Source organism: Callospermophilus lateralis, chromosome 5 (assembly GCF_048772815.1).
Source record: "Callospermophilus lateralis isolate mCalLat2 chromosome 5, mCalLat2.hap1, whole genome shotgun sequence".
NCBI classification, from domain to species: Eukaryota; Metazoa; Chordata; class Mammalia; order Rodentia; family Sciuridae; genus Callospermophilus; species Callospermophilus lateralis.
This window is the reverse complement of record NC_135309.1, coordinates 25,736,925-25,809,013: the sequence shown is the minus strand read 5'-3', so window position 1 is coordinate 25,809,013 and position 72,089 is coordinate 25,736,925. Positions and strand designations below refer to the sequence as shown.

At 44.5% G+C, this 72,089-nt stretch overlaps 1 protein-coding gene across 1 annotated transcript; it reads left to right on the top strand.

Moving 5' to 3' along the window:
• The first annotated feature begins 22,928 nt into the window (after positions 1 to 22,928).
• On the top strand, positions 22,929 to 70,460 carry Adra1b (adrenoceptor alpha 1B). The gene is made up of 2 exons (XM_076855714.2): positions 22,929 to 23,877; positions 69,862 to 70,460. Exons 1-2 carry the CDS (start codon positions 22,929 to 22,931, stop codon positions 70,458 to 70,460), a joined length of 1,548 nt encoding a protein of 515 aa, XP_076711829.1.
• Positions 70,461 to 72,089: the final 1,629 nt, after the last annotated feature.

Genomic DNA, 72,089 nt, shown 5'->3' with positions numbered 1-72,089 from the left:
GAGTCACTGTGATCCTGAAAGTCCCTCCCGCTGGGACATTCACTGTCCTGATCTAAGGAGTCTGGCTGACTCTTCCTTGTCCACTTACAAAAGACCAATGGCAGAGCAAGGAGGAGGGGTAGCCACACCTGAACAGAAATGTTCCTGCCAGAGGCCATTATGCCAGAGAGCTTGGGGGCTGGCACAACTCTCAGGCTATTGACACAAAGCTAATAGTGTCCCCACCATACGCTGGTTCCTTCCCTCCTGCCTGCCTGGCCAAGGAGACTGACCACAGGGAGAGAAGCCCACGCCAGGCTAGTCTGTGGGGTCTCCCTGGCTCCATGGATGGTTCCACTTAGAGAAAAGGATAGTGCAGGTGGCTATTCTTCCAGATGTGTTTAGCTGCTCAGGAACCACTGGAGGACGGACGGCTCCTCCTGATGCCGGCCAGTGCTGCCAGCCTACTGTCCCCTGGTTTCCTATGAACACAGAAGGCAGGAAAAGAGAGAGACAGAGACTCACAAGATAGCCATCAACATATGAGCAGAGACAACTCTTCCTCCTGGATTTTAAAAACTACTGGGTCACAGAAACTGATTCCCAGGAGGTGTGTTTGTGTGTGTGTGTGTGTGTGTGTGTGTGTGTGTGTGTGTAAACTCTGATACATGTGATTTTCAACAACTGTAATGTATACTTCTGATATATGTGTGTAACCTGGAGATTGGATTGAGTATACAAAGATTAGGGGTTGTTAATGCATCAAACACATGTTTATGGATTCTAACTAGGGGATTTATAAATAGTTTACTTCTATTTTAAAATACAAATTATTGTCTATTGACCAGACACTGGTTGCTATCCAAGGTCTTTACTTGGGTTATCTCATTCAATCCTTAAAACACCCTATGAAGTTACCTTGGCAGTACTGACAATGTCTTGTTTGGGGGTTTTATAGGTGATAAAATGGATAGAAACTAGGGTGTAGACCTGGAAAGGACAATTCTGAGGACAGATTGGAGCTACTCACTTATAGCAGTAAAGCAAATAGATTTTAGCTCAAGTGCCAGCTACAATTAAAAATCAGTGGGAAACTAGAAAGCTGAATGAGAAAGATTCTGAGATTATGTCTGGCTCAGTGGGAAGAAGTGATATGATTGACGGGCAATGCCAGTCACGGGTGTCAAAGAAGGAAAAGTCACTATATGTAACAAGTATTTACCATTCTTGCTGAAGAACAAATCTATCTTCTGGATCCATCCAAATCCATTTTTCTGAGGGGGACACTTTGATATATCCATATAGACTTCAAAGGGTACCATTTATATGTATTTTTGATGCAAATAGAGCTTCCTGAAATTATGCAGTCCTAACTTGCACAACCATACCTGGCCACCCTGCTCCTGTGATCCCACCTGGAAATGAAAACTGAGGCAGGAGATGATGAACTGAACAAGAGTGATGAGTCCTTAAAGGGTAGATGCATTCCTACAAAGAGCTTCAAATGGAAACTGAAGAGCTCTTGCTCTTGATTCCACCTGCTTCTCCTGCATGAGCTGTTTAGACCATAGTGTATTTGAAGTTTCTGCCAAAAATGTATGTGGTGTGCTTTGTTCCTGATTTTGCCACCCAACTTGTCCTCCCTTTATGTGGCATGATATTCAGAGTGGTTCTGAGGAGATGCCCTCAGGCCCTTGGTCTTGAAGGTTTACTGCTGTGGAGAGGCATGTCTGAGTTAAGCCAAGCAGTGCATCTCACCCACACTCTGTCCCTGGCCACAGGGCCTCAGTCAGAGCTGGACCTGCAACCTAACCAGGCCCAAGGAGACTTGAGTCTAGGACTTCTTTTAAAGTCTAGAAATGGGTTTCACTTTTCCCATTAGATATGCATATAGAAGAATGGAGCTTCAAGAAGTTTTAGTAGTAATTTGGGGGACTATGAAGGGATCTCCTATTTGAAAATTGTGTTCTTCCCAAAGAACACAATCCACAATAAGACCACTATTTTCTGGACCACTACTTGAGCTCTGCATTAGGCTTCACCTGAAGCCAGACTTTCTCCAGCCAAGGGCCAATTCATTCCTTTGACATAAGCAGTTTGGGACATGGTTTCTGCTCAAATAATCCTAACTGAAAATTTTATGAATTCCTGAGTCCAAAGAGTGAATTTCTACCTATGACCAAAACTGTTCTTGGTATCACTGAAAAGAGCCCAACAGAAATAGCAGGTCTGTAAGATGCTCAATATGCAAGACCCTAGATTCCACCTGCTTCTCCTGCACGTGTAACTACACACAATGTGGCTGGTGTTGACATGCCACCAGAATTTCCCTTCCAAATGTCAGCATGGTTGTCACCCAGGGAGGCAGGCTGTGAATTTATTTCTTTCCATCAGAATGGTTTCTGGTACTCTGTTTTTGAAGACCTTCAGATCCAGTTTGCAAACCCCCACCCCCACCTCATGAGCACATTCTAAGTCAGAATTACAACCAAACTTATTAGGTGTAAGGCATTACTACAAATGCTGGGGAATGAGCCAGATCAAAGAAAGTTCAGGACCTCAAAACATGTATAATTTAGAAGGAAAAAGAATAAGACAGGTGTCCAATCGAACCCTCATTCCAGTCCTATTGGGTTATAAAGATAATCTTCAAATGCTAAGTGGTTTTCTAGACAAACTTTCAGGCTTATCACTCCTTTAACCCACTTTGGATCCTCATGGGCCCCGAAGTGAATACCTATGAGGCCCCTCTTCATAAGGACTGGCCCTCCCATCATCTATAGTCACCATGGAAGCCATCCCAGAGGGATGTGACCACCTCACCTTGGCAAGGGTGCTTGTCCAGGGATAGTCGCCTACCTGAGACAAACCAATCATAGAACCCATTGCCCAGTGTGTGTGTGAGCCCTTCCAGGTTTGAATTCACATAAACTTCCATGGGAGTTTGAGGAGAGGGCTGGTGAAACGAAGCCGGGCTTTTCTGACTCCCTGCATTCTAAAGTGCAAACACTGCAACTTTCTCTGCTCTTGTTTTTCAACATATAAACCAGAGTAAGAGAGGGTTTCATCCTGTAGAATGAAAAGAAGACAGACACAGACGTGGTATGTGAGGAGTTTTCCAGAGAGCCTGGAGCCCCTGGTTCCAGTTGCTACTGAAGCCCAGATACATAACGGGTTTTGAACTGTCTGCTATACTCAGCTTACAATAAATTCTTATTTTAGCTTAAGCCCACTGAAGCTGTGTTCTATCATGTAGAACCAAGAATTCTTACACAAACATATGGTCCTGAGAGGTCTTGTGCCTCTTGTTGGGAGTCGCCTAGACTCCAAAGACTAACTTCCCCATTCCCCTCCCCAGAAGAGCCGTCCAATGGTGAGCCCTGCTGGCTCACATGATCCTTACCCACCAATCAGACTAGCCCTGCTGGCTCACATGATCCTTACCCACCAATCAGACTAGTCTTGCTGACTCACATGATCCTTACCCACCAATCAGAAAGCACCCCAAGCCAACTGTCAAACCATTCAACCATTAAACTGTCATAACTGTCAAACCACCCCCGGCTCTATAAATATGCAGAACTGTTCCTCAATAAAGGGGTATTTTCTCCGATTTCTCCGAGGAGGAGCCTTGTTCATTCTTTCACCTCTGGTTCCAGTTTAAATCTACCCATCCAGATTTAACTCCCTCCCTAAGTCCTACATTCAGGAATTCATTGTTGGTTGTTAGCCTTGAGCTCCCTGCAACTTGATGCCTTCCATTTTCTCAGATCAGCCTTCCCCATCCTCATACTAGCCTGGAAAACTCCACCTTCGTTCTCCTGTGAAGTGAATAGAATCAGATAAGAAACCATGACACTCTGCTGCAGACATGGAGCTGTGGTAGAACTGTGTCCACAATGCATGGAAGTGTTGAGGAAGGAGCAACCAAATCATGCCACAAGAACAGGAAGTGGTCCATAAAGAACAGGAAGTGGTCTATAGGGACTTGAAAAAACATTGAGAGCTGGGTAGGATTTTAATGGGTGAAGAGGAATGGGATTATTAGGAAAGTAAATTGGAAGGAGCACATCTAGCAGAAGGAACAAAAAAGGGCAAAAAGATTTTGGAAAAATGGGTAAGCACACTTGAGTGGACCTCTACAAAATTTAAAATGGCTTCCATCTTGTTCCTACATTATTTAATAGACTTGGATCCATTGATTTGCCCTTTCTTTTTTTTAACTTTTTAAAATTTATTTATTTTAATTAGGTATGACAGTAGAATGCATTTTGATTCATTGTACACAATTGCAGCACAACTTTTTATTTCTCTGGTTATACACGATGTAGCGTCACACCACATTTGCAGTCATCTGTGTATCTAGGGTAATGATGTCCATATCATTCCACCATCTTTCCTGCCCCCAGACCCCCTCCCCACTTCTCCCTCTCCTTTGCTCCATTAAAGCTCTTCTATTTTTACCCATGCCCCCCCATATGAATCAGCATCCACTTAAGAGAGAGAACATTTGGCCTTTGGATTTGGGGTCTGGCTTACTTTGCTTAACATAATATTTTCCAGCTCCATCCATTTATCTGCAAGTGCCATGATCTTATTCTCTTTTAATGCTGAGTATATATATACCACAGTTTCTTTACCAATTCGTCTATTAAGGGGCATCTGGGTTGCTTCCACAGTTTAGCTATTGTGAATTGAGCTGTTATAAACATTGATGTGGCGGTGTTACTATAGTATGCTAATTTTAAGTCCTTTGGGTATAGACTGAGGTGTGGGATAGCTAGGTCAAATGGTGGTTCCATTCCAAGTTTTCTAAGGAATCTCCGTACTGCTTTCCAGATTGGTTGCACCAATTTGCAGTCCCCCCAGGAATGTATGTGAGCCATCCTTGTTGATTTGCCCTTTCAAAACAAATACTTTGGGGAGTGAGGGATAGTTAATTACCTACCTAGTGTTTTCAAAAGATCACATACCTAGAAAATATGAGAAAGTATAAATTGCCTATCACCCTTCCATTTGCTCAGACATGGTCTCAGCTAATAGTCACACATCACTTAACAATAGGGATACATTGTGAGAAATGTGGTGGTAGACAATTGTGTTATTGTGTGAACATCATAGAGTGTGTTTATAAAGCCTACTCTGAATGGTAAAGCCTACTACATATCTCGTCTGTGTGGTTTTGCCTATTTCTCCCAAGCTACAATCCTGCGCAGCATTTTTATGTACTGAATTCTATGGGCAGTTGTAAAAAAATGGTAAGCATTTGTGATCCAAACATATCTAAACATACAAAAGATAGAGCAAAAGTACTAGGCAGTGTTTCAGCTCCATCATAATCTTTTAGACTACCATCTAATCTTCAGTCCATCATCGACTTAGACAGCATTATGAGGCACACGACAGTATTTATGTATATATTCTTGCTACCTCTTTTTAAGTTTTTAAATATTTACATATTATAAAAGTGTACTTAATTATTTATATGTTTTGGCATTCTGACTTCTTTTTAACTTTACAATATGTTATGGACAGAATGTCATTAAATATGTGTTAACAGTATGATTTTACGTCTTTGGCATTTAAATGGCTGCATAGCATTCTCTGAATGGATGGACTAGACTGGATGTTTTAGCCTGCCGCAGTCCGGCTGCAGTAAAAAAACGGGGGGGGGGGGGGGGGGTGACGAACAACTTGTGTACGTTGATACAGCAGGAGTAGGAGCCGTTTATTGTAGGACAGGAGCGGTATTTATACATTCCACACAGCCTATCTTAATTAGCATAAACTAGATACAGCAGTCAGCCAATAAGGAATCTCCACACTTAATGGCTTGCTGGCATTACTTCACAAACCACTCCCTCTGGCATTTTGCCAGGCTCCCATCCAGACTTGTTTACAGACTCTAACATTAGCCAGTTCCTCATTGGTGGACATTCAGGCTGCTGCCAATTTATGTGTGTGTGTGTGTATGTGATGGTGGGGTGGGGAAGGGTTACACAATGACTTTGTACTAAAACTGTAAAAAACAAATCTTGTATACTTGTTTACGTGTTTTCTGAGCAATTTTGATTCCATGGTCCCTATAAAAACTTCAGTTAAGTCCTATATGTTTCTGGTTAAAATGATTTCTGGGTGCTACACATTTGTAAAAACCCATATTTTCTAGCAAGTTAATACTGGTAAATATCAAGCCACTGATACACACACACACACACACACACACACACACACACGCACAACTGAACCATTCTGTTAGAACAGGAGCCAGGGAACTGATGAGCCCAGATCATAATATTAACCTGTTTCAGTGCACCTGTGTCATTAAAATATTCACAGAATTGAACATTTCAGACTTACAGGATTTTATGATAAATTCCAAGAAGGGGGATTGCTATGTAAAAGGGATGCATATTTTCAAGTCTTTGATGCATTTTCTGAAAAACTCATTAGAAATGGGCTTATTTACCTCCTAACAACACAACATGAGACAAACAATTTCCCCTCTTTTCAGTCATAGTTTTATTACTTTATCTGCATAACAGGTTAAAAACCAGATAGCTTTGTTGAGTAATTTGCATTTATTTTATTACTATCCTATTTTATGTGATAATGGATCATCTGTATAAGAATTATTAGTTATTTTTCACATTTTATTTGAATGTTAATCATCTTTCATATGTGATATGTATTTAAATACTCAATACCTATAATATTGATTTTCTATTCATTGTTTATGTTGAAAATATATTTTTAATATAGCCTTTTTGTGTTTTTTTTTCTTTTTTTTTTAATTTTTAAAAATTGGCTCATTTGTAGATGAACACAATGCCTTTATTTTATTTATTTTTATGTGGTGCTGAGGATCAAACCTAGTGCCTCACACATGCTAGGCTAGGCAAGCACTCTACCACTGAGCTACAATTGCAGCCCTAGCCTTTGTGTTTCAACTTGGTAATGTGGGGGGTTTGCAACATAAGTTTTACATTTTTATTTATATTCATACTCTTTTTAAATGATTTCTTGTGGTTAGTGCCATAGTTAAAAAGAATTTCTCCAAGCCTAAAAAACCTAAAATTATCTTCCTATAAATGATTTTAATTTAAGTTTTCAGTTAATCTGGAATTCTTATTTTGTGTAAGGTTGGAAGTCAAGCTTTAACTTCATCTTTTACAAATATTCAAAATTGATGCCATTTGTGAAGAATATCTGCTTTATCAATATATTAATTATCATGCACAGCAGGTCCTATTTAGATGGTCTATTCTGTTCCAACAGTTTGCCAACCTGACCCTCTGCCAAAAACTCTGTTTTACCTCCAGTAAATTAAGCATTTTAATCCAGCAGGGCAATTCCCTCTACCTAACCTTCTCTTTTCTAAATTTTACGACCAGATTTAGCATTTATTCTTCCAGAAGTGCTTTAGAATAGTTGTGTTAAGTTCCTTCCAAATCCTACTGGTATTTCCTATGGAATTGCATTAAACTAATAAATTGAATTGCAGGGCACTGACATTGGTACACTATTTCTAGGACCATATGTCTTTTCGTTTATTCAAGTTCTCTTTTATGTATCTCAGTAAGGTTTTATCATTTTTTCATATAGGTTCTCTATGTTTCTGGTTAAAATGATTTCTGGGTGCTACACATTTGGTTGTTGTTATGTTTTCTAGCAAGTTCACCTGGTAAATATCAAGCCACTGATACACACACACACATACACACACACACACACACACACACACACACACACACACACAACTGAACCATTCTGTTGGAATAAGAGCCAGGGAACTGATGAGCCCAGATCATAATAGTTTCCAAACCAGAGAGAGAGGTCTGTTCCCTCGCCTTTTCCTCCTGTCACACCCTCAATGACCAAACCCACCTGGAAGCTGATGCAGGAGACATTGGAGGGTTGGAGGTGACCTCCAGGCATACAGAGCAGCACAGGGAGTCCATAGACCAACTCATGATCTCTTCGTTAGAACTAAAAATTGCCTCTAAAATTACATCTGCTCTCAAAGAATGAGTGTTTGACTTGACCATGATAGTCACAGAATGTGCCCTGGTTTGAGAACAATATCAAAAAGAGGAGGAAAAAGTAATTTTGATTCAATTACTTTTTAAGTAAATTGAAATAAACTCAACAACTCCTATAAACGGGCACACTGAAGAAGGAAACCTGCCTACGGGTGAATTGGTACTATTTTTCAGTATGCACATTAACATAGAATTATTCACTAGGTACAATGTGTGTTACTCCAACAAACTCCCGAGAAATGGAAACCAAAGAGAGTTCAGTCTCTGGAACAGTCCAGCAAAACCTATTTCCCTTCTTTCTGCTTTAGAGCAACTGGTCACCTTCCTCAAAGGACAAAGTGGGAGTGGCAAGTGGAAGATGTTCTCAGAAGATGTGTCCCCCAGTGATTTATCCCCAGTGACCCGCCACATAAGCCAAACAGAATCTCAGTAGGATCAAAACTTTAAAAAAAAAAAAAAAAAAACCCTCTTCCTGAATACCAGTACAAACTGATGGCACCTGTTTTAAGATTTCAACCAGACACATCACCTTGAGAAAAATCCCAAATGCCTTCCTACAATCGTCTTGAGGATTTCTTGTTCATCTGATTTTTTTCTCAGCCCTTGAAGTAGATGCTAAAAGAATATTTGTGGTGACAAATAACTCAACTTTAAAATGGGCTAAATAGTAAACCTAGCTCCAGAGAAGATACACAGTTAGCCAACAAGCATATCAAAAGATGCTGGATATCACCAATCATCAGAAAAATGCAAATCAAAACCCAGAAGAGAACACCTCATACCTGTTAGGGCGGCCACTATTAAAAAAAAAAAAAAAAAAAAAGCAGAAAATAGCAAGTGTTGGTGAGAATGTGGAGAAACTGGGGCACCTGTGGACTGTTGGTAGGATGGGCAAGTGGTAGCGCTATTATGAAAAACACTGTGTGGCTTCTTCAAAAAAATTTTTTTTAATGAGCTACTATATGATCCAGCAATCCCTCTCTGGGTACATGTCCAGAAGAATTCAAAACAGGATCTCAAAGACATTCGTTGCAGCACTGCTCACAGCAGCCAAGCTGTAGAAGCAACCTATCTATTGATGGATGAATGAATAAAGAAAACTCCACAGGTACATTCGATAGTGTATTATTCATCTTTTAAAAATAAGGGAATCCTGTCACATGATACAACATGGACAGACCCTGAGGACATTATAATAAATAAAATAAGTCAATCACAAAAAAAGACCAACACCGCCCGTGTCAGCTTTGCGTCACTGTGACCCTAACACCTGACAAGAACAACTTAGAGGAGGGAAAGTTTATTTGGGGTTCACAGTTTCAAAGTGCTCAGTCCATAGATGGCCGACTCCACTGCTCTGGACCCAAGGTGAGGCAGCACGTCATGGGGGAAGGGCCCAGTGGAAGACAGCTGCTCAGCCCATGGTGGAGTTAGGAAGCACAGAGGAGAATGGGGAGGGGTGCAGAGAAGATGCACCCTCCCAGGGCACACCCCCAGTGACCCACCTCCTCTAGACATGCCCCACCTGCCCACAGTCACCACCCAATCAGTCTGTTCAAACCAGGATGGGCTGATTAAGTTAAGCCCTCACAATCCAATCATCCCACCTCTGAACATTCCTGCATTAACAGGAGCTTTGGGGGCACCTCGTATCCAAACCCTAACACTGCACAATTTCACTTCTATTAGGTACCCAGAGTAGTCAAACTCACAGAACCAGAAAATGGAACGGCAGTTCCCAGGGCCTGGGTTGGGGGGTACAAGTGGGCAGTTATTAATGGGCATAGTTGATCACGTAAACTGAAGAGTTCTACAGAACCGTCACACAGCAATGTGGATATAGTTAACAATACTTTAACATGCACCCTAAAAAGAGTTAAAGGGGTAAATTTATGTGTTTTTTAACCCAACTTGTTTTTTTAAAATAAAGGAATGCTTTAAGTGAGTTCAAATTGAATCCATTCAAGCAAACCAGACAGGTTAACTCCTGAGGCCTCCCACACTCCAAGGTCCCCTTGGGTGACATTTCCCAGTTGCCATATCCTATACACCCCCTCACTTAGTCAACAGCACCATGGATGTTTCTCTTGGGTTTGTGTCCCACACACAGTCTAACATGGTGCCTGTTAACAAAGCCATTTCTCAGTCAATGTTTCTGGAATAAATAACAGAGCTGATGGAAAAGAACCTCAGTTTCCCCTTTTGCAAAAGAGGAGTCATGAGCACCTGCTGTTTTAACAGCCTGTGTTTTGGAGCAGCATCTCCTGGTCCCTTTGCTGGTGGGAGGTGAGAATGTGGGGGATTTCCTTCCTCCCATGCGCCAGCCTGAGTCATCCAGGAGCCAGACACCATCGCTCTCGGACACAACATGTCAGGTAGCTGCTGGGAGCAGCGGGCCTATAAATCTGTGCCACGTTCCCCCGCGGTTACCTAGGGAACACTGGGGCACAGCGAGGAAGGGGGGGCTCTGCAGACAGAGAGGGCTCTGGCCAGTGTCCCAGCCCTCTCCCATGACAGCTTGGCAGGAGGGTCCCCCTCTCTAGTATGGAGCCAGTGTCCTGTCTCCTGCAAGGGGCAAAGGAGGCCCCCAGCCAAGAGGATCTGAAAAGCTCCAAGGTCCCCAGACCAAACGTTCAAAGAGGCAAAGCATGGCACCGGGACTCAGGGTCTGGTTCTGCATTTCAGAATTTAATCATTACACAGGCAATCGTGAGCAGATTCCCCTTCCTTCCACACTCCGTGGGTGTGAAGATAAAATGAAACGTACATTAAACTGCTTGGCATGAGTCCTGACAGACAACAAGTGGCTAATAGATATAGCTGTAGGGTCGATTCTTATTTTTGTTATTAGTAGCAGTGATAGTAGTAGACAAGTATCACCCTCACGGTAATGCCCCAAAGGGCATCCCATATTGTAGGTGAGGAAACTGGACTCAGAGAAGTAACTGACTTGCTCAAAGTCCTTCAACTAAGAATTGGGTCCTCTGTAGTGTTCATCTAGCTACTTTAAAGGAAGATTATTCTGGTAAGCCCCAGGGGAGTGTGTGGGAAAAATAACCCATATCTCCAGGCTCCTTCAGCTCCCTGTGCCCAGACGGGCTCCCCTCACTATGGTCACATGACCTGGGGTCTACTCCCAGACCTCGCTTCCCACTTTACATCCTCACATCCTCAAATCCTACATCAGAGGGGTCCCTGGGCACTCATTGGCTCTGATTGGGTCATGCCCAACCCTGGAGCCAGAAGGGAGGATCAACCTGGGCCTCAGAGGCAGGGGACTCTGGGGACAGCAGCACTTACAAAGAATCTAAACAGAGGCACAAACAAAATATACTGATGCATGTGTGCATGCATGTGTCTGTGTGTGTGTGTGTATGTAAACTCTAGAAAACATTGGCCAAAATGTTAGCAGCACTGGTCTCTCTGGGTAGAGAAATGAAGAATGATTTCTCTTTTGTTTCCATAATTTTACTAGGCGCGTAATTCACCTTAAAAATCTTCTTAAAGCTACTTTCATTTGTTCTTAAATAATAAAAATAATATATAGTTATTTTACGTCCATTTAGTTTCAAGACTATCAGGCTGGGCATCAATCTGGCTCTGAGTGGCCAAGTTCCTCTTCTGGCCTCAGTTTCCCTGCCTGTAAAACAAAGGAAGGGCCACGTGATTTCTTCAGTCCCTTCCAGCTGTGATTCTGAACGACTCTTCCCCATCTACACGGAGCGAGTAAAAATTTGTGCAGGCGCGGGATCCTAGGAGAACTGCTTGAACTCAAAGAAAATAATTGTTTCTAAGTAGAAATCAATCCTGAACGTAAATGGGTACATTTGCCAAGTCGAAAAAGTTTCATTGCAAGTCAAATGTGCTTCCCAGAACCTCAAAGAGAGGTTTCTTCTCAGTGGAGAACAACTAACCCACTCCAACCCAGAAAAACATCTATCTCTTTCTCAGTGGGAGAAGAATTAGCATTATTGGACTTACGTTCAGGCCCAATACAGGAGGCATTAAACACCAGTCTCATCTAAATTCATAGCACTGCCACCATCATTGTTTGTCCAATAACAAAATACTAAATCTCCAAAAAGTGCTATTTAATTGGCACTCCATTAATGAATATGAATCTATGACTCACCTCTCCATAAAACCCTCAAGGGGGAGAAGTGATCCTATTCATTCTCATATGCCCCTCAAACCATAACGTGGTCTCAATAAATATCTGCCACTCCTTGGGACCCTTCTCCTACCATCAGTGCGGCTTGGGTTCCATAAAATCTGAGTATGACCAGCTCATTGGATCACACATCTTTAATTAAGAAAAAAAATGATCTGGGTCCTATTAAAAGGGGAAGAAGAAGAGGTTGTTGAGGTTGTTCTCCATCATTGGCAAGAATCCAGCCCTACAAGGGATTCCTGCCACTCACAGGGCTTTTGGGAAATGGCATGTTGGGTTGGTAGACTTTGACAGGGAACAGAAGGTTGGAAAGGTCACAATTTTTAGGAGTTGCTGGAGGCAGCATGAAAGTGTTGGAATCTTGGAAAGGGGTTCAGGTTGAAAAGAAAGGAAAGTTACAGAGAAGAGAATGGATTTGCAATGTAAAATTCCACTACAGAAATAGAAAGAGAATAGAGGTGAATAGAGAGAGAGAGAGAGAGAGAGAGAGAGAGAGAGAGACACACAGCCAACCTCCTCCTACACAGTTCAAACTCAGGAGGCCCTGGTTTCAGGGATGGGATGGACAGCCATAATGGCAAAGGCTGGGCCAGAAACAAGAACAATAACTAAAAAAAAAACATCTACAAAGAGAGAGCCATAGAAAAACAAAAGTTTCACACATTTTGCTTTGAGTTTCGGTGAAGGCTGAGATCAACTTACTCTTAATTCATTCACTCACTCACTCACGTAGTCAATATTTGTTCGGCCCTGACTGCCTGTCTGACACTGCTGTCACTAGGCCCTTGGACAAGCATAAAAGAAAAAAAAAAAAAAAAGCCAGCCATGACACCTGGAGTCTAGGGAGAGAGAAAGATTGTAATCACAACATCACGGGAGGGGCGTGTAGCCACAAACCAAGGCACAGGCCACTATGATGGAGAGGGATGTGGTCATGTGAGAGCAGAGAACAAAGGAGCCTCTGCTCACCTGAGGAAGTGTGATGAATGGGCAGGCCCCGGGCCAGAGGTAAGCAACAGAAAGCGGAGGCCAAAGCCATCTTTCATGGGCTCAGTGGAGGCAAGACTGGTAGCACGGGCAATCAGAAACCTGGCTTCAAGACCCAGATCCTGCAGGAATCCTCGCTAGGGAGACGTTCGGTCAAGTCCTTTGTGCTTTCTGGGCCTCCATGCGAACATCAATAAGATGGAGATGTTGGACCAAAATGATGTTTCTCAGAACGTGTCCCTGTTGCTCTTCTGCAGTAGAATCTCTTGTACAAAATGTAAATTCTTGGACCCCACGTCAGAATTGCAGAATGAGGATATCCGGGTCCAGGGATCTGCATTTTAAGGCCCACTCTAGGTGGCCTTTATACCCGGGGAGGTTTGAGCACCACGGGCTACACAGGAAAGCCTTGGCCTGCTCACAGGCTGTGTGTTTCTCCCTTTCTAAATCCCTAGGCTCTGTCTGGATGGAGCAGCAACAAGAAGAGAAGTGATCATCCCCCAGATGGAACAAAGGAACAGCCTCGAGTTTTCAGGTGACATCAAAGAACCAAGCTTTCAGAGCTAGAGATCATCCCGCTGTTTTAGGGTAAGTTCTCCCGCAAGCTCCCCAGACTGAATTTTGGATTTTTTTTTGTTTCATGTTTTCTTTTCCACTCAACCACTGGAATTTAATTTTAAATACATAGGGACTGGCACTGGTTTCTTGCTTTTTTTATCCCCTCCTCTTTGTTCCTTTCTCAGGGACCTGGTCCTCTCTGCCATATCTGGGAACAACAGATAGAGGTTCACACAAGCCTCCCCTTCCTCCCCTGCCCTTCTAGGATATGAGTGGTCTGCTTCTGATGGGAAGTCTATGGCGTGTGGGCCTCTTTGGTCTGGTGCCCAGGGAAAATTTCCATGGACCCTAATTGTACTAGTGATCAGGAATTATAGTCCAAGGGCCTGCGATCCTGCCCACGGACCAGAACTGTGCTTCTCTTTCCTTCTGCATAGCAAGCTCACTGGGCCAACTGCCCAAGATCACCAACACACACACACTGACTTCACCTCCAACCTAGGAGTCCTCTCTGTGTAAAAACTATTTCCAGCAAACCCTGGGCTCTCCGAATATGGCAATTTCCTATGTTGCATCTCAAATGCCAGACATATGATTTCTTCCTGCCTGATAGGACTCTTGCGTTAAAATGAGATAATGCGTGTAAAGCACATGACATGTGCCTAAGTCACAGTAAGTGCTCAGTAAATACTGGCTGTTATTTTATTATCGTTTTTCCAGCCACAATTGTTCAGGGCAATTTGTGTCAAGAAAAGGAATGTATCAGTTACATCTCTTGGCAAGTCCAAGGTTGGAAAGGATAGTTGAGAGATCAACTAGGAAAATCTGTTCCTACATATTCCAGATCCTGGGAAATCTGTTGTGAATCTTTTAGATTATACAAAAATATCAACAATAACTAACATTTGTTGAGTGCTCTACTTTCCAGGCACAGTTCCATTTAATCCTCTCAACAACTTGATGCGGTATATGCTATTAAAATCCCCATTTTACAGATAAACAGACGGAAGCTTAAATAAATAAGTAGTTTGCTCAAGGTCAAAGTCAGGAAGTGGCAGGAGCTAAAATTTGATCCATCCAGATGAAACCAGTCTGGTGTTTAACGAGCTACTTCAGTAGAGCTAACTGGCATCTCTCATGCTGTCGTCAGAATCTATATTTGCTGACTCTCTCTGAGGTAGATGACAGCTGATTACTATCATGGGACCAGCAAACTTTGTAATCCTTAAAGACAAGACTCTGGTCAAGCCTCCCACCCTTTTCTTGAAAGAAGTATGTCAGGAGCCTGATATAAACTCAGTTGAGGTTCCCAAGGAGGGATTAAGAAAAGAGATTTTTTTCGACACATTGTATTTGTGTGTGTGTGTGTGTGTGTGTGTGTGTGTATATATATATATATATATTTATGGAGTAAGTGTGATAATTTAATGCATATATAAAATGCATAATGATCAAATCAGGATAATTAGCATTTCCATTTCCTAAAACATTTATCATGTCTATGTGTTGAAAAGCTTCAGTCATCTAGTCATTTTGAAACTTTTTATAAATTATCATAGACTCTATTTACCCTGCTGTGCTGTTCTATAGCGATTCTTCCAATTCTTCCTAACTATTTTGGCACCTGTTACTGAACAGCCCTGATCTTCCCTCCCGGCTATCCTTCCTAGACCCTAGTAATCACTATGCTAACTCTCTTGTTCCTTGAGACCTACTTTTTTAGCCTCTGAAAATCAATGGGATCTTGTGACATTCACCATTCTGCACCTGGATCCTTTCACTTTCCTCCAGTTCCATCCTAATGATAGGATTTCATTTTTTAATGGCTGAAAATATTCCATGGTGTGCATATGACACATTTCTTTATAGGATGAAAGACTTAATCCTCAGATCTGACCTCAGAGAAGGTCCCATATTTTCACTGTGCACTAGCACAGCCCCAAACATTTCTGCCTCTCCAAATCTATGTCCCCTGTCTGCTGAGGCTTGCCCAGAAGTTTCTATAGATTTTTGTTTGCTTGATTTTTGTTTAACAGAAAAGTCAGCCTGCAGCAAAATTTAAGGTATCACAAAAGTTAAAAGAATCAGCTTTCTAGTCACACCACCTCTGCTCTTGCCCCATGTCTGCATAATCTTGAGCAAGTGATCGACTCTCCTATTCTCGGTTTCCTCACCTATGAAGTGGAGGCAAGGGTGTCTACCACAAGGATGGTGGAGGATTAACTGAGATGATACGTGTGGTTCATTTTGACACAATGCCTGATGCATAAGTGCACTCAGAAAGCCATGGTTAATTCAAATGTGGTCCAGGGAAACAGGCAACAGTTCCATCTAAGGGTACAGCACCTAAGGGGCAGGGGAGATATCTGGGGACCCTCCCAGGAACTTGCATTTCACATCATGTAGCTAACTGCTGTTTTACCGGATTGCTCCTGTCTAGAAGTTTCCACAAAATCTTCCCTAGAGCAGAAAAATCAAGATACCTCCTCTTTCTCCCTCTTTCTCCCCTCGTCTTTTCAGGACTCCCAAGGCAACCTTCCAAATCTTTTGATTTGGTGTCCAGTAAACAGCTAATAATTGCTGGCATTTCCTGTCCAACATTCCTCAGTGCACCATTGAGACAGGCAAAGGGAACTGCCTCTTTCTCACCCTTCTCTCCTGGCCATCCCCTGGTGCCCAAAGTGAGGCAGCCCAACACGCCCATGCTCTTCCCAGGCTCCCACACTGGCCCCTCTGCCAGAGAAAAGAGATGAGAAGGCAGAAAACACCCCATGACATCACTCCCCTGCCTTGCTCCCCTGGGGCCTGGTCTGTTCCCTCCCAAGCTGGGCTCTAACACTTTGTCCAAATACAGTTTCCAGATGCCCCCAAGGAAAAGATTCCCACCGCTTCCTTCAGACCTTTTTGAACTTGGTGGCCACCGCAAGTGAAAATTTCCCAAAGGGGATGCATGGTGTGGTTCCGAGAGCACACAAAGAGGAAGAAGAGGAAGGATGGAGACATTTAAGACCAGTGTCATGTAGTTATTTCTTTCCTTCTTTAACCCACATCCCTGTTCAATGTCAGACTCGATTCTCTATGCATCCTCGGTCGCACATTTCCATTATTCATCTTAAACTGCAAACTCCCGGAGGACAAGGGAGGCCAGCATCCATTCAGTTTATTCAGTTCAAGTCCTGCTCCATGATAAATGGTAAAACACTGGATTAGGTCTGTTGCCCCAAAGTGAAAGAGGTTACACCGAGATAGAGTTAGCAGGAGAGAGAAAAATAAGAAGTAACAGGCTAGAGATCAATTGATCAAGGGGCCCTGCCAACAACTTGCACTGATAAGCAATTCAGAAAAAAATGTCGGATAAAGCCACAAACACATAGCCTTCAACAGATTGTCAGAAAGCCCTAGGACCCAAAATGTCTAAGAACCACTGGTTCTGCTAAAGGGATGTCCCTTAACGACTACTCAACCCTGCCATTACTGCATGAAAGCAGTCACAGACAATGTGCGAATAAATGACATGGCTGTGTGCCAATAAAACTTTATTTACAAAAACACATGCAAGGCTGGGTTAGATCCAGCCTGTAGTTTGCAGACCCTGGACTAGATGGTGTCTAAAGCTTTTTGGTTCTGACATTTCAGAAGTTCATGATCCTGACTGGTGTCATTGGAGCCCAGCGGGGCAGGGCATTGAAAAGCCAGCTGTAGGGAGCCTGTTGTTATAACCTTTGGTGATTTCAGCACATGTGGCTACAGAGTCAATCCTGGCAGTGCTCCTTGGCAGAGTAGCAGGAGAGAGTGGACTTGTTCTCCAGTTCCAGAGACAGGCCTTTCAGTCTCCATGCTCAGCACCCTATGGGCTCACACCCCAGCCTCCAGTGCAGGGCTCCTGGGCTCTCCCTGACTAAGGGATGTACGTTAAGTCCCCGCATGACTTGGCAATTAATCTTCACCAGTCTGCTACAAATAGCTGCTACTGAGCTCTCTCTACTTCACAAGGAAAGCTATGTGGCCGGAAGTGCTGGGTTAGGGGAATCCACGCTCACCAAAGAGTGACAAGTTGTAATTACCACAGACAAAAGCAGTTCTGCCCAGAGGGAGCTGAAATTCCTTACTCTTGAGAGCCTCTGACTGGCCGCCCTTGGAGGTAGTAGAAATGCTTCTGCTGCAGTCAGTGTCCCCTGACCAGAAGAAAGGACACTTCTCATCTGTCTTATCTGGGAGCACAGGGGAACAAAAATCATGCTTTGAGTCCCCACAGAGCCCAGTACGCTTCATGGGCCAATGCCTCGTACCTCTAATTCCTTTTGCTTTTTCAGACTCATTTACTAAATTCTTTGCATACTAACTGTGCTATTAGCCCTGGGACTTCACGCAAGTCATTTAACCACTCTGAACCTCAGTTTCCTCATCTATAAAATGTCCATAATAACAGCATCTCCTGGAAATATTATTAGGATTAAATGAGCCAATAGGCACAAGACACTTTGGACCAATGCCTAGCACCTACTGTGTGTCCAGTAACTCCTGACTTAAAGAATGACTGTTGCTCTGCACTAGGTAGTTTATACACAGGTAGGGACTATGATGATCTTCATCTCCCATGTAAAGAAACTGGGTGCCCAAAATAGTTACATGACTTGCCTAAGGGCACACAGATAATCAATTAGTGGAACTGGGACATAAACCCAGGTCTGTGGGATGCCAGAGTTTTGGCTCTTCACTTTACTCTTCTACCCAAGGTCACATTAGCAACTATTAAGGATGGAAGTGAGATTAGAATCCAAGTCAGTTCTCAACTCCTTGGCAGACCGAATCCTGCGTGGGAGGCAGGGAAGGCTGGCCCAAGGAGCACCTCTGCAGAACCTTCTCTCTGGGATGGTTCTGCCTCTCCTCCCTGACCTCTGCCTCACTCACGACCCCATCACATTCTGTTTCCTGCTGTAATTTCCTTCAGGCTAACATGAAGCCTTCTGCTGCATTTTTTTTTTTTTAATCTCAGTCTGGTGCAGAGAGAAGGATACAAGCTTTGGAGCCAGACAATGATGCTTTGCATACCAATGTTGCTTACTCACTGAATGGCCTTGGCCATGTCACAGAACCTCCCTGAACCTCAGTTTCCTCATTTGTAAAATGAGGATAATTCCTTGCCCACAGTTCTAGCACAGCACTTGGCACATAGTAGGTACTCTCTGAAAGGTGAAGTACTGTTAGTATCATTCCTCACCTTGCCCCGGGCTAGGTTTTCATTCTCTTAGTCAATTTACCTCTGTTGGAGCCACGACACCCAGCGTGGTAACTTGCAGAAAAGATGCTCTTATAAATCTCTAGTGGAATTGAAAACTAGGGAGAAAACCGCGTGATCACAGGTGAGAGATTTCCTCTCCTAGAGGCCCTAAACATATCCCTGAATCTGCCAGCCTCAGTTTCCCCACCAGTCAAGTTCAGTGACAGCTTCTCCCAGAGGGCTCACAGAAATGGAAGTTTGCAACTTCAGAGGTTTCTAATGTAATAAGATGGATAATGAAAAGATTCTTCTTTCCCAAGCCTCGAGTGAGTCAGAGCTCTGTGCTTGGCTTTGCCCCAGGGAGTACCGAGAAAATGAAATATCGTCTGTATCCTCATGACACCTAAACAAACGGTCAGTTGCATGGGTCAAAAAATCAGCCAGAAGGGTTAAGTGAGGGGAAGGGAAGAAAGCAAGAAAATGACCATCCGCAAAGGTTGCTTGGTGGGGTCCCGCTAGTGGCCACTATTAAAGCTAATACCTGTTTGCTTTCTGGCGGGATGTTTGTTTTGCCTTTGCAAAAGATGCTGGTCAATGACAACATGTCTGAAACCCGCAAGGATCCTGCATTTCTGTAACTGCCTCAATAGTTTCTTCCACATTCTGACACCTGAAGCAGGACACAAGTTCTCACCAAGCAACAAATTATCCTCTTTCATAATAAAGATAAACCAAGTCTGAATCTCAGATTTGCCCTTTTCTTTTTTGTTCTCCTGGCCTTTTGCCACCATTTAAAAAAAAAAAAAATGTCTGCTAGGCTGAGTTCTCACATTGCAGCTGGTAACTGTGATTATGTAGACACGGCCTCTGTAAATTCAATGGTGTGTTGCTGGCTGCTCAATAGCTGGTGAAATTAATGCCCAGGGAAGTGGGAAATGGGCCACCAGAATCAAAATGTGGACTTGGAACTTGCTCTTCTTTCTGTCCCACCCTTCCTCACCCTGCATCCCTCTGCCTCTGTGCTAATCACCAGCTTTGTGCCAGCTCACTGGCATTCTCTCCCTCCCCTGACTTTCTCTTGGGAGTAAAACAGTTCAAGAGAAGCTCCATCATCCCAGACTTGAAAATCCATGGGGATGGTGGGAGTGAGTGGCTGGCACACACCCCCACCCCACTGTGGAAGATGCATGGGAGAAAGGACAGCAGGGATGTCTTCCGGGTCCATTTTATCCAGCATGGAAAGCCAACAACCTGGAGCTAGGGCATTTCAAAAGATCACCTGCACCAGACCCTCTCTCCAGACAAATTAGCACATGTGCCTCAAGACCAAGGACCACCTCACCTTCCCATTAAGATCCTTGGCAGAGACATGCCCTAGCTGTACCAGTCTCACACTCCACTGTGTGAGTTACAAGAGGCTGTCCTGGGTGGCTTGTTTCTGCAGCAGGGGAAGGAACTGGGGAAACATAATTTCATAATCAGCTCTGCCCCGATCAGCCCCCAAAGCTGGTCAATTTCCTCTGCCCCCTCTACCACTTCCAGAATGGGAAGATGGACAAAGGCTCTGAGAATTCCTACAGGTCTCCGTTACTATACTCATGTGAATCTCTCATTGTAAAATCTTCAGGTACAAGTTAGGCCAATTTAATTGAAATGGGGGAAAAAATCTGTTTTTAGAGCTGTCTCTAGCACAGGTTTTTGGTTTTTTCTTAACCTCAGGGAAAATCTTTGAAATTGGGTATTTTGTGCATTTATGGAAGCTGTATTTTAGTAGGAAAAGATAAACCCTTAGATAGATGCATAATGACCACCTGCACTCCTCTCTGGAAAATAAAAATAAAAAGAGATTAAGAACCCACCTTTAAATTGAAGAGCTTAGATGTAAATTACACCGAGAGACTATGGCTTTCCCTTTAATATCAAACTACAGGGCTTCTCAAGGGCGGGAGAAGTTGACTGTGGACTGAAGTAAAAGGAGATGTTGGGCTTGACTTTTCAATCTCTAGCTGCCACTGCCCATTGCTTTGCTACATGTCACTAGCCATGTGAACTTAGGAATTTGCTAACTCTCTATAAATCACCATTTTTCTCATCTGTTCATGGAGAACAGTGTGCCCCTCTCAATGAATTGTTGTGAAGAGAAAAAAAATTGAATATTGGCTATCAGTAAGAGTTCAACAAATGCAACTCCATGCAATACAGTAGCTCAGACCCCAAAATGTACCACTTACAAGACGGCTCCATCTACCATAATCCCTCTATCCCCTACATTTCCTCTAAGGGGCAAGGTGGCTAAGCACTCAACTTTGGAGAGATCCCACAACTGGGTTTCATTCCCGGCTCCTCTCCTTGATGGCTGGACGGGCATGGACGAAGAATTCAGCTTCTCCATAACTTGGTGTCCCATCCTCAAGATACAAATGAGGGGGAGAATAGTTCTTCCCTCATAGGGCTGTGAAAAAACAAAATGTAAAGAGAATTTAACATGCGGTCCAGGATTAAGTGTTGATTAACTGTTAACTAGCACAGAACTCTTCCTGGGCTTTTCTCAGCTTGCACTTTCTCTCCTAGGTACCATTCACCCACCTCTGGAAATATGTCCCGGCAGCTGCAGGTCCAACATAGATATAAGGCAGAAAGGAAAGAAAACCTGTCCCCAGATGTTGGGCTGTCTCTTCCCTCTTCACCTGCTAGATAAACAACTAGCTCCTTTCCTCCTTCCTGCCTCAAGAATCACTTGGGTGACATCCCCAGCACCCATTTAAAAATTTAAAATCTGCGCCCCTCCCCCCCACACACACACACACTGAATTTCCCTCTCCTTGCTCTATTTTCTCCCTAACATGTCATTAGATGATAAACCACATAATTTGCTTATTTATTATCCCTAACACGTCATCAAGAGATATGTCACTGGCATGGAAGCTCCTGGAGGGCAGGAGTCTGTGTGTGCCTGTTCAGTTGCGGCACCCTCGGAGCCTAGAACTGAGCGGGGCGGCAGTGGGTGCTTGGTAAAGCTCACTGGGTGAGTAAATGCGGGAGCGAATGAGCGAATGAATGAATGAATGAATGAAGAGAAGCCTCCAGGCTTTATTGACACCAAAGAGGTTTCCACGGGGAGAGCAAGGGTGGGGTCTGGTCTCAGATCTGATTCAAGACCCCACCGCCTGCCTCACCCTGGATTCTTCCTCCTTTAGGGACCGGACCGGGGGCACCTCCTGTTAAATCAGGGTCTGACTCCAGGAGCCCCCAGTTAGAAGTAAGCACTCCACCCCACCCCACTTTGGGAACCCAAGAGTGAATAGAAGGGAAAATAATCTCCGCGGGCCCCCTGGGGATGGCGGGGTGGGGAATCCCACGCCCAGGTCCCTGCTCTCCACCCCGGCCCCTGCCAAGGCTGGCCCGGCTGGGAGCGGCGGGGGCGCGGCCGGCCGCCAGGCTGACCCGGGTGGCGGCGTCGGGGCTGCGGGCGCCTTGGCTGGACCCGCATTGCCCCCTAGTGCCGCGCGGAGTCAGGACGCCGGGCTCCCCCGCCTGATGTCACCGCCGTGCAGTCAGCCCAGAGGCGGCTCATTGAAAGCAGACCCTCCTCGGCTCTCGCTGGGCGGAGGAGGCGCCGCGCACCGCAGACCCGCCGCGGGCCGGGCACAGCCGGGCGCCGCGCCTGCCGCCCCCTCCGCCGCCGCTCCCCGCCAGCCCGGCCCGGCGCGCCTGACGTGGACCATTAAACTTGGAGCTGCCGCCTCGTCCCCTCTCTTCTCCTCCTCCCTCTGACAGGCTAGCGAGCAGCTCGGTGCAGGCAGGAGACGCGCTGCCGGGCTGGACTGCCCGGGGGACATGCCTTCTCGCCAGGAGGACGCCTCTGGGAAGACCACCGCCGGGGAAGCAAAGTTTCAGGGCAGCTGAGGAGCCTTCGCCGCAGCCCTTCCGAGCCCAATCACCTCCCTGGCTATGGAGGGCGGACTCTAAAATGAATCCCGATCTGGACACCGGCCACAACACATCAGCACCTGCCCGCTGGGGAGAGTTGAAAAATGCCAACTTCAGTGGCCCCAACCAGACCTCGAGCAACTCCACACTGCCCCAGCTGGACATCACCAGGGCCATCTCTGTGGGCCTGGTGCTGGGCGCCTTCATCCTCTTTGCCATCGTGGGCAACATCCTAGTCATCTTGTCTGTGGCCTGCAACCGGCACCTGCGGACGCCCACCAACTACTTCATCGTCAACCTGGCCATTGCCGACCTGCTGTTGAGCTTCACTGTCCTGCCCTTCTCGGCTACCCTGGAGGTGCTTGGCTACTGGGTGCTGGGGCGCATCTTCTGTGACATCTGGGCGGCCGTGGACGTCCTGTGCTGCACGGCCTCCATTCTCAGTCTGTGCGCCATCTCCATCGATCGCTACATTGGGGTACGCTACTCTCTACAGTACCCCACTCTGGTCACCCGGAGGAAGGCCATCTTGGCGCTCCTCAGTGTCTGGGTGTTGTCCACGGTCATCTCCATCGGGCCTCTTCTTGGCTGGAAGGAGCCGGCGCCCAACGACGACAAGGAATGCGGGGTCACCGAAGAACCCTTCTATGCCCTCTTCTCCTCCCTGGGCTCCTTCTACATTCCTCTGGCGGTCATCCTGGTCATGTACTGCCGTGTCTACATCGTGGCCAAAAGGACCACCAAGAACCTGGAGGCGGGAGTCATGAAGGAGATGTCCAACTCCAAGGAGCTGACCCTGAGGATCCACTCCAAGAACTTTCACGAGGATACCCTCAGCAGTACCAAGGCCAAGGGCCACAACCCCAGGAGTTCCATAGCTGTCAAACTTTTTAAGTTCTCCAGGGAAAAGAAAGCAGCCAAGACCTTGGGCATTGTGGTCGGCATGTTCATCTTGTGTTGGCTTCCCTTCTTCATCGCTCTCCCTCTTGGTAAGTTGGGGACTGGCAGAGGGGGACTGACCATTTTGAGCTCGAGGGTTTCCTGAGGAGCTTACTCTAAAGTTTTTATGTGGCTTTTGTTTTTTATGCAGTCTCTGTGTGTTTGGAGATTGGATAATGTTGTTTGTTCTGCAAAGGCTTTGCAGATTGGGGAGCTGGCTACGAACCAACTCAGGTGTCAGTGGCACACGCTAAGGTACTAGGCACTTGAAATAGAACCTCGGGAGGAAAATCTGGGATAAGGAATGACTCACTCGACAGCCTCGGTTTAATAATTAAAAAGGACATTGGCTTGAGCATCCACCAGCATTATTTCGGTAGTAATGATGTGCTGGCTTAGGCGGCGTCACTAATGCAGCATACCAAATAGTTTGTAGTTACTGCAGACGCGGCGTTTGGGAAGCAGAGAGGCAGCTCACACACAGAAAGGCAGTGTTCATTCAGCATTTCCAGGGCTCTTGCAGAGACCACGTTTCTCCAGAGCGTTGCAGAGGCTGCAGTCTCCCCCTCCTCCCTCACCGCTGTCTTTCATCTCAATGCGCTGCCTTCATTATCAGTTAGTAGGAACATTTTACAGCCACACAGCCCCAGAGGGCCTTTAAGTTATCTGAAGCTTGAGGTTTAAAAGAGAAAATGACTAGAGGGTCATATGTTCTCGGTTTTCATTTCACCCCAAAATGTTCCCAACTCTGGTGATTTACGGAATACCCAGAAATAAATTATAGTAGACCCTCCCCTTCAACTGCAAGATCCCAGGTCCTGGAAAGATAGAATGCAGTGTGTCCTTCCCCTTTGACAACAATGTGTCCATCTTATTTCATCTTGTGGTCCTACTACTGAATTGTTCAAAAGGCTACCTGATTTCTTCTGAGGTCTGGCTGGGGATAAACCTAGAGAAGGATATTGTGACCTGTGGTTCCCATGGCTTGGGAAAACCTTGTCCCCTTTCTGGGGCACTGATCTGCTTTGATTTTTTCTATCCCTGGGGAGCAGCAACTAAATGAAAGGAGGTGATGACTTGCCATGATATTGGTAGAGGTGTCAGTGCCACATGCCATAGACCACGTACACCTGCAATCCTAACCAGTCTCAGAAATGAATATAACCAAACCCCTCAAGCAACCAAAATTGTGAAGTCACGCTCCTTTAGAAAAAAAGGTGAATGGAAAGAAAACACACTGATATCAAGAGTTTTCATTGTTAAAAAAAGAAAGAAAGAAAGAAAAAAGCCATTTAAGCTACTCTTCATATTATCTTTCCTTAAGGCAGGCTTGCAGGCTAATGCCTTTGAGAAATATTTTCAATGACGAGGGTTAAGTGGAAAGGGCTTGAAGTTCTATGCCAGGAATAGTCACATCCCACTGCAAGCAAGCTTGCTTCTCTTTCCCACAGTCTCAGGGTCCTTTTGCAGGTGGATGACAGTTCACACTGCCTGGGGCCATGGCAAAGATCATGGTTGTATAGAGTTTATTTGGTCTTTTATTAGTCACATGACCTCAGGCAAAGGATCACTCCTGTATGAGCCTCAGCTTCTTCATCTATGAAATGGGGCTACTTAGTATTTACTCCATGGAGTTTGCACTAATGCATGGAAAAGACAGTCCAAAATCTAGCACATCACAGACACTCAGTGAAAGTTAGCTATTGGTACTACAAACCAAACCCAATCGTTCCCTCGGGTATAATAATGTATCTCCTCCTTTACTCACTTGTGTTACTAACTCACAAGTGTTACTAATGGCTCAGAAGAGAACTGGGTCTTTCTCTTTCCTTCCTTCTGTCCTTGCCTACCAGCTTACAGAGGCTGTGACCTCTGTGATGCTCAAGAAGGAAAAGGCTTTCATGGGTTGCAGAGATAATCAGAGTTGCAGGCTTTGGCAGGGAAAATGGCTACAAGCAGACAGGAGGCTTACAGCACGTTGAAATGGAAAGAACCCTGCTCTGCTCTGGTGGTCAATAGCAGCAGAGTTCTCATTTGAACTTTGCCATCCATTAGCTCTGTGGCCCTAGACTTGTTGCTCTACCTCTCTGGGCTCCAGATCTCGTGTCTGGAGAACATCCTATGGAGATCAAGGGAACTTAAATTTTAATAAATATCAGAATCACCTGTGAAACTTGATATTCATGTGGCCACCTGTGCCCAAGTCACAGAGAATCTAACTCAATAAAGCAGATGGATCCCTGGAATCTGCATGTTTCATCAGTACCCAGGGGATTCTGGAGAGGTGCTCCATAGAACAGGCTTTGAGAATTACTGGTCAGAGGATCTGTCACCTTCCTTCAGAATCAATATCTTAGATGCCAAGATTAGATCTTCCCCAGCAAAACAGTGGTGTGGGAAGATGTGGCTCCTCTCTGGGTCCTGTGCTTAAGCAAGTCCACCGTTCTCATTCCCATTATCCTGCGATCTTTCTGTCCCTGCCTTTCATCTCAGGTTCTTGGTTTCCATGCATAAGAAGTGAGGGCTTCTTGCCCTCCTTGACGCTCTCTGAGCTTGCTTCTCCTCTCCTAGAAAGGAAAACTTTCTGATCATTCATGCCATGATCTCCTTGGGACCTTCTGAGACATGGTACTTGAGCTGACCCCATCTCCATCCTTCTTCTTTGGAAATCAGACAGGTGAGGTGAGGAACATGGTCACCTGGCCTTGGGTTTGGGATGGACTCCAAAAGGTTCTTGACATCTCCAACAAGGAAGGTGCATAATTATTGTTTTCTTAATAATTTAGGGAGAACTTTCCCCCTAAAAAAAATGGAGAGGTAGTTTTCCTACTTCCTGTCAGTTAAAACAACGCCCAAATAAAAGTAACATGAGGTAGAACAAATAGGTCCCTTGGAATCTGAAGAAAGTTCCAAATGCTAAATTTTCCATGGAGGACTCTTCACTCACAGGGGTGAAAGCAGATCCAGGGGTGACAGTGCTGAGCAAACAGAGCAGTGCAGGTAGGAGTGACCTCCTGTTGGTGCTAGACTTTCAGGTGCCTGGTTGGCATGAGATTTCCATAGCTGTGTTTGTCTTCTCCATGGGAGAGAAGGGTTGGGATTCCTTCTGGGGAGGAGGAAGAATAACCAGGCCCCCTCCAGGATTCTACTGAGGGGGGGGCATTTGTTTTCCTTCTTCCCTTCTTTTTATTTTGGGGAGCTCAAAATAATGTGGGTTGGGCTGCCCACAGAGCAGGGCGTCTTGTCTCTGTCTGTGCCCTTCCCACCTATGACACTCTCCTCACCTCCTCCCTACCCTTTCCCTGTGGCCTCAGACCAGTTGGACCAGGGTCCAGTGCTCACTCACTCAGGATCAGGGATAGACTACACCAAACAAGGCCTCTTTATATCGCCCCTGGAATCAAGCCAGGGAGGGGCAGGAAATAATTGCAATAGAATATAGCAGTATCTCTGCTCCCTCCACCACGCGGAAGACATCCGGTGGCACTGCAGTGCAGACCAACTTCCCCGCCTGGGGCAGGCCTGCTCAGGGTCCCCAGAAGTGGCCAGGCTATTGAGGGATATGCTTTGCAGTGTTGGGGGTGCAGGAGGGGGGGAAGCAGGAAGTGCTGGGCAGCCAACTAGTGGCCAGGCTTAGTGAGTTGTTTAGAAAACACTGGAGCCTTGCCTCGCTCCAGATCTTTCTTCCGCCTTTTAAAATGCTGAATGAAAGGCAACAGGAAACCATTCTTGAACTAACTGCTTTCCCCTCCAAATAAATGAAGGTCAATTTCAAAGAAACAGTTGTGCTCGCTACCGTACTGGAACCAAAGAGGAACCGTTCTCTCCATGGATTTGACTCTCTGGTCCTCTCATTCAAATGGGGGCTGAAGGATGTCCAGCCCCCACAAGCACAAGGCAGAAGGAGGGTCTCCAAGATGACTCATGACTTGGGACAGATGCATCCCCACAAATACGTTATTCCTCAGCCCTGAGATTCCCAAGCACAGGGATTTGGGTTGCCCAAAGGAAAGCATTTGGTTGGAGTGTGTGGTCATGGAGGAGTTTTTACACACAGGAATCCTTCCTGGAAGAGGGCACTCTTACTAAGATCAAATACATTTGATTATTTATTTATTCCTAAGGAAAGATTTCCTAAAGATCTACTGTGTGCTAGGCTCTGTACTAGGCACTGGGTCATAAAACCAAAGGCCAACCTGGGCCGAGTGTGCATGATCAATCTGTGATTATTGAGCACTTACTTCTTGACAGACATCCTACTAGGCCTCCCAGAGACTTTGCCCTATTAATCCTCCCAGAGCTACCTGACCGGAGAGAGTAACTGCTCCCCCTGTACAGATGGACACACTGAAGCTCCATGAGGTTAGATCCTTGCCCAAGGTCACCAGACAAGTAAGCGATAAGGCCAAGAGTTGAGTCCTGGTCTGTCAGAACAGGCCGTACCTGTTTCTCTGCACCGAGGAGATGTCTGGCCTTTTCTGCTTTCTGGTAGCAACCTGCTGTCACATCACATGTTCTCCAGGAAGCCCAGAGCCACCCTGTCAAGAGCGGGGTTATGATGCTTCTGTTGCAAAAACCCTGCCCACTCCTGAGAAAACACCAACCCATGAAGTGTCATGGCAGTCCATCCATGTTCAAGTCCAGAGCTAGATTTTCTCCATGCTCCCTGCATTGTTTCTTGCTAAGGGTCTCTTAGGACTGAGCACTTGGTCAGTCACCCAACAAAAGGGAGAAAGCTGGAGGGACCTTACCCATCTAGGGATGTGGGTCCAGATCTTAAATCATGTGTTCATTCAGTTGCTGAATATATATGGATTTATTGAGTGGCTACTGTGTCCAGGCATTTTACTGGAGAAACCTTGGTAACATATTAGTTCTGTTCCATAGAATTTAGTTCTAGTAGGGAACCAGGAACAACCCACAAATGAACATGAATGCAAATTGTGGTAAGTGACTTGAAGGGAAGAGATGCTATTGGAAAGACAAAACGGGGATCTGTCTAACACGGGGTTCTTGGGGGATCGAGAGTTAGGCAAAAGGAACCCCAAATAGTTTGGAGGCGCTAATTCAGTGAAGGGGGCAGGTAGGAAAAGAATCCATACAAAAGGACGATCACACCTAAAAGACTAGAGGTAGGAGATGGTGGGGAACTAACAGGGTCTGGAGGATAAAAGGGAGGTGGGTACAAATCAAGGCTGCAGGCACTGGTAGAGGGCCAGACCATGCAGGAACTTTCAAGCCACATTAAGGATTTGAGATTTTTATCTTAAGTGCATTGGCCACTATGGGGTGATCCGAAGCAGACAAAAGATCCTCTCTGAATAGTGTCTTTGAAAGATGACTCAGGCAACCATGTGGAGAGCAGACGACAGACTAGACACGCGGAGGCCCTACAAGTCCAGGGAGAGGTGATGGTGACTTAGACCAGGCTGGTGATGGAGGAGGTGGTAAGAAGCAGATGGATTCAAGGATTTGGGGGTGCATTGGGGACGGCCTAGGAAGGTTAGTACGTGAAAGAAATGTGTCCAGAATCACTCTGAGGTTTGGGGATGGAGCTGCCTAGGTACTGTGTGTTGAGATGGGGGAGACAGGGCGGAGGGTGAGCAAGTAGAGCCAGAGGATTCCTCACAGGCTCTTCCTCAGACCATTCTTCAGGGCTCAGAAGATGCCATGCTGGGATTAACCCACCAGATACCCATGAGTCGAACCGACAGAATGTCAAACCCAAAAGTCAGGAGACAGGAGCAACCACAACCCTCACTATTCCTAAGAGACCTCTGGCAGGGGGATTGATTTTTAAAACATAGCTTCTTGGATCCCAGCATAAACCTACTGTACCACATTCTCTTGTTGTAGGGTCAAGAATCTCAGGTTTTAGGAGTTTGTTTTATTGATTGATTGATGGCAGTACTGAGGATTGAGCCCAGGGGTGCTCTGCCACTGAGCTACACCCCCAGCACTTTTGATCTCATTTTGAGACAGAGTCTCACAAAGTTGCCCAGACTGGCCTTGAACTCCAAATTGGCCTTTTGATCCTCCTTCCTCAGCCTCCTGAGTAGCTGGGACAAGCAAGAATCTCAGTTTTTAACAAGTTTCCTCAATGAATTCTTATGTAGCCAGCAAGACAGACCTCCCTGTACCTAGGAATCTTCCCCTTCTCTACCCATCCCCCACCCGTTTTTTTTTTTTTTTCCTGCAAATTTCCTAAGTCTTAGAATCACAGGAGACACCACAGTGACTAGATAATAAATATCTGTGGGGAAAAGAAGAGGAAAAGAAGGGAGGGACAAAGGAGTCATCCTCCTCCCAGCCATGAGATTCAGTGGGCTGGGACAGAGGGGGCAGGAGTGGAAAGGTGACATGTGACAATTATGCCTATCGGGTTCCACAGGATGGGAGCCAGTTGTGGAGGCACCCAGGCCTGCGGGGGCAAACTGGCCACAGAGATGCCTGCAGATGCATGTGTAGCTGCCCTGCGTCAGAGATGGGCCTATTAAGATCTGTAATGCAGGGCACGGCTTTACCTGAATACATGTGTGGCTCATAAAAATAACTGATGGCCGCCGGCCTGCACTGGGAAATTGCTTTCTCCCATACCTGGAGGATGCTTCTGCAGTCTTCCTGCTCTCTGACCACGTCTGATCATAATAATACTGAGCTACCATTTATTAGGTCTCGCCAGGGGCCAGCCGACCAGTGCTGCTCCCTGCTCGGGTGTTGCCTGAGCGGCCTGTCCCTTACTCCTCTCCACAGGCTTGTCAGTGGGTGCTGTTATTGTCCCCATTTTACAGGTGGGGAAATGGAAGCTCAGGGAGATTGAGTAATTGGCCTCAGGCCCCCAGCTCATCAATGGCAAGACCTGGGTTCAATTTCAGACAGCCCGATGGGCTTGTCGCTGGAGGATGCCTAGGGGTGGGGCTCTGAGCCCCAGTTTGAGGAGGTGCAAGAAGGAACTGGGGAAATCAGAGTCTGTTCTGAGAAGGGCAAAAGGGAAAGGCAGACAGCTGCCAATCATTCAGCAACCAAGGGGCAGCAGATCCTGGAGAACACAGAGTAGAAAAGAAGTAAGAGACGTCAAAATTGCTCTTATTGCTGATTACTTTAGAAGAGTTTTTTCAGCTTCATAACTTATTATTGATAAAGTCACACGTGGTTTTTTTTTTAAGATTTTTATCAAATTTGGGAAACCACATAAACTTTAGAAGACTTTTTCATAGTTTCCAGCCACATACATTTCAGACTGCATTCATCTCCACCTCCACCCACCTATCTTTGGTACCAGAATCCCAAGACACTCTCCTATCACAGATCAGCCTCTAGTCCTTCTGCTGGATGTCATGAGGCCGGGGAAGAGGGCACCATGGACCAGAGTATTTCCAGACACCATTCTTCCACTTTGCAGTAACCGAGGCTGATGATGACCTAGCTACATGTGATGGCAAACCACACGCAAAAATCCAACAGAGCCCAGATGAAGTGCACCTTAACTCCTAGCTATTTCCCCTAAATGCTCACAGCCCTTTGAGGTTTGCCACCACCCAATGAGGTTAGCAATGGTGATGGCAGCAGCAGAGGGAAGCTCATGTGAGCAGCCTGTGGTTTCCACTGATTATCCGTTCATTGACCTTCTTTGAAACTTCTGTAATGTCCTTGGGCCTCCCGAGCCTTGGAGGGCCCATGAAGAGGGAGGCTGAGTGGACATCCTTTATCTGCACCCAAACACTGCAGGATGCTCGCTCTAGCGACCTCAAGACCTACTTACCTTTCTCCTCTGCAACCTGCAAACGTCTTGAAAGCAGTGATCAATCTTTCATCTCTGCCTGACCCGGGTGCTCACATAGCTGAATGGATGGATGAATGAATGAGCAGCATGGCTAGTTCAGCAGAAGAATTAGGGTGGGGTCTAGTAGAATTATTTGCCATTTTCCAAATACCTTTTTTACCTTTTCCTTCCCCTGTGCCTTTGTTCATATCGTTCCCTCCCCATCGCCACCACTGTGCTCCTCCCACACCCTCAGAATATCCAGATCCCGTCCCCCTCCCCCGTAAGCACCCAGTTCTGATGACATCTTTCCCATTTTGGATCCCTGGTTCTTGCCCCTTCTCCTGGCAGCAGTCCCTCCATTTATACCTGGTTTACAGTGCTTGTCACATTTGTCCCTGGGGACGAGGGCTGATGTGCACATAGGTAGCAGGGCTACCAGGCTTCAAACCCCTGGAAGAGGACAGGCCCAGGTGTGTGTCCTCCTCTCGTCTTCTCTGCCCAGAGAAATGCACACAGTAGACGCTGTGACTCGTGCAATGTATTCCAGACGTCCCCTACACCCGAACCTCCCATAACCCATCAGACAGGTATTAGTGTTGTTTTGCCCATTTAATAAACAAAGAGATGGGCTTAGAGGTGTTCATTGGCTTGTCATGCTCCTTGAACCTCCAAACACATTAAAAGAAGACTGCCATGGGCTATCTTCTTAAAAAAAAAAAAAAAAACACAAAATGCCAATCAGAATGGTCAGGGAGCAGTAAGAAAGATTGGATGGTTAAAGATCTTGGACTCCGGGAATGAGCTTGAAAACTGGGCAGTGCCTTCACTCTTTTAGGACTCTCACTCCACCCTCCTCTGGGGGAGATCCCCCTGTTGCCAGTTGGCCCCCATTTCCACTCATTCTAAGTACCCCCGTCACCTCCCTCTTACCTCTGCCATGAATATAATCAGAGTTGATCCCCACAGAAGGAGGAAAGGAAGAAAGCATCCCGGTGATTTTGTAGCTGGGCCAGATGAAGACCTTTAGAGACTCAAGTTATAGAGACAGGAATGTCATTCTAAATGGAAACGCGCTCGCACACATATACATGGAGCCTTGAAATAGATGTAAACCAGGCCAACGACATTCTGAAGTCAGCTAGATGTGGGAGCAAAAACCTGTGATCCCAGTGACAGTCGGGGGCTGAGGCAAGAAGATTACAAGTTCAAAGTCAGCCTCAGCATTTTAGCAAGGCCCCAATCAACTCAGTGAGACCTGTCTCTAAATAAAATACAAAAAGGGGCTGGGGACGTGGCTCAGTGGTTAAACACTCCTGGGTTCAATTCCTAGTACCCAGAAAAAATTTAAAAAAAAAAAAACTAAAATCAAAGGCAAATTTTATTTTATTCTATTCTATTTCTTTCTTTCTTTATTTTGATGCTGGGGGTTGAACCCAGGACCTCACTTATGTTATGCATATGCTGTATGTGAGCCACACGCCAGCCTCCGATTTCTTTTCTATCAAATTATCTCCCAGAAAAAGTGGAGATGCCCCAGCTCTGCTAACACTCTAAAGACACCCTGGGTCGGTGTACTGGTAGGCGAAGCTCTGCCAGCTAATGCAATGACCACATGCCCCTGTTTGCCCCAGCCAATCCTCTTCATGCCTGGTATAAAAGCGTGATTATTATCATGTAACATATATAATCTCTGTCTATTCTTCAAAAATCACAGTTGGAACAAGAGAAGTGTCTCCTTATTTTTAAGCTGAGTAAGTGTCTTTACCTTGGGGACATCCAGTAGTACCCCAGTTTCGTGTCAGACCCTATGGTAGGGAAGAGACAGGAGCCAGCAGCCACAGGCTCAGCAGGCCAGAGGGAGGTCCCTCGGGAGAGGCCAGAGTGAGAAGGGTACAAAACTCAGCACGGTGCCCTTAATGAGAAGCGAGAGTTGTTGTAAATGTCGGTCTGAAATTTTTAAATAAAGTATTCTTCATTTAGCCCTGTTGCCCTGGTGACACAAACAAGTGATCCAGCCAGGATTGCAATCTACATCTGGCTGACTATAAATACTGAATGAATGAATGAATGAATGAATGAATGAATGAAATAGTCAATTTGGGCACAAGACGAATGGTGTCACTGAATGACAGGTGTCCACAAAATGTAGAGGAGAGAGAAAGAAGGGTTGGCAGCTGTAAGACTGGGCAGAGGAGAAGGAAGGTGAGCTGTGAGTTTTGTCCCATCCATCGTCCCCTCCTGCATGACAGCATGAGTCAGCCCACCATGTGGTGGAATCCATCCCAGCAGCCTGTGTCCTTTGTACTCTGCCCACACTCTTGGCCACACCCACTGGTGGCACATCTGAGCCCCCTCTGGTGCAGACACGTCGCACACTGTGCTATAGAAGTTCCACCAACGAGCAGTTCAGGCTGAAATGTTCAGAAACAGAATGTTCTAGCACATGCAAGCCCACCATTCCACACAGAGCCCTTTAACTTTTTTCTGGGGTGTCTGCCCATGGAGTCTTGCTCCCTCTGTGCTTTCTCTCTCGCCTGCTGGGATGAATTTGGGGCTTGGCTTTGCACACTTTTTGAAATTCTTCTTTAAGATAGTGTTCGCTGCCCGGCTAACAGGCATGGCTTACAGGCTGATCTCAGTGCCCTGGCTGGGCCCCAGAAGGAGGTTAAAATGAGACCAAGGGCAAGCGGGGCTCACTGTCATTCGCAGGCCCTGGCCTCGGGGCTCACACCACCAGCTCAGGGCTGGGCAGAGATCCAGGAAGGCAGCTGGTCAGGGAAGAGGAGAATCTACCAACAGGAACAACAACAAAAAATTACATCTTCGGTTCCTCTATTCAGGCCATTCACTGCCCCCTGGCATCCAGAGACTGTGGTAGGGTCCCTTCCTCACCTCCATGGACGTCCCCCCGCCACCCAGTGTCCACTTGTGGCTCCTTGCCCACAGCCCTCAGGACTTCCACGAGAGTTCTTGGATTTCTTTGTTCCTCTGATCACCTCAGCAATCCGATAAAGCCCCTTCTCAGAGTTGACACGTGAAAGAAAAGACATAGGATTTCAAAGCAATTCAATTATTTTGAAATACAGTTGTTGTTATTACGTTGAAAAGCAAATTTATTGTAGGGTAAAAAAAAAAAGTCCTTCTTAGCATATTAAATAAACAAGATCTAGCACAAGTCAAATAAATAACTGCTATAATTTTGAAGTAGTGACAAGTGGAAATATTTCAAGATATCTGCAACGAATGTAATGAGATATTATAAATCTGATTTCTTTGGTGACAAACCCTGCCGATTCTACCGTGGCTAGTTGCCTACATTCCTATGGAACGAAATGTAAACTTGGAGCCAAAGGCTTATTTTGTTTTGTTTTACAAAGTATTTTTCCCATCCAAGTTCATGGAACCCCAGCTCCAAAACAAGAACCTAGCCTTAGGACCCCTGCAAGGGTATACTTTAGGATGTAGGTACTCTTCTTTACCAAAAAAAAAAAATACTGTCTTAGGAACACAAAGAAATACTTTGCTTGATTTCTTGTATTGACTGTTTTAATCAACTAGTTTCTTTATTAAAAATTATGCCTAGACTTTTATTAAATTAGAAAGAAGAAAAAGATTGCTCTCCAGACCCCAAGTTTGCATTTGATACTCCTTCTACAGCAGTTTAAGTCATTACCACATTATTTGTGCATGCTTCCAGAAAGATTCTATTTATTTATAAGCATACATATACATATGGGTGAATGTGAATGTATTGGAGTGTGTATGCCTGTGGAATGTATGTATATTTATACTCTTTATTTTTACTGATAGTGTCACTTCATAAGCACTTCAGTGAAGGTTACATTTTTCACCCAACAGCCTACTGGACATAGTCCTAACTTAGAATGTATGGTTACTGCTGTCTTTTTTATGGCTGCATGGTAATCCATTTTATATACTGTCATATTTGACTTAACAATTTCCAAATTGATTGATATTTAAGTTTGTTTTTAATCTTTTGATACTACAAAAATGTTGCAATGAATGCTATGCCTATGCCCACATGGTCAAGATAAAAATTCCTAGAAATGGAATAGTTGGGGCAAAGAATATTTGGTATTTTAGTTTTCAGCCTCATTAGGTTTAGTTTTATTAAATAAAGCACAAAGTGATATTTAAAACCAATAGGTCACCCCTATTCCTACTAATCAATCACTGAAGAAGAATGGTCATGATATCAACAAAAGAAAAGAGAAGTCATCAAATAATGTGCAATCCCATTTTCAAAAGCTATTAGCTCAGCCACTTTGAGGGGTAGGAGTTGACTATTAACTTTTTTATATCCTCTCTTATTTCACTCTACTTGTGATTAAGAACATTGAATTAAGAAAATTTAATAGAAGGCAAAATGGGTTTCAATAGAGTTAGAGTGGGACTATTACACCATTTTATGATTTTAGAAGAAAAACTATCAGTGGCCAAAAGAAGAAAATATGGTTGTATTTAGGTGGTTTTTTTAAATCTAATTTTACAGTGTTCTAATTACTGGCCCTGACACTTAGAAATTCCTTTGCCCTCTTCTTTTGGTGGTTTATAACCCTGCTCACTCCCCCAGATCAAAAACATGTTGTCAGATTATTTGTGGATTTTTAAAATATTCTTTTCAAACCAAGAATTTTTCTTTCAGTAATAAAAAAAATATTTCATACATGACCGTAGGGTATAAAAAAGAAAAGTCGTGCACAATCGTATCACCTGCCTCAGTCCCATTGGGCTGCTATCACAAAATGCCTCAAACCAGGTAATTTAGAAACAGCAGGAATTTATTGCCCACAGGGCTGTAAGCTGGAGAGTTCACAATTCGGCATGTGTTAAGGACCCATTGCTCATAGATGGCTCCTTCCAGGTGTCCTCCTGCTGTATAAAGGGAGAATAGGCTGCTCAGGCCTCTTCTCTAAGGGCACTAATTCCTCTCAAGGTGGCTCTACCCTATGACCTGCTCACCTTCCAGATGACCCATCTTCCAACACCACTGCACTAGGGATCAGGTTCAAAATGTGAATTTAAGGGCGTAGGAGGCTCAAACATTCTTAGCACAGCACCACCTCATTGCCATGTTTGATGTTTCCCTGTAGAAACTTTCCAGAAGTGTGTGTGTGCATGTGTGTGTGTGTGTGTGTGTGCGCGCACACACATGCGCACAACTTGGATCCCCTATTGCTTTTTTGGCTAGTCATCAATCATTGACTTCTTGCCCTATCAATAAACTAGAGTCTTTTCCATCATTGTTTTTCTCATCTGTTCAATGCTGCACGGAATTTCATAATAGATGTCACCATAAAGTACACACCCACGTCAGGTGTGTAAGCAACTCAGAAAAGTAAATGAGATAATAAATTAGAATAAATAAATAAATTTTAAACAACAACAACAACAAAAAAAAAAAAGCAGATGAGGCACACTCAAGGTGTTCAATTTACAAGGTGAAAGTACATCCTAACAAGTAGTCCCTCTCATGTCCCTGACCTAGCTATTTAATTTCCTCTTCCTGGAGGCAACTACTGTTACGAGCTGCTAATATATCCTTTCAGACTTACTGAATGCATATGTAAATGTGTTTGTATTTCTTCTCAATGAAAATAACATGCTCTAAACATTATTTTGCATTAGCTTTTTTCACTGTACAAGTGTTGGAAGATCTTTCCATTTCAGTACAAATAGGGCAGTCTTATTTTTTATAGCTGCCAGGTATTTCTTTTTTGAAATGGAAGCATCTTTGTGTTGTTTAAATTTTTGCGACTACAAAATAATATTTTAATATATATTTCACCATTCTCCACATGAGTAAATGTATCTGTCAGATAAAATCCTGGAGGTGGACTATTTTAAGTAAATGTTTTGGTTTTTATAAATATTGCCAAATTGTCCTCCATAGAGATTAGACCAATGGATGGTTCCATAACTGACATTTGAGGGTACCCACATATTCACCCAAAAGCGTTATCAAACTTATCCATCTTTGTAATTCTCAAAGGTGGAAATTTTGTGAATGAGGTTAAGTGTTACTATAATCCCTCCCCTCCTGATATACATTTGTTTGCCATTTATGTGATTAATATTTGGATAGAGATATTTTTCCTTAATAGCTTGTAAACCTGCCTGTGCTTCAGAATTTCCTTAGGAGAAAATTCACCTAGATAAAAATTTTCAGATCAAAAGGTAACCTGGGGGTGGGGGTGGAGGGTCCTCTGGCAAATATTGTCACATCACCCTCAGGAAGGGGTGAAGAAGCTGCCTTTTCACACTGCTAGTTCCTCTCTGCCTGGGACTCAGGGAGCTTCAGTGTCTACGCCAGCAGTCAGCTGCCCTCTTAGGTGATAAGACAGCTGGAAATTTTCAAATCCTTCCAGAGCTCAGGCTGGCTGTCCTCTTGGCCTGCAGCACCCGATCCACCAGCGAGCCAGAGGACGCAGCCGCCTCAGATTCTGTCTTATTTTCCCCAGGATGGGAGAACAAAAAGCAGTCACCCACAGTGTGTAAATGGATCTGATCTTTCTCCAAGCAGCCAGGCCCATATGTCCCACAACAGTGGTCCCAGGCTCCAAAACTAATGTTACCACCCTCCAGGAAAACAATCACGTTTGCAGCATCCTGAGGGTGAGTTCCTAAGTCAGGATTCCTCTGGGCCTGTGAACTGGCCCCACCCCACTTGGGGGCCTGTGTGGATCCAGGAAAGGCAGTGGCAGCCTCTATTTAGACAGGGGCAAGACACGTGCACCACATTTTAGTTGTAAGATTCCAAGTGGCCCTGGAAAACGCCAGCCGCACTAAGTGCAAATCCATTTGAGCACCTCTCAGAAAGCAAGGGATTGGCCTGCTGAGTATATTCTGCCAGAGAAAGAGGCTTTGGGACAGGAACTCAATGGGCCCTGCTCCGTCAAGGACATCATTTAATCCTGACCTTGAACTGCTAATCTGGAAGGAAAGGCTGGGTTATTTTCAGACTGGACTAAATCTAGAGGTGTTAGAACCAGCGGCTAGGACAATGAGGGAGAAGGTGAACTTGGACCCACTGTCAAGGGTCAGGGGATCCAGAGAGATGCTCTTAAGCCAGGAGCCTGGTCTTAGCCAGTGATTCTCAGAATCTGACCTGGAAAGCCCTTCCTGCCACCGGTCTCTGAAACTGAAATCTTAACCAAGGGGGCTGGGGCCTCCCTCCTCTGGAACGTCCCTGTCAGCCCTTCATGACTGCTATTGGAGTGGCAGCTTTGAGCACTGGAAAGAACGGGGAAATTGAAAGCAGACAAGCCAGGTCTGAGGTCCTGGCTCTGCCACTTATCTGGCTAAGCCTCAGTTAACTCATCTGCAAAATGCAACTAAAAGCATCAACCTTGTGGAACTGGGGCAAGGAATGAATGAGAAATGAGGGGAAAGGACTCAGCCCGGCCATTTAGCAAGACCCTGTCTCAAAATGAAAAAAAAAAAAACAAAATTAAATTAAAAGTATTGGGGATGTAGCTTAGTGGCAAAATCCCGGGTTCAATCCCCAATACCATAAATAAAAATACATAAATAAATAAGCAAGCAAGCAAGGGTAGTGATCAAGAGTGAGGGTCTGGATTGCTAGTCCTCCGTCCGATTCCACTACCACTCCCTCGCTAGCTTGTGGCTTGTGGGAGTGTCTGGTCTCTGCTTTGCCTTTCCTTCTTTAAAACTCTCTAAAATTGGACAAATAACATCAACTGCTGTGCTAGGGATGAGATAGGATTACTTGGGCAGAGCAGTTGTTATCTGTCTAGGGTGATTTTGCTCCGCAGGAGACATCTGGTCATAGCAAAAGACTTTTTTATTGTCACATTGAGGGAGGAAACTGGCATATAGTGGGAGAGGCCCGGTGGGTGGGGGGGTGCTGCTGAACTTCTTATAGCACACAGGACAGTCCCCCCAGTGAAGAATTACCCCACTCGATATCGTTCAAGTGGGGAAACCCTGCAATGAAACGCACCGTCACTTCTCAAGAGCTTGATAAACCTTTGCTCAACAAACACAAAAGCGTAAATTATTACGATTGTCACTAGGAAGACAGTGTTAGACACTTTGACTTGCATATCTCACTGGTACCTAGTGAGGTTGTCCCTTCTTGGATAAAAAGAATGGTAGGAGGCAAACATTGCTGCTTCTACAAAAGTCTGTCCCATTTGCTAAATCAAATTGGTAAACATACTGAAAAGGTAAAATTTTAGGTGAATCCATTCATTGCACGTTTTTCCTTGGAGCCTGACTCCTCCTTACTGTCCAGCAAAATGAATCGGATCAGCACTTTCAGCCACAAAAATTGGTTCATTTAAACCACAAATATTTCTTCAACTTAAGTAAGCCCAGGGACTGGCATGGAAATCAGTAAATAAATAAGGCGTTTTAATTAAAAGAACACTTTTTGGCCCCTGTTCATGAGGACTGGCTCTCCAGGGCTCAAGAAACCACAGAGGCAGCACAGAAGATGGACAAGAGGGCAGAAGCCAGCGCTGTGCTTCTGATTCGCCCCAGGCTGAGGGGGTCTCTGCCGGTGGCTGTCCCAGGAATCAGAGCTAGTACACGTGCAGGGCAGAGAGCAGCCACTGTGGGTGGTCTCCTCTGTGAATTTCCTTCCAGGTATGTTTCCTAGTCCAGTAGCATCAACACTGACAATTTCTTGGGCTCTATTCCAGAACACCTGAATCAGAAACTGGGGGTACAGTGCCAGGTGCAGTGGCACACACTTGTAATCCCAGAGGCTTGGGAGACGGGCACAGGATAATCCAGGTTGAAGGACAGCCTCAGCAATTTTGCAAGAATCTGTCTCAAAATAAAAGTAAATAAATAAAGGACTGGAGATATAGCTCAGTGGTTGAGCACCCACGGGGTCCAATCTCTAGGACCACAAAAAAAAATGAATGAATGAATGGAAGAAAGAAGGAAAATAGGGAGGGAGGAAGGGAAGAAAAAAAAGAGAGAGAAAAATATATATATTTTAAAAGCAACTGGGGGTGCAGCCCAAGCTATCTGGATTTTCTCAAGCCCTCCAGGTAACACTGATGCACATTCAGGTTCAAGGCCAGGTCCTACTTTCCCCAAGTGCCTGCAGCCTCCCCACTGCAGGCACACAGCTCCCCAAGATAGTTCAGAAGTGGAGCAGCCACTGCTGACGGGCACGTTCCTGGTGTCAGAATGCTTGACACATATTCTTTTAACTTTCACAACAAGAATAAAAGAAAATGACTATTATGTCCTTTTCCAGATGAGAAAAACACAGCTTACAGAACTTAAGCAATGTGCCCTGGGTCATACCTACAGCAAAGGGCTGTCACTAGGGCTGGATCCAGGTCACAGCCTAATGCTAAATCCTACCCTCTTAACAATGACATCACACAGTAACATCACACTGACCTTTAATGATTAAAAAAAAAAAAAAAAAAAAGACAAAACACAAACAGATCAACCTGGGCCAAACTGTGAGCCCTGTCAAGATTCAGTGCTCTGGAGTCAAGTGTCCTTGAGGTTCACCTGGTAATTTACCCCCAGGGCCTGATATTGCCCTCTAGTGGCCAATGTTGCCTACACCACAATCTTCCATTCCTTACTAGCTGTGTGACTGGGAAGCTGACATAACTTCTCTGAGCTCCCAGGTCTCATCTATAAATCCATTTTAATATGACTTTCATATCTAAATTGTTATGAGAATTAAGTGAAATAACGAATGTGAACGTCTCTAGCCCAGTCCCCAGTGCACAATACAGACTAATTAACTCCTGGTTTTCTTGCATTGTCCTCTGCAAATCAACAGCTACCAAAACTCCTCTAGCCAGGAGTGATGCTCTGGAAGTCTCATTTATTGACCAATTAGCTAATATGATGAGCTAATCCTCGTGGAGGTGTTAATTCATAATAATGGTTTCTGCGTTTGCCTCCAAAACAACATTTGCCTTTCAACCTGGGGACTTTAGTCTGCAGCCATCTTGTCGTTAATGATGGAAATGTTAGGGGATGTGGCAGGCCAATGGGGAGCCTTTTCCACCCTTCATATCACTCCAATATCATGTCACTGGAGCCCGTGTCCAGGGATTCTTCGAGAATGGGTAATGAGATAAGGAAGGATAAATAGGCCTTTAAGGCTGCAACTGACTTTGAAGAGAAAGGAATGAACTAAAGGCATCTGAAGCTCAGAATAGGTGCGGAGGATGCAAAAGAGAAGTGGAATCAAAGACTAATGAGTCGTTTGCCAACATTTAATACAATTGCTTGGGATCTGCACAGATGAATGTAATAAGGCTTCATTAAAAAGTAGTTATAACAACTAATAAGACCCTAATTAAATTAGCTTTCACTGGGCAAGCTGCTTGTGAGGTCCTAATTGGGTTATTTGCTGCCATTGGCCTAGCCGGAAAACCAAAGAAGACACTGTACGGTGGTGCCTGGAAAGCTGGGTCTCCGGCCTTGAGCAGGAAAACACTCAAAGGCTCTGCTCTGGGGGCCAGCCATCCATATCTGTCCTGGCTGTCCCAAAATCATAGTGTGCAGCCACAAGGAAATTCATTACTATGTCTCACTGCTCTTAGGAGCCAGACAACTTCAAAGAAGGAAAGGGCATTTAAAAAATGGAAATACCAAGAGTTTCATTTTACATATGAGGAAACTGAGTTCATGTGTGACAAGATTAACCCAAGTCTCTTAGCAAGAGGAAGGACTCTCCACTGCCCCCAGTCTTTTCCACCACAATCTGGAATCAACATAGAACTTTGGGGCTGCTGGTATAGATTTTCATTTGGGAAAGAAGAGGGAAATGAAAAGAAATGGATTCTCAGAGGCTGTTTTTAAAAACATGATGTGTGTGTGTGTGTGTGTGTTTGTGTGTGTGTGTGTGTGTGTGTGTGTGTGATGAATCAGAGGCAGTTCAGCCCAAAGTGAATTGCTGAACTGCTCCAAAAGAACCTTAGTACCTAAGCACATTGGTTCATGCCTGTAATCCCAGCCACTCGGGAGGCTGAGGAAGGAGGATTGCAAGTTTAAGGTCAGCCTGAGCAATTTAACAAGATCCTGTCTTAAAATAAAAAATTTATAAAGGGTTTGGGGATGTACCTTTGTGTTTGCCTAGCATGTGTGAGGCCCTGGGTTCAACCCCCATTACTGCCAAAGGAAAGGGAGGGGGGAAAAAACAGAAAAGGAAAAGAAAAAGTACCTTGGCATTGCTTCTACAATGACCTTCCTAGAACTCAGAGTTGAAAAGCTCAACAGGCTTCCTAGAGTGAATAAACTCTTCCTAACATGCTTTAACAAATACTATTGAATTTTTTTCTTTAATGGTAAACACACATACACACACAACCACACACACACACACACACAAGATATTAGCAGTAACCATTTATGATAATTTTTTTCTCTCTCTCATGTTTCTCTGTGGTGAATGTGCATTGCTCTCCTAGTAAAAAGCAAAACAATAAAGACAGTTCTTTAAGCTCATGAACTGAAAGGAGATATGTGAGATGCCAATTTTCTAAACACATTCCTGCAAATTCAGGAGTTACCTGTATCTCAATTCAGTGCATTTAAGGGTCTGGTTATCTCTGAATTTCTTCTGTGTGACACCTATGAAAAAAGCAAAAGGCACATGGGAAGGTGGATACTTCCCCCTGTATTTTTATGGTGGCCTTTTTGGGTGCTATGAGTTTTTGCAGACAGGAGAGGATGTGTACTGTCTATGACAGTAGCTACTGGCAACATGAGGCCAATCAAATCTAAATTAACTGAAATTAAAAATTCAGTCCCTTGGGCTGGGGCTGTAGCTCAGTGGCAGAGCGCTTGCCTAATGGCCCTGGGTTCGATCCTCAGCACAGAAAAATAAACAAATAAAATAAAGACATTCTTTCCATTTACAACTACAAAAAAAAATTTTTAATTCAGTCCCTTGGTCAGAGTGATCACATTTTAAGTGTTTGATAGCCATGCACAGTTAGTGGCTTCTGAACTGGACAGCATGACTTCAAACATTTTCATCATCACAAAGAGTTCCACAGTACGGCGTGGAGGCAGCTCGCTCCAAATGTGTTGATGATGTCCAAGGAGCAATAATCACATCCATTTCTCCATGAAATATTGTTTCTTGTTTAAAAATATATATTTGTTCTGGGTGCAGTGATGTACACCTATAAACCCACCTATTCTGGAGGCTGAGGAAGGAGTATACCAAGTTCAAGTCTCAAAGTAAAATTTTAAAAAAAGGGATGTAGCTCAGTGCTTGCCTAAGCTTGTGAGAGACCCTGGGTTTAATAACCAGTACCATGGGGAAAAAATACAAAAATATAGCCATGGCAATGTAAAATGGTACAGCCACTTTGGAAAATAGTTTGGAAATTCCTTAAAGAGTTAAGCATAGAGCTGGGGTTGTAGCTCAGTGGTAGAGCACCTGCCTAGCATGTGTGAGGCACTGGGTTTGATTCTCAGCACCACATATAAATAAATAAATAATAAAGGTCCATCATCAACTAAAAAAATATTTTTAAAAAAGTCAAGCATAGTGTTGCCTTATGACCCAGCATTCCCACTTTTAGGAAAAAAATGCATGCAGAAAAATTAAAAGCATATGTTCACACAAAAACTTGTACACAAATGTTCATAGCAGCATAAAAGGGCCCAAAAATGGAATAACCCAAACACCCATCAGCTAAATAAAGGATAAACAAAATATGGCATATCTACACAGAGGAATATTATTTGGGCCCCCCAAAAATTAAGTTCAGTTGTCCCATGGTATCTTCAGGAGATTGGTTCAAGCCCACCACCACCACTGCTAACTGAGGTGCCACATCTGCAGAAGCACAAGTCTCTTATAGAAAACAGCATAATATTTGCATATAACCTGTGCCATCTTCTTGCATACTTTACGTCATCTCTAGATTACCATGTAAATGCTATATAGTAGTCACTCTACTGTACTGTTTAGGGAATAATAACAAGAAAAAAAATGCCCGTGTATGTTCAAGACAGAAACAATATTTCTTTCAAATTCTTTTGATGTGGATTGAGGATGCAGTTGACCCTGCAGGACAGAGGGTGGCCTGTACGGATGTATGCTACAACACAGGTGAACTTTGAAAACAGCATGCTCAGGGAAAGAAGCTAAACCCCAAGGTCACCTGGTATATAATTCCACTAACATAAAATGTCCAGAAGAGGCAAACCATGGAAGAGAAAGGAGAAGGGTGTTTACTGAGGCTGGGGAGGGGAAGTGAGGGAGGCTGCTAACCTGGGGTGATAACTGCGTTCCAGAATTAGACAGCCATGCTGATGCACAACTCCACAAATATACTCAAATCCACTGAGTTGTAGACTTTTAAAGGGTGGATTTTATGCTATGTGCATTTTATAGTTCAATGAAGCTGTTTCATTTATTTAAAAAATACTAATCAAATTGGGAGGAGAAAAAAACCTAAATATCCATCCATAGGCAAGTGAAAAAATAGATTCTAATCCATCCATGCCTTGGACCATGATGCAGGGGAGACAATGAATTAGGTCTGTACTTATTAAGAAAAATATTTAAGGGGCTGGGGATGTGGCTCAAGCGGTAGCACGCTCGCCTGGCATGTGTGCGGCCTGGGTTCGATCCTCAGCACCACATACAAAGATGTTGTGTCTGCGGAAAACTAAAAAATAAATATTAAAATTCTCTCTCTCCTCTCTCTCTCTAAAATATATATTTAAGACAGAACTTTAAAGGTAAAAAAAGCAATTTTCAGAATATAGTATGAAATGTTACATTAAAAACCAAAACCCAAAAATAATTTAATTTTTATAAGTATGCATATGGAAATACATCAAAACCCAAAATTAGAAGATTGTGCACCAAAAAGATCATAAGAGTTAACAGTGAAGGAAGGTGCTGGGATTAGGTTGGTAAGGGTCAATGAGTATGTTCTTAATTTTTAAAAGAAAAAATATTCATTTATTATGTGTGCATTAACTTTTTTTGGGGGGCGGGGGGGAGTACCAGGGATTGAGCCCAGAAGGGTTAACTACTGAGTCATATCCCCAGCCTGTTTTATTTTATTCTTTGTTTTGAGACAGGGTGTTACTAAGTTGCTCAGAGCCTCACTGAGTTCCTGAGGCTGGCTTTGAACTTGTGATCCTCCTGCCTCAACCTCCAGAGCCCCTGGGATTACAGGCGGGCGCCACCGCACCTGGCTGTAATTAATCATTCTACATTCGTTCTTTATTAAAGTGAAAACATAAATGGAACTATCTCTTTGGGGGAATAAAGAGAAATAGAATAAAGAACAAATTTCAAAGAAATAAACCACCGAAGTATCATCTCTTGGTTCTTATGTTTGTTAATCAAGTTCTCTTATTCTCCCAGAGAAACAAACTTAACTTAAACTTTGCTTAGCCCCGAGCTCTCTAGGGCTGAAAATACACCTAGAGGCTAATTCTCTGGTTTTAGCCCCATGCTCCTAATTCCCGTCTCCAATCTGATTAGAGGTAGTGAGTTGGAAGACTTTCATCAGTTGGGTGACATCACCTCCCCCTAACCAGATCTACCTAGAAATCACCTGGAAATTCTTTTCTGCTTCAGATAGCCTGAGCTTCTGCTGACACAATCAAGGATGTGGCCTGTGTCCTACTTAGGAGATTTTTTTATTTTTTTAGGAGTTGAGGAATGAAAGAGATTTGCTTTTCATTTGATTTTTCACCAATTTTTCCCAATCTTTTCCTTTTTCAGATCACAAAGTGGGGAAAAGGATAAAATTTTAAGAGAATACAATAGAACACTTACTCACCTGGTAGTTACAATTCTGTGACGATTTTTCTCCCAATCAGTATATTGTTCCCCGGGTGACTAACGATCACAATTGACAATCGTTCCAACCCTGGCCCCTGCCCTCTGCCTTTTCTCTTCTTCTCCCCTCACCCACCCCCACAATTTTATTCTTCTAGCTTCTCTCTCCCTTTCAATGCTCTTTACCCAAGAATTCTCCATTTATCTGCCCCACCACCTCACAATGTGCACTTCCACCTTGCCAAACTTGGACTATTGAAGCCAAACAGCCCTGTTCCCTTCTGAATTTTGGAGCAATTTTTTTTTTCAACAGAATACTTTTACAGATACCCATTTACTCAGGCTGCCCCAGGAACAACTGGCCCTATTTATTACTGTGGAAAGCTTTGACGATCTCCACTGTTTCTGCCGGCTGCTGCCTCCTACTCTGCATTTATTGGGTGCGTGCCCACGGCGCAATGTCCTGCAAGCTGCTCATCCTTCTAGATACAAATTCCATCCACCCTGTCTTTTGAAGAATGATCTAAAGTAGCACAAGGTCTTTGTTAATTAATTATTGTACATCACACAGAGAGTGGTTAACGCTTAGCCAAGGAAACATCAGAATTGTGCTGAGAGAAACCTGGTCTCGGGGCAGGCAGCGTTAGACCATTTTGTCAAAGTGCCCTTAATAGAAGATGATAACTTGTTCATGATAAATGAATCGGAGAGGTCTCTGGTGGGTTGAACTGAGTCTTATAGTTGGCACCCAGGGAACACAGCCACCATTTGTACCATGTGCCAGGACTGTGCTAATTTCCTCACCTATATCATCTCCCTCCATCTTTACCACAACCCTGCAGGAAAGGGTTGTTATTAGCCTAATTTTACAGATGTGAAAGTTGCAGTTCAGAAGTGAGAGGTTTATAAAGGTATCACAGGCACCTTCTTATGTACCCGACACTCTTCTAGGCACAGTAGTTACAAAGTAAAGGAGATTAACCAAGCCTCCACCTTAATGAAGTTTAAGTCTTGGACAAATAGATATTAAGTAATTGTAAATATTAGAGAAGAAATCAAGTGGGTTGGGATGCTAGCGAGAGGTAAGGTAGTCAGAATAAAGAGAAGCAGGAGAGAAGGACGCTTTGTGGCATGAACTGAAGACTAGAAGGAGCCATTCCTGCAGGCTGGGAGAAAGCACTCCAGGCATCAGGGACTGCGAATGCAAAAGCCTGAAGGCAGATAGATTTGTGTTGGACGCAGCTGACATGGAAAATGGCGGCCAGGGCACTGCCCTGGAGAGAGGAAGGAGGGAGGTGACAGATGAGGTCAGACAGGAAGGTATCATGGACATCTTGTAAGGCCTTGTAGGTCGTAGTAAAGAGGTCTGAGTTTTCTCTAAGTGCAATAGAAAATCACTGGAAGGTTTTGGAAACTGGAGGGTTTTAGCATAATCTGATCTCCATTTTTAAAGACCTCATTAGATAGAAGAATAAATTATAGAGACTCACCGGTGGAGGCAAAGAGGCCAATTGTGAGGTTGTAGCCATGGTCCAGAAGGGAGGTAATGGCAGGTTGGGGTGGCCCTCTGTTCCTGTATATAAAAACCGAGACTACCCAGGAAATAGCGGGATCCAGATTTACACAGGATGCCTCCACCTTCTTTGGTAATTCACGTGAGACATTCCACCTCAGAATAAATGTGTGCAAAGTGTGTGCCACTGTTTTTCTTTAAATAAACACTTGATTAAAGGGGGGCCTACCTGCAGAAAAATGCACCGATCATAGGGCATGGTCCTATCAGTTTTCACAAAGTAAATACATCCCTGTAAGCTGAACTCAAAACAAGAGAGAAAAATAATCAATATTCCTGCAGCCCCTCCTGCCTTCTTCCCGTCAATCTCTAGCATTCCAAATGTATGCGACATGTTTTGCCAGAATGACATTATGTAAATAAATGCTCATTTTCTCAGTCTTGCTTAACCTACACCCCCTTTTCCAAACTGAAAGCTGCTTCCCCTTCTACCAGGGATTTTTCTTATACCATCAGACAAAAATACTTGAAGTTTACATTCCATGGTATGTATCATGAAAACAGGGTTTTCACATTTAAAATTAGCTGTAATATTGAGTATACTTTTTTTAAAACTTGGTGTAACTTCCTACTCCTCGATTCTGAATCCTCTTAAGAATCAGAGCTCACACAAATAAATGTGACACAAACTCTGGAGAGCCTGCAGGTTGCATTGTCCAAAAGAACAGGCTGGAAATCCAATGGCATGGACAGTAGGACTGAGATTTGTGGGTCTGTAATAGAGACTGAAGATGCAATTTCAGGGCTGTCTTCAGGGGACAGGACACTGGTAGAAAACTAATATTTACTGAGCACTTATTATGTCCCCAGCCCTGAATTAGGTGTTTCAGTGTGTTAACTTATTTAACCTTCACAAACCTTCGAGGATGGAGTGATTCTCTCCATTGTACAAATAAGAAAACCAAGGCTAAGAAAGGTAAAATAATTGGCCGAGTTCTCAGGACTCACAAGTAGCTTACGACCTGCTCTGTCGGCCCTGCCAAATCTCATTTCACTGTACCCAAACAGCTTCTCTTGTGCTTTTCTTCCTTTGATCTGCACTAAATAGATTGAAAACGTTGGTCTCAACACTTGGTTGCTGCATTAAGCTGTTTCTTCCAGTGATTTCCCTTTTCACTCTTTTTTAATACCACAGGCTTTCAAATTAACAGCAAAGCTATTCATAAATGCAATGGGAGAGGCGGCCATGACTCTGCTGCTTTTCAGAAAGCGATGGCGCTTTAAGCCTGATGAAGAGTAATGCTTGCCGTAAATCCAGAAAAGAAATGAATGAGCACAATTTAAATCGCCCCTAACCCGGGGCCTGGCCACGTGAGGGACTTGGAAGCTACGGTGCATCCCTGTATTATTGGTGATAGAGAAAGAAGCCAGCAATTAGCAAAGCAATCTAGACTAATCACGTTCACATCTCCGGGAGAGGGGGTTCACGTTTTGCAGCTTTCTGGAAGCTCCTGCAAGCTTAAGCTGTTCCTGGGTTCTTTGGCTTTGCGTCATGAAGGGAATTGATTTGATCAATTACATCTCTGCTGCCTAATTAGTAAGCATGGCCACACTTGGCCATCGGTTCCCAGAGATTAAACTTGGGATTCTGCCTGCAGACCAATTTTCGTAGCTGAGAGTCATGGTACCTTTCATCCTCAATCCATACCAAGCTCCCCTGTGTTGAGCCCAACTGCCTTTAGCCCAGGACTGGAGCACATTCTCAAAGTCCAGAGAGCTGGGCCTCTGGAGTCCTCAATGCAGGTGATTTCCTGAGAGCCCTTCCAGTGAAGAAGCCTTGATTTTCCCAACGTGGCAGAACACTTTTGCTCTCACCCTCCTACTTAAGTTTCCCAGGATCTCAACAAGGAAAAAAGAGACCACTCTCATTCTCATTATGAAGAAAGGATCCTTCACAGAAATGCCTTAAGGTGTTTCTCAACAGAGACTACTCAGCATTTTTTCCTTCCAAAAAGGAACTTTATTGGGTTATTTTTTTCTTATTGCAAAAAGTTCATTATAGGAAATTTAGGTGCTAGAGGAAAATGCACACAGGAGATAACAAAAAGCCATCCCTCAAACATGATTGCTGAAATGACTGATACATATTTATTCAGCCATCACTGTGAACACCTTTCTAATCAGTTCCTTGGTTCAACCCATACTGGGTTGTGTGGTATGTACCATTAAGCCAACCACCTTTGTTGGCTATTTCATGTTGATTCCAATTTTTAGTTATGATAAATAAAATGGCAATGAAATATTTGCATGCAAATATAATTAACATTTATTTTGTATTAGTTACATCTTCAATATTGTTTTTTTATTTTTTTATTTATTTATTTTTTTTAGTTATAGATGGACACAATACCTTTATTGTTTATTTTTACGTGGTGCTGAGGTTCGAACCCAGGGCCTCACATGTGCGAGGCAAGCCCTCTACCACTGAGCCACAACCCCAGCCCCCATCTCCAATATTGTATCAAGTGTTTTATATGTACTATTCCATTTAATCCTCCTAAGAATCCTATGAATACATAATATCATCTCCATTTTAAAGGTGAGAAAACTGAGGCCTAAAGGTTAAGGAACTTACCCATGGCGATACAGATAATAAGTGACAGTGTTAAAAGCTAGCCACTTATTAGCCACTAAGATAAGTTCTTAGAATTTTCATTTCATGGAAACTAAATACATAAAACTTTAAGGCCTCTGAGTCATATTACCCAGTTGCCCTTCAGAAAGCTTGTACCAGTTTATACTCCTACTATCAGGGCATGAATGTTCCTGTATTTGCATCAGCATGAACACAGGGTGCTATCAAATTTGTATTGTTCATTAGAGAAATGAAGCCCAATCTTCTGAGAGCTCCTTTCTGCTTTTGGAGCACACGTGCTGATTGGGACAGTCATTTTCTTTGAATCAATGGTTCTTATTCTTTGTTGTTATATGAGCCCTTTAGAAAATCTTACAGAAGCCAGCTACAGAAAAGGCGTACCTAACTACATCAAATAGCCCCTGATTTTTCAGTGGCTGACAAACACCATTGAGAACTCCTAGGCTGGCGAGAGGCTTAGATGCATCAGTAACACTGAAATTCAAACTTAAAGAAGAACTAACAAACCCAGTCTTCAAATGCTGGTTTTACCACATGATTCCTTTTAACAATCCTGCAGGGGAGAGGAAGCAGATCAGGAGAGACTGGAATAAAATGTGTAGGGATTGGAGGTAGGCAGGTCAAGAGTCTCTTGAGGTCATGTTGTCCTCCACCAATTCACCAAGATGGCAGACCAGCTGGACCAGCCAGCACCAGCCTGACCCTATGGTGGACTTGAGCAACCTCAGAACACACCTGTGAACCTCTTGCCAATTTCACTTCTTCGCTCGCTAGTGATTTTCATGATCTCCCCTGCATCCTGCTCCTTTATGGTTTGCAAAGCCTTGGCTTGGATCAGTCAGACCTCCAGCAACTCCACCCACCTCCTTCCATGATGAGCCGTGGATTAGGGCACAGGGATCGGGAGACAGAAGTCCAGGGCCTGTCCACCCAGCTGCTCTGAATGCTGCTGTGCCAGGCAGATTTTTCGGTGCTCTCTCCTTGGCCTGAGCACGTGCCTCTGGGAGGAATGGGACCGTTTTTCATAATGATCCATCAACACTCAGTGACAGTTTCAGAATTAGGGGTGGAACATCTGCTTCCAGCCTGTAAGGAAGGAGGTAGACAGAGGAATCGGTGAACTTGAGTGAACTGCTCTTATGGGTGACCCAGTGGAGAACTGAGTTCCATCTGAGTGGGCACACCAGGCCACCATGACACACATCAAGAATTCAGGCAGTGGGCCGGGACTGGAATCTGAGCTGCCCTGGCCTGGCTGCCTGGCCACATCCATGTTTGGGGTCTCATTGCACACAGGACCATCTCATCCTGCTCAGAAATAAAGAAGGAGTAGGAATAGGAATGAGGGCCATTTTGCTCTTTTACGGACTGGCTCAGTCCTTCGTCTTCGTCTATTGTTTTTTTTCCATCCAGCCAAGACTTATTCTTCGCCCTCTCCTCTCATTTTCATTCTCTGCATTGCCCATCTACAGATCATGGGAGAATTTGTGAGTTAATTATCCCTTCTCTTCCCACCTTCCCAGGAGCCTGGGACTTTAATTCACAAAGACTGGGCATGGCAGAGGATGACCTTTTAATTCTAAATAATTACAGTTTCTCCCGAATTTGGCAGAGAAGATGAGTCATCTGAAAACGAGTAGATTCACACCCAAACATGGCTCTTCTTTAACCTCCTACAAGTTCCACTCCCCTGCGGAATCTGCTCTACTTTAATTTCCTGTCGGTACCTGATTCCTTGGCGACCTTATCTCGTGAGTGGCAGTAGATGGGAGAGGAGGAACTCAGGGGTTGTTCCGAAATAATTCTGTGAGTCTGAACAAATTACTTCTCTTCTGACCCTCAATTTCAACATCTGTAAAATGGGGACAGTCCATGTTAGCTCCCACCTAGAAATGTGGGGTAACGAACTTTAGGGGTAAGTTATAACACTTGCCACCTGTATGCTCTTAAATCTCTTTCATTATTTCCGTTATTGTTGTTAAATTCAGATCACCATCTTCTATATTTTCTCTGAAAACATTGTAAAGCTTGAGACCATTTCTAGCTGTAGTGAGAGTCGGCACACATTTCCCAGCCTTCTCTGGAATCAGGACACTGTGTAGGCAGTCAGACTTCTCTCAAGAGCTAAGGACCTTCTCCAGTCACTTAAAACACTTGCCCTGTTGCCTTGACACCCCCCACCCACGGAGCGGGTGCTTTTCCCTGCCCTTCCAGCTCCTGTCTCCTTAAAGTATGTGAAGATGGAATCATTTTTTCAGGAACATTCTTGGAAAGTAAAATGTCAAATAGCACCTCCTTCCCTAACTGTCCCCCACATATCTCTCCTTCCCTTTACATCACCGGCACTCCCAATTTTCTTCCAGACACCTCCACATTTATCGCTCCTCTAGACATACAAGCCTCCAGTCTGTGGGAGTCAGACTGGGGTAGCAGACCCAGAGCAGCTCTGGATCAGGCCTGGAATTGAATCTCATCTCTGCCACTGTATAATCTTGAGCAGCTTACTTAATCGCTCTTAGCTACCTTTTTTTTTTTTTTTTCATATATATACTGGACATAATAATTGCACCAACCTCATAAGCTTAAAAGGACTGTATCAGATAATCAGTGAAATCTCCTTGCTCCTCAAATCAATGTTAATCTCCGTGACTGGATGCTCAACCCAGCTGCCGACATCTAGGAGACACTCAATAAAGGCTTACCGCAAAGTGGAGCAAAGCTGGGCGACTTCCCGCTGAGAGTGACAATCCAAAAGCCCATGTCAGATTGAGAATGGAGAACTTTGCTTACATGAAAGAAGGCAGATAAAATCATATTTTCCGAAAAAATCTAGATTTTCTTGGAGAAAAGGAAGTGACATCTGGAAAATGTCCTATTTAGAGGTAGAGCTAGAAGAAGAAGAAACCCACCTCCCACCATCACCTCCTCCTCTGCGAGGCCTGTGCCCAAGCCGCCAGAAATGAGAGCAGAGATGCTCTTAAAAGAGGAATCTAAGAGAATTTAAAACAGAAACAAAACTTTGGGTCTCCTGGAGCAATCTGGGAGAAAGGTGAAGAGGAGCAGAGGTGGACGAAGACAAGGCCAGGGTCAGAAAGCCCAACATCAAGTGTTTCTCCCATGTGTCTGGTGTCTTGGCTCAGGTGCTGTAGCAAAGCCCTGTAGACCAGCTGTCTATGAACAACAGACACTTTTCCTTCACAGTCCTGGAGGGTGGAAGTTCAAGGTCAGGATGCCAGTATGGTTGGATTCTGGTGAGGGCCTCCTCCTGACTGCATGATACTGACTTCTGGTTGCAAACCCACGCGGAGGAAAGAGAGTTTAGAGATCACTCCGGGGTCCCTTTTAAAAGGCCACTACTCTCTCTCATTCTTGAGGGCTCCACTGTCATGACCCAAATACCCCCAAAGGGCCTCGCCTCTTCATATTACTGCATTGGGAGTTGAGGGCTCAACGTGTGGATTTTAGGGGGACGCACACCTTTGCCATGGTGTGTGTGATTTTTCTCTATGGAATCATTACCTTGCCATGATGTGAGCAGAGAGATCATCAAGGGGAATGGAGTCCCAGAAGCAGGAGGGGCCAGATTGAAGTGGGATACCCTCATCCACTCCAGAAATCTAGTCCCTCCCCGGGAGGGCTTCAAACTTCCAGGTTATGGAAAAGGAACACAGGAGATCACATCGCCTAATTTGCAAGGGGTGCAAAGGCCTGATATCCGGGTGACACATGTAAACAGCACAAGCAAAAATACTGAACGTATTCAGACCTTCTTTCATTGGAATTCTCGGAAAACATTCTGCGGCCACAGCAAGCCCGCCTCAGCTCTGTGTCCTATAGGACACCTGTGAGATGAGCAATGAAATATTTTCCAGGTGTCTCTATCTGGAAAGTTTCCCAGCTGTACACAGCCTTCAAGCTCTGAGAGAGGGCAAGAATTTCAGGGTCATTTTGTTTTTTTAAAATTCAACTTTGTTTTTTAACTGAGTCACAAAAGCATAAAAATTGCACGTTAATAAGATACCATGTGATGTTTTAGTACGTGTATATATTGTGTAATGTTGAAATCAGGGTGAACACATCTATCTCCTCACACATCTATCATTTCTTTATGGTGAAAAATCTTCAAAATCCTTTCTTCTAGCTTTTTGAAATGCACAGTGCATCATCATGCTGTGCAATAGCACCCCACAGCTTCCTTAACTGTAACTTGGTACCCAGAGTCATTTCATGACACGCCTGTAGATCTAGACTGAGGGGCAGGATGGAAAACCCATTTTGCTAGAATTTGTACCACAACACCCATTCGGCAGCAAAAATTAATCTGCTTATTAGACGACAGTCATGAGGACAGGCAACGTACTTGGCTCTTGGGTTAGAGCAAGGCAAGAGAAAGCTCTAGAGACGAGCCCCACACCGTGGAGATGGTGGACTGGCCTCACTCACTGTGGTTCAGAAGAACTGAGGGCTGCATATGAGAAGGACAGCATGGTCCCCTAAGGGTATCTGTCAGGAAAGAGAGGGCCAGGCAGGTAGAAAGGAGATGCAGAGCCATACAGGGGTCCCAGGCCAACCTACTCTTGGCAGACCAATTTGGATACAGGAAAAGTTTTGATCTCCACCAGCCAAGGCCAGAACAAAGAGATGAGTCAGAAAGAGGACATCATGAAAGCAGCAAGCAGCTGCTGGGAGAAGGGATGAAAGGCAAGTGTGGAGGCTGATGGTCCCAGTGGCCCAAGCGCACCGTCTTACCATCTGGCTCCCCAAGGCCAGTCATTGTCCCTGTTCTCTCATGGAACCTTTCATCCCAGTCTCCTGGGCCCCTCAGCCCACTGGCAGGTTCACCTGCCCCTTTGGAAGCAAGGATCCAGCACAGTGTGGCCTATGTGTTCTGGGCTCAAAGGAGCTGTCTGGAAGTGTACTTGAACCTTCTCCCCCAACTCTATTCCACCGCCACAGGGTGAGAGCAGGAGGGAGGAGGCCCTGATAGCAATGCAAGCCCCCTTTTGTGTACATACACTGGGGCCTAGAGGGAGGCCAAGACCAGGCCTAAATGCCAGATTCCAGCCCTGCATCATTCCTCTTCTTCCTATATTTTCAATTGTTGTTTATTGCAAAAAAAAAAAAAAAAAAATTCTAAATACAAAGTGAAAATCTTAACATAATCCATCTTTTAGAGGTAGCCCCAATTATGATTTTGTACATATTCACCCAGATTTTTTTTCTGTGAATACATACATATACACACACACATAGTTTTTTATATAAAAAATTAGATTATATTAGACATAACTCCCTGAAGTTTCTGTTATGTACAACATTACATCTTAGTTTACCGTTTTAGTAGATGTGTGGTTTTTTTTATGTGACTGCTACATGATTTCCTTTACAATCCCCTATTGTTGGAAATTTAGGTTATTTCCCAGTTTGGGGGAACTGTCTGCTGCATTTCCTTATACTTTCACCTTGGCTCCCTCTGGGGAGTACTTCTGGAGGGTAAATTCCTGAATATTGAACTTAGATCAAAATCCATGATCAAAGGCTGGGGATGCAGCTCAGTTTTAGAATGCTTGCCTGGCATGTGCAAGGCCCTAGGTTTGATCCCTAGTACTGAATTTTTTAAAATACTCAGTTAAATTTTAGCAGATAATGAAAAAAAAAGAGATAATTTTATCAGATAATGCAGATTTCCTATCCCCAATTTTTACCCCCACTGAGAATGTATGAAAATGTTGGTTTTTCCCCTACCCTTGCCAATTGAGCCTAGCACTTTTTAAAGTATCTTCTACACTAATAGATCTAAAATATGTAGCTGCTTCTTATTTGCATTATTTACTTTGTAAAGGAATTTTATTTTTTGCATTAATTCATTATGAACTGTACTTACCTTGTTATTTGCTTATCCATGTGATTCATTTAGTTTTATAGAGTTGTTTTTCTCTCACTGATTGCAAAGAGAGCTTTTTTTGTTTTTTGGGATACAAATACTTCTTTCAATTCTTCTTTTAACATTGTTTTTGAAGTCTGAAGCCTTATTAAAAAAAAAAAAAAAGTCCCAGACAAATTTATACCTTAAAAGGTCTTTCCTATTTCAAAATTATAAAAATATATTCCTATACCCTCTTCTGATAGTTTAATGGTTTTTCTATATTTAAAATCTTGGGTCAGTCCAAGTTTATTTTTGTGTAAGAAATAAAGTAAAGATCCAGCCGTATTTCTTTATAAATGGCTATCCTGTTGCCTCAACATCATTTATAGAATAACCTATTTTTTTCCCACAAGCATTGAAATGGCATATAAAGTTCTTGTGGTTATTTCAGTCTCTTTCTAAACTATAAAATTTTATTGATAGTTCTGTCTTTTCCTCCACTTTCTGCCCAAAGTATTTTTAATTACTATGATTTTATGGAAAGGGTGAAATTACCCATTTCCCCCACATCTTCCCCACTACTCCTCTTCATTTCCATTTACCTGGATATTTTTCTCATGTCTATTCTGCTATATTCCATATTTCTATATGTTTGATTCTGGATCATTTATCTTCTCTCCCTTCTTGTTGGGGTTTCAAGATCATTTTGAACTTCCAGGGGAATGAGGAGAGAACTGAAGTTATCCTGGATACAGACTTCCTTTACAGAAGCAAACTATGCCTCTCCATTTATGCACGTCTTCTTTTTATGCTCCTTATAAAATTTTATGGCTTCCTTCCCATAAGTCTCACCAATGTTCAGTTTCTAAAAGCATTTTATGGGGAAATTGCTATTTCCCATGAGATCAAAATATGGAACCTTCATTTGGCACCAAAGATGGCCCCATGGGTGCTGCAGAAACCATTCTATCCCATCTGCTCCCTGCTATGGGCCTCTGCCAGGAGGTAGCTCCCCCACAGGAAGTTGGAATGGGCCCATCTATTAATCAGCGGGTAATCAATGGTCACTGACTGTATGCCCAGCCCTATGCTGGAAGTATAAAACCCAGATCTGTCTATAAGGAGCATTCACACTGTCTAAAGAGAAAAGAGGCACATCCTCTAACAATGAAATTCTATATTAACCCATGTACTATGGATGCTGGTGGTAAATTATAAAACAAGAGGCTTAGAGCAGTCGGGGAAATTTTCCAAAGAGATCAGAACTGAGCTGGATGGTGGCATGTGGTTACCATTTGGATAAGTAAAGAAGAGAAAGAAAGCAAAATACAAGCAGGGAAACCAATCAACAACCATTGAGTCTGCATCTTCCATGAACCTGCTGCTGAGCTAGGCACCTGTGAAGAGGAGTTACAGGCTCAGCAAATATTTTTACACATTTGCAAAAGTCAGACTCTGTGTTGGGTGCTAGGAAAAACAAAATAAGAAAGACTGACTTGGCTTCCATGAGTGTACAAGCAAGGAAAATGATACTCCCTTAAATAAATAAAGTTCGGTAGCTATTATGATAGAACTCTGTGGGGACAGTAGCCAAGGTTCTTACTCAGGGGACTGAGTGGTTCTTGGGTACATATGGATGGCATTCTGTGGGCCTGTGTAATGTATGGAGTTAAATTTATCTGGCTAGCACCTTTTGTTCCATTATCCCAGATGTGGAACACCTATCAAAACTTAAATTGAGCAATAAAGGCATCATTTACAGTAATTTGCAAGTTATGGTCACAGAATTGAAAACTTGGAACTTAATGGGTTGACCAGTATTGCCAGCTTAAAAGAACCAGAGGGGCAGAGAGACACAGAGTTCCTGGCTTCTAGATGCACATTTGAGGTTTGATGGCCAAATAAAAAATATATAAAGACACAACCACAAAAGACATAAGTAAACAAAGTGATTCTTCCGCTACCCCAGAAATGCACTAAGAGTTGAGGGAAAATTCCTGCGTATTAAGGGAGCTGCCCAGCTTGGAGCCAGGCAGATCTAGGTTTGAATTCTAATTTGACCCCTTCGTCGCTGTGTGATGTTGGGTGAGGGCCCAACAGGCAGCACCTAGACTTCTACATTTGTAAATGGAGAATTACAGAATCCAACCCGGCTTCCTGCCCACTGTGAGGATGAAATCAGGGAGCTCAGGTGTCACCCACGCTGTGGCAGGCCTTCTCAGCACGTTCATTCCGTCCTTCTGCTGTCACACTCCAGAGGAAAGTGGTTATGAGAAGCAGGATTCCAGCGGGGGCCCAGAACGGAGGGAGAGGAGGACAGGAGGAGGGACAGGGAAAGGGCATCCGCTCTGACCAGCGGACCGCATGAATCAAGCGAAAGGGGCCAGAAGAGTGAGCATGTGTCACAAGAGTCCGTTAATTGCAGCCAAGTTGAACGGGTCTTAAATTCCAGCCTAAGCAGTTTGAACTTTATCCTACTAACTATAAGAGCTGCTGGAGGACTGGGGGCAAGGGAGTCCATCCCATGGGGAGGTGGCTCTCAGCCCAGTCTTTGCTGGTCACTGGATCCCAAGATATTCAGGAAAACAATTTTTAAAAAATAAAGTTGCAATGTGGGCTAAGGCAATACTTCTCACCTCCAGTTGTTTTTAAAAAGATGCACTGGCTCAGACAGTCTGCATCAGCACGTAGGTGCTGCTTATCTGAGAACCTCAACCTTCATATTAGCCCGGGGCTAATATCCATTTTACTATTTTTATTACTATTCTTATTCATACAATACCTGTTGGCTGAGTGCTTGTCTTGGGTCAGGCACTGTGCTAGGCCCTGAGCAGAGAAAAGAACCTCTCTTTCCTCGATGTTCACTGTCTAATCAGAGAAGATGAGACATAAACCCCAGCAACTATAATTCAAGGTAGGAAATGGTAAATGCCACATTTTAGGTTCAGAAAAAGCACTTGGACAAGTCAGCAGAGAGAGAAATTGTTCCCAGTTCAGGGAGAAATTGCCTAGAATTTATTGAAATGAATGGAAGCATCTTTTTCTTATGATTAGGAAACCTGGGCTTCAGGGTTGGACTTTAATCCTAGCCTACTCTTTTCTGAGCACGTGATCTCATTGACCTCTTAAGCCTCAGTTTCCTCATCTTAAAATGAAATTCATAATAGCAAGACTGCTAGAAGGGTTGTTTTAGAGAATGTTTATAAACACTACCTAATGACTGGTTTAGGAACCAGTTATTGTAAATGGTGCCTTTGGTGATTATCATTGTTTTCAGCATTTACTTTAAAACTCAACATGGGTCTCTTGGCCCCAAAGATACTATATTTGTTGGTTAAGTTTATGTTCCAGGGTTAAATGGTAAATGAAAATGGAAAACCCTTGAAGGGAATTTCCAAATCCAAAGGAACTTCCTCTCACAAAGCCAGTGCTGAAAGAATTAGAAACTCTTTAAAAATTTTCTAGTTTTTATGGGGCCGAATTCTGTCAGCTCAAGATTCATGGCTTGGCCGAAGGTGTAACCAAATGCTCCTAGTAAGAACCACTTTGGAAAAAGAGTTCCACTCCATTTACAAGTTGATCAGAATGGTTTCACCACCCACAGCTCCCCTGAGGGCATGGGCTGGTCTGACACTAACTTGTGAAATAAGTCAAATCAAAATTGATAATCCTGGATTCACAGAATGTCAGCACCTGGAGGGATCTTAGAAACCACTGGGCCCAACATTGACATTCCTTGGACCAGATAAATGATGCTGCAGGTCCCCAGGCCTCGCTGCAGTCTCCACACCTGTTCATTGGCTCACTCTTTGAACCCATACTCAGTGAAGGCCTGTGGATGCATATGTAAATAATGGAATATGCAAAAAATAGAAAGATCAGCTCACTTACTTCCTGCAGAAAGGGGAAGAGGGCACACATTGGGAACCAATAGGGAAGTCTGCTGGGCTTAACAATAAGAAGTTTCATTTCAAAGCATTCTTTCTCTTACCTGTGGGGCCCTTGGTCACATGCTGCTGTCCATCTGAGTTCATCTCTTGATTTATAAGGTAGGGTAAATCCCTTCTTCCTCATAGAGCCATGGGGATTAAACGAAAGGGCAGGGTGGGAGGGGAAGGGAGGGGGCATAGGGTTAGAAATGATGGTGGAATGTGATGGACATTAATATCCAAAATGCATGTATAAAGACACAAAGTGGTGTGAATATACTTTGTATATAACCAGAGGTATGAAACAATGTGCTCTATATGTGTAAAATGAATTGTAATGCATTCCACTGTCATATATAAATTAAAAAATTAATTTAAAAAAATTAAATAGGGCAAAGAAAGGTGGCTGACACCTAACAAGATGTTAACCACAGCATCTTTTGGTTGGTTGTGTTTTTTTTTTTTAACTTTTCAATAATATTCACTGGATTTTCCCAATGACAGAAGTAGTTTGTGTTTACAGAGACAATTTTGGAAAACACCAAAAAGCACAGAAAAGGAAAATCCATCCATAATTCTCCCAATTAAGGTTAATCAGTGCTGATGTTCCAGCATATATCCTTCCAGACATTTCTATCCAAAAACATATACGTTGTTTGCCTGTGAACTGTACTGAGGGTGATTAAAAGCCTTTGTTAGATGCTGCTGAGATTCAAATTCTAATTCTGTGTCACCCACTAGCTTTGTGACTCAGTAACCTGAGTTTCTGTTCTCCTGGGTGTAATAATCATGGTGTCCAGGCCCAAGCATGGAGGTGGGAGCATGGGGAGGTTGGTGTGGATGGCAACCGTAGAGCTGAGCAGGGCACAGTCACATGGAACTGTCCCAGGATCACGGCCTGCTGAAGGGGTCAAAGGAAGGCCAACAAAAGCTGAGCATTTAGCCCAGGGCCAGGCACAGAGGAAGCATTTGATAAATGGGACCTACTATTCTACAAACACGCCCCCATATTTCTAAAGAGCGGAGGTTCAACAGGGTTGTGACCTTCACTGCTCACTGTTTACTGTTCAGATTTGTGAGATGGCCCCTTAAGGGTGACCTGCTAGAACCATGTCCTGCCAATAACTGCTTCTCCCTGTGCAGGTGCTGCCCAGCATTAGCCTTTGAATCTCACACTTCATAATCCTTCTAAATCACCCTTAGCCACTCAAAAGTCCCTTCTCCCCAAACTCCATCTCCTACTCCCCCCACCCATCATAAATAGGGTAAAATAATGCAAAGGCCTCACGTAGGTAGAGAGCTTTCACCCTCTCTAAGCCCTTCCAGAAGTGTCTTCTCTTTAGGTCTGCTTAATAAGCCTAAATTAGAGGTTGCCAGGCAGGGGCTGCCAGAGTGGGGCCTTGGGACCACGACCAGCGTATGGTTTACCAGGGATGCACCTCACCTGCAGGTCAAGTTCACGATGGATCTGGATGGTGTCCAAGATAGTTTGAAATGACAGCTAGAGAGATGGTACAAGAAACTCTGAGTCCCATCTTCCATCATTCAGTCATGAGCAGATATTTATTTTGCACCTACTATGTGCTGTTGGCTCTCCAGTGAGAAAGTGATTATCTGCTCACGTCTGTTTCCGTCCTTTAGAATCCACAAAGAGGAAAACTTCCCGCTCTAGGGCCCAAAATGTCTTCAACTCCTCTCAATTCCTCCTGGAGCAATTCAGAAAGTACTGAAATTGATTTTGTTTTCATCTTATTTTTCTCAACCATGACTTTTCATTTGTGACAAATGATGCAGGTTTTAAAACAGTGATCGAAAGTCTCCTTCAAAAGAATTTAGTGTAGATACCAAAAGTGAATTGGTTTAGAGAAAAGCGCGAATGCACCAGGGAAATTACATCGTTATGTGGTGTGCATGTACAAATTCCTGACCACAAATCCCACCATTATGCACAACTGTAAGGTACCAATCAAAAGTATTTTAAAAAATAAAGAAGAAAAGAAAAACATAAATAAAAGGTAGTCCAGGGCTGGGGTCATGGCTCAGTGGCAGAGCACTTGCCTAGCATGTGTGAGGCACTAGGTTCGATTCTGAGCACCACATATAAATAAATAAAATAAAAGTCCACCGACAACTAAAAAAAAAAAAAAAAAAAAAAAAATCTTTTAATTAAAAAAAAAGGAAGTCCAGGTGGCAGAGTGATAGATGCTTAGCAAACCTAGACTTGAGGTAGGTGAGTCATAGCCCTCCCAGGGGAGTTACTTTAAGACCATAATGGTTACTGACTCTTTAAGACCATAATGACCCTATGGGCCCTCCTGCTAGAAAACTGCATGAATGTTTAGCAGGCTCTGGATCTGTGTGGGAAAGAGCCCTGAGCAAGAGCCCCAATGCCTGGTGAGCACAGAAAACCTCATGGTCCTCTTCTCTGCCTTCCTCCCCTCTGCGGCAGCCACTCTGGCATCAACAGCCGGTGGGCAGTCCTGAAGCAGCACATTTGAAGCAGTCCTAGCAGATCCATTTACTGAGTGTTTTCAGTGTGCCAGGCCTTTGCCAAGCCTACACTCACCTCATCCACCCAGAGGAGAGCTATCACCAGGTTCATCTCCAAGGTCACACTGCAGGAAATGCCAGGGCTAGAACCTGAACCCAGATCTACCGACCTGTGGCATCTGAACACTAAACCCGCCGCCTCGATCCATAAACATTGGTTGATGAGATGAGTGGCCACTGAACATGTCCTAGTGACTCTGCTGTGTACCATGGAGTGACTGTGCGAGTCATTCACCTTCACCAAGCCCCAGTAAAAGAAGGAGGCTCGCCCAGCCTGGCAGGTCAATCATCAGCATTATGTCATGAGCGAGAAAAGTGGAACCAGGTTCAGGGACATGCCGAGCAAGCTGGTGACATTATCAAAGAACCCAGCACAGCCTGACTTCCAGCACGAGAGCCAGCCTTCCAGGAACCTATAATTCCTGTTGTATTGACTCCCCTCTCCTGGCAGCTTCATGCCCAGTAAAAAGTCTGTTTGGGCTCCCAGGGAAAGAGATCCCTGTCACTCTTTCATGCCAAAGAGGCTTAGCACCTTTCCTAATTAACTTCAGCTTTTGGATCCCACCAGGAGAGGCTGGTGCAGCAAACAAGTCCTCTAATCCTAGTAGCTAGTGAGTTGCTGGGGGGAGAGGGAAGAGGGAGGGGGAAATGCTGGTGGCCTGGTCATCCAGTCCCTGACTCACACTGCCCCTCTGCGGTGGGTCTGGGGAAACAGGAGTATCCTGGCAGGAATAGGAAGGGCTCTGGGCGCCGCTGGTTCATGCAGACTCTGAATTTCAAGACTGGAAAGGACCCCCATTCAAACCACTAAATTAAAGAAGGAAATTGAAGGAGGAAATCTGAGGTCCAGAACAGGAAAGCAAGTTACCAAACACAGGTTTTCTAAAGTGAAATTTCCAGCCCAGTTAGTGATACAGAGGTTGCATCATTATTATGTGGTGAGTTACTGTGGATGTGGAGTTGATTGGGTGGCAGACACCTAGTAGTGTTCAGGGTGCCCGCAAAGGACTTGACATGCTTTGAAACAACTTCAGGAGGGTTCGATTCTCAGCACCACATATAAATAAATAAAATAAAGATCTACTGACAACTAAAAAAAATTGTTTTAATTCAAAAAATAATTAGTCCAGGTGGTGGAGGGATGGGTGCTTAGCAAACCGAGACTTGAAAGAGGGAGGGGGAAACAACTCCAGGAGGTCACTAATATTATAAGCCCCATTTTTCTGAAGAGAACCTGAGGATTAAGGAGAATATGAAAATTGCCAGTCACATGGTGAGAGAGCCAAGATTCCATCCCAAAGAGTGCCATTCCAACAAGAAAGGAGACTCCTTGTCAGAAGTCACTGAGGGCTTGTTCAGGGTCAGGAGGTGCCATGCTGGGGGTCTGCGGGAGAAGAAAATAATTGAATGCAAATGAGACAAGAAGGCAAGCCCTTGTTCACCCACCGACATTCCAGGGTTAAAAAAAGGCTAAAGGAAACTGGGGAGATGGGGAGGTGGGGAGAATGTCAGGCTGCTCAGCATGAGGATGAATTGGTACTACCAGTTCGGAAGGCAATTTAGTTAGCTGTCAGTGTATAAATGTGGGGCTGACCCAGTAATTCCTCATGGGGGAATTTACTCTACAGAAATGTTCAAACATGCAGAATGTGAATTGCTTAAGGCTTTCTATTGCTGCAGTTTGTAACAGTCAAAAATTGGAAATCAATCACCTATTTGACTAGCATTGGAGAAGGTGTTAAATAAACTACTAAATACACAGTATTGCAGGGACAAGGCGGGGGGGTGAAATAGCATAATATATATCCTGACCTGGGAAAATACAAACACTCTAAGCAAAGAAAGCAATTTAGGGAAAGGTATTGCAAATATGACTCCATTTTTTTTTTTAATCTAGAAAGAATAAAAACAAAGCTGTTAACTCTGGTCCCTGGTGCTTGAATGGAGAAAGAATTTTCACTCAATATAGATTTTTTTTGAAACATGTAATTTTTTAACACAGCATGTATCATTTTTGTAATAAAAATATACAGATCTGGAGGGGAAAAGAAAATAAATGAAAATATGTCTCCTGACCAGAAGGAATTTACAACCTGGGTGTTGAACAAGGACTCAGCCAGCCCGGGAATGGCTTAACATAGCAACAAGCAAACAAGAGAACAGGGTGATCTGCTTGTACATTTTATATGGGGTGCAGAAGAAAGAACTCCGTCTGATGTGGATGGGGCTGATGGGACAGAGTTCCTGTGGAAGTTGACTGAGCTAGCTGTGAAGCACAGTGCAGCCTCTGTATCTGAAGGATCTGAATCCAAGAATTCAGCTAACCCTGGATTGATTCAGGGGGAAAATTGCATCTGTATTGCACAAGTCCAGATTTTTTTTTCACTTATCATTATTCTCTAAAGACTACAGTATAGGCAGGCATGGTGGCAGACCTGTAATCCCAGTGACTCGGGAGACTGAAGCAGGAGGATGGCAAGTTCTACACCAGCCTTAGCAACTAAGTGAGATCTTGTCTCAAAATAAAATATAGAAAGAGCTGGAGATGTGGCTCAGTTGTTAAAAACCCCTGGGTTCAATCACTGAAAGGAAGGAAGGAAGGAAGGATGGCAGGGAGGAAAGAAAAGAAAAAGAGAGAGAGAAAGAGAGTACACTGCTATTTAAATAGTGTTGGCATCCTTTGAGGTATTATAAATAATCTAGAGATTATTCAAAGTATAAAGAAGGATGTATATAGTTTATATGCAAGTATTATGCCATTTCATATGAGGAATTTGAGCATCTGCAGATTTTGATATCTACAGGAGGTCCTAGAACCAATCTCCTGAACATGTAGATAGAAAACTACATACTTCAAAGTGGTCACCATTTATTATTATTTTCAAGTTGTCAGGCCATGTGTCAAAGTATTTTACATGGCCAGGCGCAGTGGCACATGCCTATAATCCCAATGGCTTGGAAGACTGAGACAGGAGAATCACGACTTCAAAGCCAACCTCAGCAACTGTGAGGCGCTAAGCAACTAAGTGAGATCCTGTCTCTAAATGAAATACAAAATAGGGCTGGGGAATGTGGCTCAATGGTTAAGTACCCCTGAGTTCAATCCCCGGTATCAAAAAAAGTATTTTACATGGATATTTTCATGTATTCATAAGCATTTTATAAAACAGATATGTTCCCCATTTTGCACATAAGAAACTTGAGGTTGAGAAAGCTAATTAACTAATTAACATTTCTAAAACCAAACAGCAAATTCCTAAAGAGAACATCCAATAACAAGTAGGCTCATGTCAACCAAAACCCTGTGCTCCAACCACTTTCCCACACTGCCTAAATTGAGGATCCAAAAAAAATGACTTTCTTCTAAGAGGGGTAAACAGCTCAAGGTGCCCAAACCTGAAATGTGCTGTAAATGCTCATGAGAAAGGTCATCTGCACTCCCTTACTTAGGCTCAATACTTTTCAGGGCTATGGTCCTGGAAGGATACTTGATAAGAAATAAAGGCAAAGATCCAACCTGCCTTTGCTCGTGGCAAGGTGCCTCCAGTAATAAAGAAGGTAAAGAAGAATCTGAAAAGATATGCCATGCTGCCCAGGGGGACACAATGACATTTATGCCCATATCCTAAGGCCACGTGTACTCTGTTGCAATGGCCCGTTAGCTACCGCAGGGCACATGCCACATCCCAAACTCAGCTCTGTATATCCACACCTTGTCAGTGCCTGGCACTTGTCAGGAGCTCAGTAATTCTGGAAAGAATTAATGAATGAAAAAAAATGGATGAGTGTATAAAAATTTAAATAGCTACCACCATCATATGCTGGGGTCCTGGTGTCAAAAAATGGGACCCAATAGCACCTTCCTCAAGACTGACTTCCCACTCCTAAGATTATTAAACGGGCTAACGGTGCAAAAAGTTTAGCACATTTCCTGTAGAGCACACATGCAATGTGAATGGCGGCTATTAGCATTACTGCTATTTATACATTCTTCGTAAGAGTTGACCCCTCGGGATGCGTCCCCACTATTTCATTTATTCCCTGTTTCACCACCATCTTCAACAGAGTTGGCACCAAGGAAAGTTATTTGCTCTCAGTAAACATGGCTTCCCTGCTCTGGGTCCTCCCCACCTTTGGCCACAACTGTCTTTTCACTCTCAGCTGCCATCCTATATGTCCCCACACAAAGGGACATGCCACCTGTACACAGGCTCATCAACATTTACCCTCCTGGGGTAATGCACAAGGCTCCCTAACCTTACCTCCATCTCTCCTGCTTCCCACTTTGTCAAGACCAGTTTCTCAGGCCCTTCAGATGCAGTGATGCAAATAAGCCCATCACCATGGACAAAGACAGCCCACTCCATTGTGGGATTCTAGGTGTTCACACGCCATAGCAGCATCTCGGGTGGGGCCTTCTGTGTGGTGCCTTAATTCAAAGGACTCTCTTCAGTGGTAGGACGCAAACCTAATGACCTGGCCCTTGTCACAAATCAGACCATGAGGTGCCATTGCCATCTGCCTCACCACAGCACGTAGCCATCTCTCATATCTCCTCTCTGAGGTGAGAAATGAGGCCAGAACTTGGGAGTTAGCATTTATATTCCAGGTATGAGTGACCCCTGTTCCCAGATTAAATCCCTGACTACCTCGGTCCTGCACCAGAAGCCCAGTCATCTCCCACCAGCTACCACCACTGGGTTGCTAAGCAGAGAAGACTTGAGTTCCCTGTAAAATAGACAAACCTCATACAATCAAGAAGGTGAAGTGCTCCAAGGGGGAAATGCAAGCATAACCCAAAATCAAAAATAGGAATTCTTTCGTGCCACCACCTGTGGAATTTTCAGCTACTCTCAGATCTTCATTGTCTCCATATGCAAAATGGTTGGTCTTGACAAGTGCTAACCACCCCCCATTCAAATATCTAGGCATGCTCAATCTTCATTCAATAAATAAATTCAAAGATGACCCCACAGATCAGGTCCTTGGGAAACTCACAGTCTGACAGAGGAAAATAAAAGTTTTTACACCACAGGCTGGGTGACAGGGTTCAGATGTGGCTTAAAGATACAAAATATTCTGTAAAGTGTAATCCCATTTTTAATATGCAAATGTATATATACAACAGAAAAAAATCTGAAAGTATATGTGCCAAAATGTGATTTTTCTGCATTGCAGGGTTATGCTTGCTTTTTAAAAATATTTTTCTTCCTTTTGGCTTTTTTGCATTTTCCCATCTTTTCCAAAAAAGGTATTACTGATAGCATCTTTTTATTTCAAAAACATATTTTGTATTCAAATAGTTTAAATCTTAGCTATATTGCAAACATTCTGTGTGACCTGGGGCAAGCCACTTACCCTCTCCAAGTCTTGTTTGCCTTATACTTAAAATGGAAATGGTTTTTAATTTGATATTGTCATAAAATGTTTTTGGATCTCAAATTCAGAGGAATGAGTTAATCATGTTTCAGGATTCATAACATCTCATCCTCATCAGTCTATGGCAGACTCTCTCTCTTATTTTAATGATTTATTTCCTTTTATTCCCATTCTCCATTCCCAAGTCCATCTGCCTTTACCCTTGGGCAAATATTCTGTGTTTAACATGTCATTTTAATTTGAGAGTATTTCTACAAAATGCTTATGGTTGTGTGGTGAATTACTTAAGTGATATTATGTCATAAATCTCATTCTATTTCCTCCTTTTTTTTTTCATAAGGAATGATGTACTTAAGATCCTTCTATATCACTGTGTGGACATGTCATCCTGGGTCTCTAAGTAGTAGATAATCTCCATGAGTGCATCTACCTCATTCTGTCTTTCCCATGGAGGGACACCCAGGTTTTCTCCAACTCCCTGTCACCACAAACTACACCACCTTGAGCATTCTTATACACGTCCCCTTATAGACTTTGTGAAAATACATTGAGATCTGTAGCCTAGAGCAGAAGAGCTGGGTCACAACGTGCTGGGAGCAAGCTGTGTGGAGGCTCGTGATTTGTGCCCAGCCAGAGACTCCAGCAACAACGTATACACTTAATTGGACCAAGTGGTGCCAAGGTCTTCTCCAAAATGTCTGAGCCTCGGCCATGCAGAAAGCTACCCATGTCCCTGCACTTCTGCCTATCTAGTTTCCTAATGTGTGCCAGCCTAACAGATATGTTACATCTCTTTGTGGTTTTCATTGTAATTTATTTGACTGCCTAATATTTTGTGCATCTTGTCATATGATCATTAGCCTTTGAGCTTCCTATTACATAAATTGCCTGTTCATTTTCTTTGCCCATGTTTCTCCTGGGAATACTATTTCTTGTTTATATAAGAAGTTCCTTGTCTTCTAAATATCAATCCCTTAACTCTTTGGGATATTATAAATAACGTCTTCCCATTCTTGCCTGGTGGTTTATCCTTTTGAAGTGCTAAGTCATTTTTCTTCACCCCCAAGATCAAAAAGATAGTCCTTTAGGTTGCCTTTATTTTTTACCTTTAAAAGTCTGCCTTTTGGGTTTAGGTCTTTTGCACATGTCCTATCTGCCATGGAAACAAATCAGCATATATTTATAGGTAGAGTGCCTGCCACAGAGCCTGTCCCCCAAAGACATGTGCAATAATGGGGATTGTTGTCACGTGGGTAGAGTGGGGTACTGCCATCCTATATGTAAATATAGGATACATAGACACCCTATGTGTAAATCTACATATAACGGAGCTCAGAAGCTGTTTTGGGAAAGGTTTCAGGACAGAAGGGAAATGACTGAGGTTGTCCCTATGAGGGAACATGGGATTCTTTGATTTTGAAAGGAAAAGCTGTCCTTCCAGGCAGACAGTGGCTTGGGGAAACTGCGGGGATCAGGAAAGGCGCGCGGGCTGGCACTGCTTAGGGGGAGGTAGGAGGAGAGAGCTGAATACTCACCAGCTGCTGTCTGTTTCTGCCCGCGCCCTCCCCACCCCTTCCCGCTGCAGGCTCCCTGTTCTCCACCCTGAAGCCCCCCGACGCCGTGTTCAAGGTGGTGTTCTGGCTGGGCTACTTCAACAGCTGCCTCAACCCCATCATCTACCCGTGCTCCAGCAAGGAGTTCAAGCGCGCCTTCGTGCGCATCCTCGGGTGCCAGTGCCGCGGCCGCCGTCGCCGCCGTCGCCGTCGCCGCCTGGGCGGCTGCGCCTACACCTACCGGCCGTGGACGCGCGGCGGCTCGCTGGAGCGCTCGCAGTCGCGCAAGGACTCGCTGGACGACAGCGGCAGCTGCCTGAGCGGCAGCCAGCGGACCCTACCCTCGGCGTCGCCGAGCCCGGGCTACCTGGGCCGCGGCGCGCCACCGGCCGTCGAGCTGTACGCCTTCCCCGAGTGGAAGGCGCCCGGCGCCCTCCTGAGCCTGCCCGAGCCGCCCGGCCGCCGCGGCCGCCAAGACTCGGGTCCGCTCTTCACCTTCAAGCTGCTGGCGGAGCCCGAGAGCCCCGGGACCGACGGGGACGCCATCGGGGGCTGCGAGGCCGAGGCCGACGTGGCCAACGGGCAGCCGGGCTTCAAGAGCAACATGCCCCTGGCGCCCGGGCAGTTCTAGGCCCCCGCACAGCTTCCTTTCCCGGGGAGGAGCCACCGTGGGGGGAGGGCGGGAGGGGAGTGTCAGCGCCGGGGGACAGGGCCCGAGGGAGCGGGGGAGGGGGGCGGGAGAGGGGCAGCTGCTTTTCTGGCAGGGGCATGGGTGCCAGGTACAGCGCCACGAGCTGGGCCGAGCATGCTGAGAGCCTGGGGGACCCGACGCCGGCCGGGATTTACGTCTCTCTCCCTCTCTCTCTTCTCTCTGTATATATATAAACGAGTCTCTCTCTTCATGTATTTAACTGTGGGTACACGTGCGTGTGTCTGTGCGGTGTACGTGTGGTCTGCATGTGTGCGTGTGTTGGGGGCCGCCCTCGCGGGCAGAGCGGGTGTGCGCCCCGGAGACAGCCAGCCGGGGTGCTGTTTGTCTCGTGACTTCGTACCTCTTAAGCCCCTCCTTGTTCTTCACTGAATGATGGCACTTTGATGGGGTTGGAAACAAAGTCAGACATTAAAGATCATTTCTCCTGTGCGCCTTTGAGTAAGTACTTTGTGAACCGGGTGACAAGATGGGATTTGGGATTTCTGTTTCCTTCCTTCCCCTTCAGGTCAGATTGGATTCTGGGTTTTGGACGATCATACAGTAAAGCTGCACGCAGGGCCCTCCCATGGGTCTGTGGACAATAGTTTGCTAGATCCCCTTGGTCCCAATTTCTGTTATGCCACAACTGCCTTCCAGCAACATACAGTGGTCCCATCCAGAGAGAACACACAAAGGCCATGAATCTGGACCCCTGTTAGCCCTGCAAATACAACTTCAACGGAGACCAGACCCAGCCCTCCGGGAACCCACTCTCACTGAGAGGTAAGAAGGTCGAGCGATCCTATTCAAGTGGGACAAGGACTAGGGTGGTCTGCCACCCTTCCCTTGTCCAGACCATCAAGCTCCACCTCCCTTTGGGGAGGATGGGAGAGGATGGTGGAGTGCTCTGGGCTCTTGGAAGGGGACTTGCCCCATATGTGGGTTGGATTTGGAAGAATTTGCATCTTCCCAGTTTCCCATCCAATATGTGGACCTACCCTTTGAAATTTAAAAGCCAGGAATTTGACACTTTTTGTCTGGCTTCCCAGTGGGCACTTACTTCCAGCTGGTTTGGCTGGAGTCTGAGGCCCACCACCACCACCACCACCACGAGTTAGTTCACTAAAGTGTGGGTGGAAGGGGACACAGGTGCAATTGATTCCCAGTCCCTCTCTGATCTCACCACACACACTGGCCTGTTTGCTTTTCTTCAAATGGGGGATAGCCTGGCTCCCCCCTCGGGGCCTTTAGGCTTGCTGTTGCATCTGCCTAGAGCCCCTTTCTCCCTCACATCTTTCACCTCTCTCCTCAAGTGTCACCTTCTCAGAGATCACCTGGCTTGACTTCCCCATTACTGATGCCACCCTGCACTCCCTACCGCCCTCTCCACTTTCCTTTTCTCCATAGAACTAAGCACCACCTAGCATACCCTTTTGAAGGTATTTTCAAGTGTGGTCTATCTCCCGACACATGCTGGAAATGTGCGTTCCCTGAGGGTAGGGATTTCTGCCTGTTCTGCTCAGTTCTATTCTCAGCACTTAAAGCAGTCCCCTGGCACATAGTAGGTGC

Coding starts and splice junctions, on each gene's coding strand:
- Adra1b (XM_076855714.2), top strand. CDS start 22,929: ATGAATCCCGATCTGGACACCGGCCACAACACATCAGCACCTGCCCGC. Junction 23,878..69,861: donor CTTCATCGCTCTCCCTCTTG/GTAAGTTGGGGA, acceptor TTCCCGCTGCAG/GCTCCCTGTTCTCCACCCTG.